The following is a 72089-nucleotide window of genomic DNA, read 5'->3' as shown; positions in this document are numbered from 1 at the left end:
AACTTTCAGGTTTGACTTAGCTAATTTGCGCAATAAATAGCTAACTAAAGTATTCAACCGGGAGATACTTACAGCGGGGTCTGGTCCTTCGGAAACGGATACGGATCCATGGCTTTGCTCGGACTCGGCCTCAGACTCGCTCTCGCATCCGTATTCGACGACTTGGTCCCGGGCCATTAATGCAAGTAGACTCGTTTGTTCGAGCTCGTCGTCGTCGTCCTCCGATGAAGATTCGTCCCATGTTGCCTTAAGGACCTTTTTCCTTCTTTGCTTTTTAACCTCCTTCAGGTTAGGGCAGTTGGATTTGATGTGCCCTTTTTGGTTACACCCGTAGCATGTAACTTCAAACTTCATCTTTGTATTTTGTGGGCCTTCCTTTGATTTTACTGCCTTCTTTAGATCTCTTTTGTCGAATCCTTTCGTCTTGTAGAGCTTCTTCACGAGGTTTACCAGCTCGGTTGTAATATCACCTTCTTCATCGTCAGAATCTGGTTCAACTTCTGATGCTGGTTCGGTTCTCCGTCGTGGTCTTGGTTCCCGGGTTCGGCTTGTACCTGCAACCAACGCAATACCTTTCTCGGTAGGCTGTGCATTAGTCTGCTCATGAAGTTCAAATTCACTAAAAAGTTCATCTAGTTTTAAAGAAGATAAATCCTTGGAAACTTTGTAGGCATCTACCATTGATGCCCACAATGTATTCCTTGGAAATGAGTTTAGGGCATACCTTATTATGTCCCGATTTTCTATCTTCTGGCCAATTCCGTGAAGAGAGTTAAGGATGTCTTGTATTCTCGCGTGAAGAGAACTCGCCGTTTTGCCTTCCTGCATTTTTAGATTATATAATTTATTAAGTAAAAGATCTCTTTTACTTACCTTGGTGTCGTCAGTGCCCTCGTGGAGTTCGATAAGCTTTTCCCAGAGCTCCTTTGCAGAGGAGAACGGGCCAACTCTGTTGAGTTCTTCCTTGGTAAGACCACACTGGAGGGTGCAGGTAGCTTTGGCGTCGGCTTCAACCTTTTTTATTAAAGAAGCGTCCCACTTCTCGCAGGGTGTAGTTTTGCTGTCGTCATCGATTGGCAGTTTCAGTCCCGTCTTTATGATCATCCACGTTTCGAATTGTATCTTTAGATACGTTTCCATTCTTCCCTTCCAGTAGCCAAAATCCTCTCCGGAGAATAGCGGGGACGATCTTGAAACCCTCTTGTTGGGCCATTTATAATATGTAACAAAAGAAAACAACAAAATATGTTCCAAGACTGAGTCTTGGATTGGTAGTGCTGGAATAAAGAATAATAAAGACGAACTCAAGTGGTGTTGCACCTACTTCGAGCAAAAGTCGATTCGAGGGAAACAAAAATTAGAATATAGCTATAAGGCTAAATTCTAATTCGACTCCGAAAATGAAAAAAAAACTGCGAAAAAAATTTGTTTTGAAAGGTGGTTGCACCAATTCAAAACGACCCCGCTCTGATACCAATTGTTGGATCGAGACGCGCTAGAGGGGGGGTGAATAGCGCTCGCGGCTATTTCGTTCGATTATCGGAATCGTAAAACGTTCGTAGAGTAATTAAAGCAGCGGAATAAAGGAAACAAACACAAGAACACAGTGGTTTACTTCGTTCGGAGCCTAGGTCGACTCCTACTCGAAGGCCCGCGATCCTTGATCGCTTTCCGTGGGCAACAACTATAATTTCGTATGAATATTACAGATTAATTACAAAAATGTAACTGCAATTAAAATTATACCGACAACAGTAGTAGAAAGGGAATCTGAGCTTCGGGTTGTCGGAATGTTGCAACAACACTTCGGAAGCAGCACTTGAGCAGAACACAGCAGAATGGAAGCTTGGAAGTTGTTGTTCTGGTGCTACTGCTCGAGACCCCTTATAAAGGGTGTTCAAGGCGCCTTAACTGTTCATCAAGGCGCCTTGAACGAGCCGAGTCACCCGCGTGGATAAGCACGGACCTGGTCGAACTCTATCTGGTTCAAGGCGCCTTCAGCCTATCCAAGGCGCCTTCAACCTCCGGTCCAAGGCACCTTGAACTCCTTTCAAGGCGCCTCCAGTTTGCTGCACTAGCCTTTTCCTGGCTCGCACCCGAGGCGCCTCCAAGCTCCATGGAGGCGCCTCGGACACTGTTCATCCGAGTTCTTCTTTGTGTTTTTGGTACCTGCAAGTATGTTAATCCAAAAATACCTGCAACACAAAGTTAACACACAATAATAGTATGAATATGAAATTATGACAGTCTCCGGACTGTCCGGGTCTGACTTCGGATTTCCTTCCGGAAACCCTAGGTCGACCCGACGCCTACTGTTCCCTCTACGGGGAACGCGTCCTCACCTACTCCACTCAGGAGATTTACCTGTTGCCAGTACGATCCTCCAGATCGACTGGACTTTTGCTCGGCACTCGATGCTCCCGGACTTTCTGCTGAACATCCGCTTCACCGGCCAGTTCAGACTTTCACCTGGTTCGCGACACCAGGACTTTCCACCTAGGGTTACCACCCCCTAGAACTTTTGCCTGAAGCCATCGACCTGCCAAGACTTTTCGCATAGGGTTACCACCCCCTATGACCTAGGGTTACCACCCCCTAGGGTTTTACCTTGCCTAACCGCAGTTAGGGCTTTCCTGAAACACTCAGCAAACGCTGTCAGAAAACAAAGCACCTTAACTTTGAATCCTTTGCCATTATCAAAACTTAGGTTCGATCGTCGGATGCTTCCCGCACCAACAATATCAAATTACACTACAACCACTCCAATGGTTTGTCCCATTCTATCTTGGTTGTGAGCTACTATTTATAATTTAAAAGGAACTGATAACATGATCTTCTGTGTGGCACCACACACCATGTTATCTACAATATAAATTAAATGGACAACTGCATTTAACATAAATGCAGACATTTGACCAATGTGATTCTTATGTTCATACAAAAAGCTAGGCTTTTAGTATACATCCCAACAATCTCCCACTTATACTAAAAGACTATACTGTCATATATCTGCCATACATCTGATTCTCATCCCCTCAACATGCCTATCAAAAGCTCTCGCTGGAAAGACCTTAGAGAAAGGATCTAACATGTTATCTACTGATGTAATCTTGGCGACAACAACCTCTCCTCGTATTAGGTGGTAATTGCGCTCTATGTGTTTACTTGCCTTATGGGCTCATGGTTCCTTCGAGTTTGCTACTGCACCACTATTATCACAATAAACTGTAATAATTTTGGGTAAACCAGGAATCACATCTAAGTCTATCATGAAGTTTCTGAGCCATACAGCTTCTATGGCTACATCAGAGGCTTCCACATACTCAGCTTCCATGGTGGAGTCTGAAACACATTTCTGCTTAACACTCCTCCATTGTTATGTCTCCACCTCCTAAAGTAAACACAAAACCCCGAGGTTGACTTACTATTGTCCCTATCTGATTGGAAGTCAGAATTTGTGTAACCCATAGAGAGCAAATCATCTGCCTAGTAAACCAGCATATAATCTTTAGTCCTTCTCAAGTACTTTAATATATGCTTTACGGCAGTCCAGTGTCCCGGTCCTGGGTGACTTTGATATCTGCTAACCATGCCCACAGTAAAACAGATATCCATTCTCGTACATAGCATTGCATACATTAGGCTTCCTACACCCGCAGCATAAGGACTGCCTTCATATCTTCTATCTCCTTTGATGTCTAAGGAGGCATCTCTTTAGATAAGGGTACTCCATGCCGAAAATGTAGAAAACTTTTCTTGGAGTTTTGCATGCTAAAACGTGCAAGGATAGTATTAATGTATGAAGCTTGGGATAAGGACAATATCATTTTCTTGCAATCCCTTATTACTTTGATCCCAAGAATATGTCCACATTCCCCCAAGTCCTTCATATCAAAACACTTGGACAACCATACCCTTACGTATGATAATCACTTTGACATTATTGCTAATGAGCAAAATGTCATCTACGTATAATACAAGAAATACCACCACGTTTCCGTCACTCCTCTTATAAACACAAGACCCATCCGGTCACTGAATAAATCCATAAGACTGGATCACTTTATTAAACCAGATGTTCCAAAATCTCTTGCTTCATCATATATCCAGGGATTAGGTTCATGTTCACCAGGGATAAAGTCCAAAGACTCTCCCAAAAACAACCCTCCCACTACGATGAGGCATTACTTGTAATTGTGCATCATTTGTGACACGTGTTGTAGTTTCTTGTGGTATCTCATCTTGTACCTTTGGTACTAAAGTAGACGTGTCTTCTCTAATTTTCTTAAGAACAATTTTACTCATGGGATTATGGTTTATTATATATAGTCCTCTTCTAAAAATCAGACATTGGTGCCAACAATGACCTTCTGATCTTTAGAACTATGAAATAAATCACTTTTCATTTTTTTTAGGATAATCCACAAACAAGCGAACTTCTGTACGTGATTCCAACTTATCAGTGTCTCCCTTTAGCACATGTGCTGGACTACCCTAAATCCGAATATGTTTCATACTAGGGTTACACCCATTCCACAATTCTATGGGAATAGAGGGTACTGACTTAGAAGGTACCATGTTCACTGTCGTTTCGAGAGAATATCCCCAAAACGAACTTGGTAATTCTGAATAACTCATCATTGATCTAACCATTTCCATAAGAGTCCTATTCCTTCGTTCTGCCACACCATTCTGTTGGGGTGTACCAGGTGCAGACAATTGGGTTTGAATCCCGGCCTCTGATAAGTAATTCCTAAACTCTCCCAAGAGGTACTCGCCACCACGATCAGACCGTAGTATCTTGATACTTTTACCATGACATTTCTCCACATCAGCCTTGTACTCTTTGAACTTATCAAAGCACTTAGACTTGCGGTGCATCAAGTAAATGTATCTATATCTCGAATAGTCATCTATAAAAGAGATAAAATATTCAAAACTACCTCTTGCCTGGATAGTCATAGGTCCACACAAATCAGAATGAACTAATTCCAACACATCTTTGGCTCTATACCCCTTGGCCTTAAAAGGTCTCTTGGTCATTTTTCCTTCCAAGCAAGACTCGCAGGTTGGAAAGTTTTCCACTACCAATGAACCCAAAAGTCCATCAGCTATTAACCTTTGAATCCTACTCAAGTTAATATGACCTAGCCTTAGATGCCAAAGATATGTTTGGTTCATTTCCGAAGGTTGCTTTCTCTTATTAGAATTAGAAGATGTGTTATTAATTTCCATTTGTTGCATCGTGGGAGTTATTGGATTTAGAGTATATAAATTGTCAACCAACGTACCAGAACAGATAACTTCCCTATTTTTCTTAATAACAACTTTATCATCAAAAAAGACAGAATATCCATCCTTAAATAGTTTAGAAACTGAAATCTAGTTCTTTCTAAAACTTGGTACGTAAAGATAATTTCTCAAAATCAATGTTTTATTCTTATCAAAAGATAAATAAACATCTCCCACTGCAACAACCACCACTTTCGTAGCATTGCCCATGTAGACGGTGATTTCTCCTTCATGTGGTCGTCGGGTTTCCTGAAACCCCTGCAATGAATTACAGATATGATCAGTGGCTCCCGTATCTACACACCAGGTACCGGTAGATAACACCACTAAACATGTTTCAACAACTAATGAATAGGATACACATTTGTTCTTAATTTTGTGAGGACAGTCCACATTTTGTTTCCAATCAATATAATTGTGACTTGTAAGTTTATTCTCTGATATAACAGCAAGGGGATTGAAGGTCATCCTAAGAATCACAAAACATTTGGTCAAGACTTTAAAATTTAAAATAATATTGATTCCTCAAATAATATCATTTAAATTCACCAATACATCAAACACCATGAATTTTGTATGCCACGTTAGTATGGACGTATACAAATTCAAACATTTGTAAGAGAGGGTTTTACCCATTAATGATCTTGTCAACCTAACTTTATGACAAATAAAATTACCTCAAACGCCATGAATTTTATATGCCACGTTAGTGTGGACGTATACAAATTCAAACATTTGTAAGAGGGGGTTTTACCCATTAATTTTATTATCTTGTCAACCTAATCTTTATGACAAATAAAATTACCTCAAACAGCGTGAATTTTGTATGTCACGTTAGTGTGGGCGTATACAAATTCAAACATTTGTAAGAGGGGGTTTTACCCATTAATTTTATTATCTTGTCAACCTAACTTTATGACAAATAAAATTACCTCAATCACCGTGAATTTTATATGCCACGTTAGTGTGGTAGTATACAAATTCAAACATTTGTAAGAGGGGGGGTTTACCCATTAATTTTATTATCTTGTCAACCTAACTTTATGAAAAGATAATAGTTGGGTTTTCTTCGGTCACACAAATAATAGCAGTGATTCCGATGGGGAGGGTACTATTAAATGTGCCTAAGTGTATACCATTACTTGATACTTAGTCCATTAAATAGGATTGTGCCCCTTCAGTTGGAGAAGGTCACACGCTCCTAAATAATTTCCTATAACTATCTAGTTAGGAAGTTTGATCTAGTGATCCGCAAACAAACTCATCCGATGTGGAGGAAGGCACTCAGAGGCAACGCGCAAGTTTGAATGCATCACTTACAAACCAATAATGGAGACCGTGGAATTTAAATAATTCCTCTCCCACTTAGTTATTTAGAAATGAGGAATTTTAACATGCACACAAGCACACAAACACAGCACACACATCATAGCATAAAAGGCAATAAATATGAAAATTAATTTTCCAACTATTATGGCCTCATCCATAGTTGTCCTCCGTGTGCCACCAACCCTAGCCATCGCCAACGGGTCATGTCGTCGCATCTATCTTGCTTCCTTTTTCATTGCGACTCTGGTCCTCAAATAGCACCACGTCTCACAAGGATACGATCCACGACAAAAATAAAATTTTACAGTTATCGATCCTATATTCTACGAAGGAATGTACATGTAATCTAGATCGAATAGAATGTAAAATCCTAAAACTAATACAGCTCTTGCTGTATTTGATAATTACAATCATGCATAAATATAAAATGCCCTCGACATATCCGAGAGTCCAATCACACACAATCACAATAGGTCATAATAGTTAGAGTCAACAACCACCGAGTTAATCTATTTGCACATCCTACTATTATCCTGCCTAAACTTATGTATGAAAAGTGCATAATTAATAGAAAACCAAACACACAGAGGCAAAAACCTAGCTCTGATACCAATTATTACTTACTACTCAGAACACCGTCCTGTTTCTCCTGTACAAAAATTTGTACAAGCACAGAACTTTACCTAGCTACCTATGTGCTCTACTGAAGTTAAACATGGATTACAAACGATGCTTAACATTATTAATCCAAGTTGGTGTTCAGAAGTTAAACTTGGATTGGAAACGATACTTAACATTTTTACTCCAAGTTTAACCGATGTGATCTTCCTAAGTTAAACCATATTACAGAAGTTGATTAAATATCTATTTCAAAGATTGGCTTCCAGGTTAAACATGATGAGGCACTAGGCCTTCTTGGTTATAGGATCATCCACCACTTCCTAGACAAAGTCTTTCAAAGAAATTGAATATTTAACTTCTTACAGTAACCCTAGGTTTAACTACAGAGACCACAATAAAAACATAAGATCGAAACGCAAAATCGGAATACAAAATCGATAGCACAAAATCGAAACATAAAATCGCAACTCTCTTGTGTTGGTGTTTCAGAATCCATGCAAAGAAAACTAACTAATTAATTCGAAGCAGAAACCATTAATTAGTTATACCTTTCTTTGTAGCTAAAGATCTCTTGATCTTCTGTTGTATTCCTCTCCTCCTCTTGGACATTGTGTGGGCAATGATCTACCAAGATGGAATCTACCCGAACCACTTCTTCTCCTCCAAGACTCTTGAGCCACCAAGGGATGCAAAAATAGGAAACTCCTTCTCTTCTTCTTCGCCTCCAAGCAACTGACCACCTAGGTACTTCTTGTCTTCTCCTTCTTCTCCTTCAAGCTCCGGCCTTAGAAGGAAGAAAGGAGGAAGAAGGGAATATAGATGCCGCCGGCCTTAAGGGAAGAGAGAAGGAGAGGGCCGGCCACAAGCAAGTAGAAGAGAAGAATAATAATATGTGTTACACCATAAGGCAGGACCTCCTCTTCTTTTATAATCCTTGCTCATGGCAAAAAAGGAAAGTTTTAAACATAATTAAAACTTCCTTATTTGTGATCTCCTTTTAAAAAAGGAAATTTTAACAACAATTAAAATATCTCTTTTCTAAATTTCCTATTGTACATGGCAACAAAGAAAAGTTTTAAAACTAATTTCTCTCTTTCAAAACATGTAGACAACTACAAAAAAGGAAAGATTAATTAAAACTTCTCCTTTTAAATCATGGTTACAAAAAGGGAAAGTTTTATCAAAAATTAAAATTTCTCTTTTAAACATTATAGATAACAACAAATAAGGAAAGATTTTAACATAATTAAAATCTCTCTTTAATACTTTGTAGATAGCTATAAAAGAAAAGATTTTAAAATTTTAAAGCTCTCTTTTTAAAACCATGAGGATAGCTATAAAAGGAAAGATTTTAACAAAAATAAAATTTTCCTTTTATTCCTTTAGTGGATGTTAAAAAGGAAAGTTTAAACAAAATTAAAATCTTTCTTTTAACCATTGTAGATAAGTACAAAAAAGGAAAAATTTTAATAAAATTTTGTTTTAAAACAAAACTTCCTTCTCTTCCACTAGTGGTCGGCCACATCTTGGACACCAAGATATGCTTGGGTCGGCCACCTCTTGGACTGCAAACAATGCTTGGCCGGCCCCCCTTGCTCCAAGCAACGATGTGTCCAGCCCATTACTTGGGTAAGAAGTGGACTTTTGGATACAAGGCTTTATAGAGGCTACAATAGAGACCAAGTGGAGAAATTAGTTTTGGTATCCAGATGAGCTTGAGCTTCTTGTGTTCGCCCTGAACACCCAACTCAAGTTCATCAATAATAACTCATACCACTAAAGAGTTATTATTGAACTACCACACTAATCCCAAATTACATTATGGGCTCCTTCTTATTATGAGTGCATTAATCTCCCTATGTTTAAGATATCGAATGTACATTAATTAAATGAGTTACTGACAACTCACTTAATTAATATCTAGCTCCAAGAGTAGTACCACTCAACTTTATTGTCATGCCGGACTAAGTCCACCTGCAGGGTTTACATGACAATCCTTATGAGCTCCTCAAGGGGACATCATCAACCTAAATTTACTAGGACACAGTTTTCTTTTATAATCAACAACACACCATATAAATAATATTATTTTCCAACTTATCGGTTCTCTTGATTTAACGAACTAAATTTCACCCATCGATAAATTAAAGAAATACATACTAAGTATATGTGCTTGTTATTATATCAGGATTAAGAGTACGCACATCCATAATAACAAAGATTTTGTTCTTTTATGTAGTCAGTATAAAGAGAAACTCCTCAAATGGTTCTGCTCAATACACACATAGTGTACTAGTGTAATTTTATAGTCAAGATAAACTAATACCAATTATACTACAACCACTCCAATGGTTTGTCCCATTCCATCTTGGTTGTGAGCTACTATTTATAATTTATAAGGAACTAATAACATGATCTTCTGTGTGGCACCACACACCATGTTATCTACAATATAAATTAAATGGGCAACTACATTTAACATAAATGCAGAGATTTGACTAATGTGATTCTTATGTTCATACAAAAAGCTAGGCTTTTAGTATACATTCCAACACCTCAATCATACAACACAGAAACACATCACCATTCAAACTACATAAAGGTGCAAGAACTAAGCGTATTCAACTATCCCACCTCCTTGTAGAGACTAGCTTCACCCCTCAAGGTAACGCCCTAGACGTCCGTTAGCGGGGCAGCATGTCACTGACGCCCCTCGGTTATACGATCTAGGGAATCCCTCTACAAGATCCACAAGCATCACAAACATCCAATCAAACATGGTAATTAGGTCCAACCACAAGAATCTATACAAGATCAAATATATATAAAACACACCAACATCATCTAGATAGGAAAATGGCATATCCATGAGATTCTTACATCAAATCACACCACAAATACTCCCTTAGTCCTAGAACAATGAATCTACTCCATAATATAAAGATAGAGATCTGAAGACAAAGAGATCACAAACATTTCAATCCCAATCAAGAGAAGAGAATAGAAATGCTTATCCAGCGATGATGAGTGATCTTCGGAACCAATCCTTAACTTTTGGAGTTGAATCAGAGATGGAAATGGTTTTGGAATGCTAGATCAAGGCTGGAGAAGGTGAAGATCAGCACCAAACTTGATCTCCCCAAAGGGAGAACCTTCCTCCCCTTTCAAAATAGGAAGAACCCTCTTCTATAGGACAGGGCACAAGTGTTGGTCCCTTTGGAGGCCGACAAGAGGGGAGGGGTGAATTATCCTACAAAAATTAAACACAAAACCTTTCTCGGATATTCAACTAATTAACAGACACTTGTAATAAAAAAGAAGAGACTAAATTAAAAGATCAGACACAAGAGGGTTTACTTGGTTCGCAATCAGAGGATTGTTAATCCAAGGCAAAGATGACGCACTATCTGATTCTCCTTTGGGCGGAGTAGCTTCTTACAGCGTTGACAGTACAAAAGAATAGAAAGCATAGAAAGAATTGAATTACAAGAGAGTTAAATGATCTGTGCAAACCAATTCTATATTTATAGCACTGGTCGGGGCGCCCTGGGGGGATAAAACTTTATCCCCCAACGTTCAGATCGAGTTTGACTCGATCTGGTCAACATCTTCGGTCCGGGCGCCCCGGACCCCAAAAGTCAACTCTGGTTGACTTTTTCCGTCCGGGCGCTCTGCTTCGGTTCAGCTCGTCTCAGTCCGGGTCTTCAACTCCGGCTCCACTAGCTTGGGTGATCTCGGCCATCCGGAATAGGGCTCACCCGAACCTAAGTTCCGGCCTTCTCCTCGAGTAGCCTTCCTTCCCTGTTTCTCGTCCCTCGAACACCGCGCACGTTCTTTTCGTCCACCGGTGTACTCTTCTGCGGTCACCTCATCCCTCGGACGCACCGAGCCCATCGGCTCTCTCCCCGTGTCATCCTTCTCGCTAGCCGCATCTTTCGCTCGACTTTCTGTGTTCATAACCTCCTGCACACTTAGACACAAGGGTTAAACAAACGCAGAACCTAACTTAGCTTGTTTAATCACATCAAAATACCTTGGGGTTCCAACAACAAGCACCACACGACCCATGCCATGGCTGTGTGGCACACACGGCCTCAAACATTTTGCTCTCGGCTAGGGTCACACGGTCGTTTGACCCTTACACGGCCGTGTACTGCTTTGTCTCTGGCTAGCTCACATGGTCGTGTGGCTCACACGGCCTAGCTATTCTTGGCCTTTGGAAATCTTGCACGGCCGTGTGGTACACACGGCCTCAGCTTGCCTCGTCTCTGGAAATGTTGCACAGCCAAGTGGAAGTGTTGCTTGGGTCGTGTAGATCTACACGGCCATATTCTGGTCGCGTTGTTGGGGTGACACGGTCGTATGGATCCGCACGGCTGTGTCATGCTCCTCCTCTGGTGAAGCTACACGGGTTGTCTGCACCACACGGCTAAAGTCATTTTCTCCCTTGCTTCTTTGGCATGTCTATGTGGCTTACATGGCCAGTGTTGTTTTCCTTCGCTTGTTGCCTAGATTGACCACGAATATTATTTCTTCTCCAAATTCGACTTCTGTAAACAGAAAATACACTAGAGTAGATCTCTGAACAAAGAAGAGTAATTATGCTGAAAGTATGACAAAAAGTATGAAAGTTCATAGACAAAGCATGCGTAAAATATGTGAATGTGCATCAAAACATGCTAAGTAAGTGTATATAATCTACGCACATCACTTCCATAGGATAAAATTTTGACATTGCAGCGGATAAGTGTCGGGCCGTTCGGGATTAAACTTGCCTCATTGGAGGCACCTTCCATGGCTATGGAAGGCGCCTTCCACGCTCTATTTAAGGCTGCTCGCCCAAAGCTTCTTCAACAACTCATATTCAAACTTCTGTGCATCTGATTGAGGTTCCGACTCCTTCGGCCTACTGTTGTGACCCTGCCGCGACACTGTTGTGCCCGACTACTACCGAGGAACTGATCGACACTGAGCCTAAGCTAACAATCTTCGAAGGTGTTGGGTAACAAACTATAATTTGCATACTTAATTATTTGCAATAGGATAAGTGCAGGGTGTTACACTTGTTCCTTCTTTCTCCGTACTCGATTCTCTCTTCCGAAGGTACCGGAAGAGGTTTATAGTGATTTACCCATTGATAGGTTCGTGGGACCTGGGTCTTGGAGTAGGAGTAGCCGAAGGCTCCGAATCAAGCAAAACTACCCATGTTTTTCTTGCGTTCTTTATTTTCATTTTCTTTTTCCGCTGCTCATACTTTGATTTCAAAACCAAAAAAATGAGTTTTTGCAAACCACGTGATTCACCCCCCTCTCTCATGTGCGTCTCAATCCAATAATTACAACTTAAATTAGAAAGACATACCATCAAATGATTTATTGGAAATGATGTTTGGCAAGTTTCCTGCAAATTAGATAATCAAAAAATGGTACGAATATGATTTTTAGACTATCCAAGTAGCTGTTATAATGTGTATCAGCTATTTAAGTCATTTCAATTTTCACAATTCATTCGATGGTAAGTCATTTCAATTTAAGTTATAATTCCCACTAATCCTAATATATTATTAGGATTTATGCTACAACATAAAATCCCTACACTAGTTGTTGCACGTTGTAGTAGCTACTTCCACTACAACAAAATTGTTAAAAGACAACACCATAAAGACAACGGTTTTAGAAGAAACTGTTGTTAATTTGGTAAAAGACAACGATTTTTAGCAAAACCGTTGTCTTTGAGCGCCTGAAAAAAATAAAAGACAACAATTTTATAAAAACCGTTGTTGTTGAGCGACTTTTTGTAAAATCAACAACACCTTTTACAACAGTTTTCTAAAACTGTTGTCTTTAAACATTTTTTTAGGGGTCAAAGACAATAGTTTTAATTTGTCTTTGACTTTATTCTTTCGCCGTTTTCCCCCTTCGTCGTTTTTGTTGTAGCAGTGGTCGAAAAATTTTTGGCGCACTATTTTCCCCCCTTAGCCTACCTGAACCCTAAACCTCTCTCCTCGTATGATCTTTCTCTCATATGGCTCTAGGCGTTGCCTCTGCCTCGGCCGCGTCCCGACCCTCGTCGTCTCCTCCCCCGATGCTGCCCGGGATGTCCTCCGCACCCACGATCACATCTGTGCCAGCCGCTCCTCCACCACCGTCACCTGCATCCTCCTCGATGGTTGCAGCGACATGGCCTTCGCCCCCTACGGCGATGAGTGGAGGCAACGCCGACAGATATGCACCCTCCACCTACTGAGCCCCAAGATGGTACAGTCCTACTCTCTGGTTCGCGAGCAGGAGGTGGCCACCATGGTTGCCGCCATCTACTCCCGTGGATCGACAGCGGAGATCGACATGTCCCCCGTCCTGTTTGCCTTCTCCAATGACATCCTGTGTCGGATAGTCACGAGGAAGAAGTTCGAAGGGAAGAAAGGGTTGTTCTCGAAGCTCATCTCAGAGAACTCGGTGCTGCTGGCCAAGATTTATCTCGGGGATTACCTCCCGTGGCTCGGTTGGGTGGATTGGTTGCTCGGCAAGGTGGCGCGAGTGAAGAAGAACCATAAGAGGTGGGACGATCTGCTGGATCAGGTTATCAAGGAACATGAAGAGCGAGTGTCGTCGCATGATGAGAAAGATTTCGTAGATGTTTTGATCTCCCTTCAGAAGGATCCCGTGTTGGAATCCATCCTCACTCCGGAAGTCATCAAGGCGCTTCTTCAGGTAGATTAATTCTTCCTCTGCTCAACTTCCACAGCAAATAGGTCGAATAGCCGAACCGTATAAGGGCATTCCCTAATACATTTTTAGGGAATTTCTTCTTGTGAGACAATTATTTTTTCAAAACAATCTTAAAAACTTTATTGACTTGGACTAGTGGTTTTAATGTTCAGAGGTTATATGTGGAAAATTGTTCAATAAAGTATAGAAACGCAGTGGTGTTATTTTGGTCTGTGGTAGATCAGCATCGACACTACATCTCCATATATAAATGTATTGTCTAAGTTCCAATATGAATGGTTATATCACACTTTATACGGTGCAAAAGTAATTTAGATTTACTCTTTATTTGTATTACATTTGCTGATTTCTTAAATTTACTTCACCAAAAGATTAGAGCTTGGAATTCCAGAATTCACAAGTGCAAGGACGGAAGTTGTTTATATATGGTTATCCTTTTAGAGTATCTAGTAAGTCATTTCCTTATCTGATCTCCGAGCAACCATTGAGAAGAGTACAATACTGTGGAACGCTTTAATCTTCTATGAGATGTTGTACTTGATTTGCACTAACCACTCAAATTCATTGAACCTAACTCTTTGAAGCAAAAAACCCTACAACTATGTAGGATTCTTAGCATATATGATCCTTGTGAGATAAATGAATTATCTTTCATACAGTTAATTATCATATATGTATGCTAGTTAACCACAATTTGGCTTGGAATACAGGTGGAAATTCCTGCCTCTGCATATTTCTTTTGTATTTCTTCTGTTGCAGCAACAGTCTTCTTTTGTATCGTGTATTCTAGTATATTTTCGGTCCTAAATTTTGCCCAGTAATTCCTGCCTCTGCGTTTCTATACTTTATTGAACAATTCCCATTCCAATAAGGAATTAACTAAAAGAACAATCCATTCCATTCAATTCCAAGTTCATCCCCCATTGGAATCTTTCACCATCCTTGGGATCGCAAAACCCCACATCCATGCCTTGTTAGTTTCCTCCCGTCTGAACTCCCTGCCTCTGACACCTTCCTTACACACATTGCTTCTGTAGTCGATAACAACAAAAGGAAATTGGAGCTACAGGAAGGCAACAAGTTTTGTTTTAATTTTTTTTATTTCTATTATTGTTTTTGTTTATGGTGGTGCACCTGTCACAGGGAGTGGCTAATGTGTTGAAGTTGCTTCCTTTTCTGTATTTTTTTTGTTTTTCTTCTCCTCATGTGCCTTTCTTATTGAAGGTGTACCTGCCCGTTTTCTTCGGTGTGGTTGGTAGTCCAGCCAGGGAGGGAAGTTTTGGAGAGAAGCTGAGTTCGGTTGGGGACTGGAAATTGGAAAAGGGATTTCTTTTAGCTAGGTGCATAATATCATTCTAATGCAGTGGGACTACTTTGGTAGAAGTAGCATCAGGGGCACTGATGGTGAAGGGTGAATGCTGGCGTGTTTGTCAGGAAATATTGTATAACAAATTAAAGGAGGTAAGTATTTTGCTAAACCCTAATCTAATTTCTGGCCTGAGTGTTCTGGTTCTATTTCGGATTTTGTAGTTGCAGGAAGAGAAATATGTCAGCAAAGTTTCTATAAGCATTTGCTGCTGATCATGACAATCCAGAGTTGCAGAGGCAAATAGGGTGCATGACTGGAATCTTCCAAATGTTCGACCGACAACAAATTCTCACTGGAAGGCGTTTGAATGTTAGTAGTGGCCACAACCACAAAACTCTCCCTTCCAGTAATTTTTTCCCTTCCCTTCCATTGTTTGATACAGTTTGTTTCAAAAACTGAGACTACTGTTACTTAGAATTCATAAGTCTTCCCATAAAGAAGACATTATAGATGTCTTCTTGTTTATACTACTGTTACTTAGTATTCATAAGTCTTCCTAAAAACTTTATTGTTTTAAAAATATTATTATCTTTCTTATTTATGGAATATAGATGTCTCTACTATTATGACTGTGTGTCCTGGACTAGTGGTTGGCTTTCTACTTGCAAATCAAAATGTCAAGGATGCATACCAACTGGACTGGAACAAGGTGATTAAGAATTTGTTATTTATTTTTATTTTCTAGGTTATTGAATGCCTATATATAATATACCTATTGAGGCAACTTGTTTTAGCTTGCTTGTTTCATTCTTCATATTATGTCTACTAAGATTATTTTTTTTACTGTTTGTTGTTGCTAGGCTAGAAGAGCTTTGAAAATTCGAGAGTGAAGACAACTCATACAAATCAAGAATTTAAAATCATTGGGATAAGTGGCAAGCCTTGCAAAGATGAAATGTGAGTTTTTCCGAGTTGTGTTGTTTCATTATTTGTCAGCATTTTGCAATCAATTGGCTTATAAGAATTTTTGAACCATATGCAATGAAGCATTATTTTAAAAACTAGGAGAAGCTGCTTTTATATACCAAATCGCTGTAATGAAGAATTTTTGAACCATATGTAATGAAGCATTTCACTACAAAGATATACCAAATCACTGTCAACATTTCAATGAGCTTCCTTGGTGGAAAAGTCAAGGTTGAAGCCTCAACAACGAATGAGTGTCCTCAGTGAGGTATGTGCCGATCTTTAAGATTGGTTTTGTTGGTATGACCTGTATGCTATTTTTTTCATGCTTATGCTTGGATGATAGGCTTTGAGGTTCAATAATTATGATCCTAACCCACTCCTACATGCATGTGGCGTTAGCATTGTCACTGCTTTTACTCAAATAGGAGGCATAGTATTACATCCTCCCCGGGTATGGTTTTATGTTTTGTATTTATACTTTTACGTATTATTTGAGGTTATTTATGACAACTAAAACAAATGTTGCAGCTCAGAGTTGGCAATGGAGAGGACTTTATTCCATCAAGGGAGAGATGGAATTTTAACCAAAAGGTGTGTTTTTTTTCTTTCAATGAGTTTATTCTTTAAATTGTTAGGACCCTTGTATTGAAAAATTTGGACTGTGATTTCACTTGGAGGTCTGACTATTCTTTTCAAGTTAAACTTTTGAAAATTCTCCCTTTTGGCTATATGAACCGGGATCATATAATATAAGTCTCCCTTTTGTCTTGTCTTTTGCTTTTAAGAAAACAAATGATTCATCCAAGGGACCTATCTTAAATGCTTTTGAGATATACAAGTATATGGAGATAAATTATGGATCCCTAGACGGTAAGTAAAGAAATATCTTGTTAATTTGGTAATCTAGAGCAACACTGTTTTCTTTTAGAGTGTATCCTTTATACCTCTTTTCTCTTCAGCACTGACCATGGAAAGCTTTGTATCACATTACCCAAAAGAAGTTTGGGCACAAGAAGGTGGAGATCCATGCTTACCAGCTCCATGGTCATGGGTTCAATGTAATTCAGATCCACAACCACAAATTGTTTCAATGTACTGAATGCTTCTCTAACTCTCATTGGTCTTTGTCATGTTTGCTTTGCTTTCCCATGCATGATTTCCAGTTTCTCTAGATGACCTATGAATTGTTGCTAATGTATAAATTTTAGCTATCTTCTCGCCGCGTGAACTAATGAATAGATTCGTATAATGAACAGTAGACTATCAGGGAGAAATTTGACGGGGAATATACCTGCAGAGCTTGCTAGTTTAACTGGCCTAGTCGAATTGTAAGTTAGAATCTACTTCTGTTCCAAGTCAATTTATTTCATTCGGCACAACTGTTGATGGATTTAATGATTCCTTGTCACTGTGTCAAATTCAAATATTTCAGATGGCTTGATGGAAACGTGCTTTGTGGCCATATACCTGCTCTCGGTGCATGCTTAAGTCTCAGAAACATGTAATATATAAATATTGCTGGTTTATATATCAAACACTTAATCATTCGCTAGACTTTTTGAATTGTTTTTTTGCAGTCACCTTGAGAACAATAAGTTAACTGGTGATCTATCATTTTTGGATGGCCTATCAAATTTACAAGAACTGTATGTCCTTTCTTGCCATTATATTGTCATTTAACGAACATCAATGTTTGCCCAAATTTGTTCTCTTTTAACGTTTGGCTTTGTCTAGCACCAACTCCAGCATGAAGTAACTATTGAGCTTGCAGGTACGTGCAGAACAATATGCAGTCCGGAACAGTACCTGGTCATCTTCTTGGCAAAAATATAGTTTTCACGTGGGTATTTCTTATTAGATTGTGTTGAATATCTCTTTAAGTCCTACTTTCCAATGAAATTACAATTATCAAACTTGGGTATGCTATTTTGAGGTGTATCCCCAAGAAACTTAGACTATTTTCAAGAGAAGGTAGGTACGACTCAATACAACTGACTAACTTTTGTCTGAAACATGTATATGAATTAAAGATATTATTTTTTCATTTGCAGATGATCTTCCACCTCCCCAACCATTCCAAGAGTTAAGTGCTTCTTTCGGAGGATTTGGCATTGAAACAGCACATAGATATTGGTTATCTGAAATCAACGATGCCACATAAAACTTTGCTAAAAAAGTTGGTTCTGGGGGCTATGGGACAATGTATTATGGAAAGTTGAAAAACGGAAAAGAAATTGCCGTCAAAGTTCAAACCAATGATTCTTGTCAGGGAAACAGACAGTTCTCAAGTGAGGTAGCCGTTTACATAGCTTTGGGTAAAAGGGTTACTCTTAATTGCTTAGCCAAACCAAAAAGATATGCTTAAGGTTCTTCATAAAGTGTGTTTATGGTAGCTTGCTGAAGGATTGCACTAAGTTATTATTGCACCAGTTTGACCAATAAAATTTGTTCCAGGTTTCTCTACTTTCAAGAATACATCACAGAAATCTGGTTGAATTTCTCGGTTACTGCCAGCAAGAAGGCAAAAGCATTCTTGTATATGAGTTTATGCATAATGGAGCACTGAAAGAGCATCTTCATGGTAAGCATCATTCTGTTATGTTTCATATTTATCTAAGTTAAGAGTAATTAGTTGGTTCTGGGTATTCGCAGGCTCCTTGTCTCAGGAAAGTCCCATCAGTTGGATAAACAAACTTAACTCTTTGTATAAATCCTTTCACACTTGATACGCATATTGGTGTAATAAGCAAACTTAACTCTTTAGTATAAACATGTCAAAGGTCCAGTAGCTCTTGACATATTACAACCTCTAATGTTGGTGATAAAAATATATACTGGAGACTAGCTAGACTTGTTGTTGAATTGGATTAAAATCATGTGATTTTTATTTTCACAGGAAGTAAAAGGGTGTTATATACTTAGCCAGTTTTGGTACTTTAATCACAGGAATTGCACAAGTAGAGAAGATTTGATCCAACAAAACAATATACTTTGGCATATATATGTGTGATATATTGTTATGGGTACTATTTAGTTTTGTAAAGTTTGGTGATGTTTGGATGTTGATGTTTGGTACTTTAATGATGTTTGGATTGTAGGTTCTTGATCAATGATATTTTGTAGATAACTTGAACTGAAAGTGAGTTATGCAGTAATTTTAATTTGTGCCTGGAAAGAAGTATTGTTATCATATTCAATTGTGTACAGCGCCTTTGTCATTATCATCTTTATGCCATTTACTCCTGGGAAATGACTTAACTTGCAATCATATGCTATTTACCTCAGGGAAAAGATAATGATCCCGTACCCAGAAAGGAGAAGAAAAGAGAAGCTAGGAGGGAGGAGAAACCAGAAAAGGCTGCAGTTATTGATATGGTGTTTAAAAGATGCACAGGCTGTTTAGAAGATGCACAGGTAGAGAAGACTTGATCCAACAAAATAAGATATTTTGGATTTTATATATATGTGTGATATATTGTTATGGGTACTATTTTGTTTTGTAAACTTTTGTGATGTTTGAATGTTGATATTTTGTACTTTAATGATGTTTGGATGATGATGTTTGGTACTTTAATGAAATTTGCATTGTAAATATTGATTATGTTTGGATTGTAGGTTTTTTATCAATGAAATTTGCACTAGATGATTTGCACTGGATGAAATTTGCACTGGATGATGATGTTTTTTATAAACTGTTGAGTAGGAAAAGATTAATAAATTTTTTATTTATTGTCAACATGTTGTATATTGTACCCAAAGACATCAGTTTAAATATGTCAAACTATTGTCAATGACGTTAAAAGACAACAGTGAAAAATCATTGTCAAACTGATGTTAATTAACATTGTTCGCTAAAAAGACAACGGTTTTTAACCGTTGTCAAACCGATGTCATTGGCAAAAAAGACAACGGTTTTTAGCCGTTGTCGTAGACAGTTCAAAACTGTTGTTGAAGAGCCTAGGCATACGCTCAAAGACAACGGTGAAAAACTGTTGTCTTTGAAGGAAAAGACAACAGTTTTTCACCGTTGTAAAAAATGTTGTCTTTGCCTTCAAAGACAACGGTTAAAAACTGTTGTCTTTTGCCACCCCTTTTAACAACACGGCCTTTAACAACAGTTCAAAATGGCCTACGACAACGGTGAAAAACCATTGTTGTTTGACTTTTTTCTTGTAGTGTTCGACAACTAGCTACTACAACGTGTAGCAGCTAACTGTCGAAGTAGCAGATACAACATGTAGCAGCTAATTTCCTGTAAATTATATAACCAAAAATGGTAAGAAAATATTATTTGAAGTGTTCAACTAGCTACTACAACATGTAGCAGCTAACTGTCGAAGTAGCTCTATAATGTGTAGCAGCTACTTTGACAGTATGTTGTAGTAGCTAACTGTCTCAGTAGCTGCTACAAGTTGTACCAGCCAGTGCAGGGATTTTATGTTGGAGCATAAATCCTAATAATATATTAGGATTAGAGAGAATTACAACTTAAATTGAAATGACTTACCATCGAATGAATTATGAAAGATTGAAACGAATTAAATTGGCAAGTTTGCTGCAAATTATATAACAAAAAAAAAATTATTAGCATGGTAAAATAGTACGTTGTAGGGTTTAAAAACTCTTATTGTATCCTATTTACCCTCGAAGGATTATGTATAGTGTCCTTAAAATGATTAATTTATGTAGATATTTCTATCTAGGTGTCATAAATATCCGTCTTACATCCAATAAAAACAACACATGTTTTTCCCTATATTAATTAAATAGATCATTTAGAATCATATATAAATAATATATTAGGATTAGAGGGAATTACAATTTAAAATGAAACGACTTATCAAGTAGCTGTTATACGTTGTAGCAGCTAACAACATGTAGCAGTAGCAGCTAACAATGTGTAGCAGTAGCAGCTAAATGTCCAAGTAGCTACTACACATTGTAATAGCTAAATGTCCAAGTGACTACTAGACGTTGTAGCAGCTAAATGTCCAAGTAACTAGTACACATTATAGCAGACGTCGGGCTTGTACGTTGTAGCATAAATCCTTCTAATACATATTAGAATTAGATAACATTACAATTTAAAATGAAATGACTTTCATTGGTTATGAAATATGGGAAATGATGTTTGGTAAGTTCCTTGCAAATAATATAAAAGCAAAAAATGTTAAGTAAAGCACCGTCGGCTATATTTTCGATGACAATTTGAGGAGCTTACAACCAACTCAAGAACAAACATATGACTATAAATTGTACTTAGCTTACAACGGCTATACTTTGCTTATTGATAGGAGCAAGCTATACTGAAAGACGATGATAAAAAAAAAATAATAATAATAAAATAAAATAAAAAAAAAGCCAAAGCGATAAAAAATAGCGACGGAAATTTTAATTTGGATAAAAGTCGAGCAAGTCCTGCGGATGGTGTCGCAGCTCGCCTACTCACCTACCCTTCCGATGGCCAGACGAACCTGCTACCTTCTTTCTCAATTTTCGTTTGACTTCGATTAAATCTAAATAATAGATCGAATTAAATTAATTCATTCCATTTATTTTGAAATCCATTGACGAACGCTCCGATCTGGTCAATGCACTGACTGCCATAGAAACACGTTTTCCTTACAACTCAATTAAAATAGTTAATTGCCATCGAACCAACTCTAATATATAATACCTCTAGAAGGCCAGCTTTGGAAATTCCTCGGCTTATCCATAATCCACTTGTATTTTTATATTTATCAAAATCCATTTCTCTATTAAAGAGGGCATTTCAATATGAACAATAAATTATATACGAGTCAAAAAAAAATCAAGCTAACGATATTTTTTTTACTTATAACTTAATTAAAAATACTTACATAAACATAGAAATATAAATAGCACTAAAAAACATAGGCACACAGATTTATTTGATTACAATCGAGAAGATTGTTAATCCTGTTAGAACGTATACTAAAACCCTAGTTTTTGTAAATATTTATTTTGTAATAAAGAATCATTTTTGGCTAAAAATATCTACATTTATTTGTTAAGTGTAGTTGTTCAATTATTTTATATTATAGATAACATGGTGTGTGGTGTTACACACAGAAGATCATGTTATCGGTTCTTTATAAATTATAAACAGTTGCTCGCGACTAAGATGGAAAGGAACAAACCGTTGGAATAGTCGTAGTGTAATTAAGTATTAGTTTATATTGACTAATAAATTACACTGATACACTTTAAGTGCATTGAGTAGAACCATTTTAGGTAAGTTCTTTTTATACTGACTTAATAAAATAACTAGACCTTAGTTATTATGGAAGTGTGTGCTCTTAATCCTAATATAATAACAAATACATATATTTAGTATTTATTTCTTTAACTTATCAAAGGGTGAGATTTAGATCGATAAATCAATAGGTCCGATAAATTGAGAAATGATATTACTTATAGTGTGTGTTGTTGATTATAGAAGAAATATGTGTCTTAGTTATTTAGGTTGAGAATGTCCCCAAGAGGAGCTCATAAAGATTGTCATGTTAAACCCTACAGGTGGACTTAGTCCGACATGATAATGAGGTTGAGTGGTACTACTCTTGGAGCTAGATATTAATTAAGTAAATTATCAGTAACTTACTTAATTAGTGGACATTCATTATTTTAAACACAGGGAGACTAACACACTCATGATAAGAAGGAGTCCATAATATAATTTGGGATTGGTGCGGTAGTGTAATAATAACTCTCTAGTGGAATGAGTTATTATTGATGAACTTGAGTTGTGTGTTTGGGGCGAACACGGGATACTCAAGCTCATCGGAAGGCCAAAACCAATTTCTCCTCTAGGTCTCTATCATAGCCTCATTAAAGTCTCAAGTCCATCCAATGAAAACCAATCTTGGTGTCCAAGAAGGGTCGACCCAAGGCTTGGTGACCAAGCCAAGGGTCGGCCATAAATTTCTTCAAGGTGGTCGGCCTTTGCTTTGTGCAAGGGGGTCGGCCACATAATTCAAAGTTAAGGGGTGTTTTTAAATTTTTAAAATCTTCTCTTTGTAGAAAACTACAAGTTTTAAAAGAGATATTTTAAAATATAAAACTTTCCTTATTTGAATTAGGCCACATGGTTTAAAAGAAAGTTTAAAAAGTTTTAAAACTTTCCTTTTTTAACCATCCTCATGGTTTTAATAAAAAATGAAGAAAAGTTTTAATTTGAATATTTTCTATTTTTGTAACCATATTAAAAAAAGGAAATTTTAGAAGAGAAGTTTTAAATTTTAAAACTTGGTTTTAATTTTTTAAAACTTTCCTTTTTTTAACATCCACTTTAGGAAATTAAAAGAGAGCTTGTAAAATTTTATAAGAGGTTATAAAAGAAGGGGAGGGGAGGCCTCATGAGATAACAATTCTTATTCTCTTGTTGGTGCTCCTCTTGTGGACGGCCCTCTCCCCTCTTCCTTTCCCCTTGCTCTCTTTTCCTTGGTGGTGGTGGTGGCCGGATTTTAGAGAAGAAAGAAGATGACTTTGGGTGGTATTCATCTTGGAGGATCATCGCCCACACGACGTCCAAGGCGAGGCGAGGAATACGGCAGAAGATCTCGAGATTATTAGCTTACAAAGAAGAGGTATAACTAGTAATTTTCTTCCGCATCATGCTAGTTATTTTTCTTTGTAAGAATTCCAAACACAAGAGGTATTAGATTCTAGTTTTTCAGATTTGTTTCGACGTCCATTTGGCACGGCCATGTGTTGCTTTTCCACGGGATGTTGGCACAACTGTGTGGCTCACATGGCCTAGACATGCACGGCCTCTAGATAGATGGCGCGGTCGTGCCATTTGGCACGGCCAAAGCATGATAATGGCCACACGACTGTGTGGCCTATGCGACCCAAGCTCCTGTGTGCGTTTTCGCTCCATTTTCGCTCCAATATCATCCTATCAATAAAAACAAGCAAAGAACATATCTCCAAACAAAATATAATGGAAGTATGACATTATAATGAAATAGGATACATTAAACATAGATTATGCTAATGAAATGCAAGTAGATGTGCATCAAAGCATGCATAAATGATCATAAGATCTACGCACATCACACCCCCAAACTTGAACCTTTGCTTATCCTCAAGCAAAACCTGCAATCTAGATTTATGTGCGTAGATGGCATTTAATAATCCCTAATGAATCAATATAAACTTATTATATAGTTCCATTGATGAGCATGATACAAAAATTATTTGAGTGTGACCTAAGTAGAAGTTCTCCATGCTCAGTGTAATAAGTGGCTTAACTTTTTCAAGTGTCAATCTCTAAGCCTAGTCAATTTTTCATTTAATGTTCCTCATACTTCCGGCGATAGGTACTTACCTGCCACACGCAAGGTTCGTTCCACTAAAAAATGCTATGCATCGTCTACACAAGGTCTAAAAGGAATACTCAATATCAAGAAAAATATAACATTCATTTTCCCAATAACCTAACTCGGTCTCAAAGGGGTGAATTGCTAGTTTTCACTCACGATAACTATTTTTTATCCCTTATTTTTTTCTTCTTTTTTTTATTGTTTGCAAAGTATCAAACTTGAGCAAACTTTCATCATTTTGTTTTTTTGAGATGCATATGTTGGAATTTAGATTTTTCCAAATGAGCTTCCATGATCTGAGTTTATCCAGTAACCAAAATGTAGTTGAGAAGTCACCATAGAAGCAAGAGTACTAGTCCAGTTCTATGAATCATGACTATTTTCAAAAATATCTACTATCAAAGTCAAGCATAATGTGAAGAGATCCTAAAACTAGGCCAACATTCAAATTCTTCTAGTAATTGCAATGCTCACTTCATGCTACTATGGATAGGAAAACATTGATCAATAGACATACTAGCATACCAAATCACACAACATAAATATCTAGATGAAACGTGCTAGTATTTTGCATTAAGGAACAAACAATCATGATGTGATGAATGATGCAACTAGCAAATTTTATTAGACAAAAAGAAGTATGCAAAAGCAAAAACTAAACTAAACCAAATGCATCTAATGCATCCCCCCAGACTTAAACATTTCATTGTCCCAATGAAAACTAAAAATAATGTGGAGGAGATTTAAAGTAGGAGAAGTTACCAAATGATGCGTGTCAAATGTCCATGTCATTAACTTCTCCACCATGTAGTTGCCCTCCTCCTAATCTTTAAGTCCTATAAAAGAAAGTAGACAACAAAAATTAAGTAGAGGATACATGTTTATTATGAAGAAAGAAATGAAACTAGAAAGAACTAAACCAATGAATGAAAACAAAGAAAATGAACTTGGGTTGCCTCCCAAGAAGCGCTTGTTTAAGGTCATTAGCTCGACCACCTCATTAAATTCATCGAAATCTCGCTCTTGGAGGGGTAAGATATTTCAACACCCTCCTACCAAGGGATCTTATTATGGAGAGAGCTTTCATCAAAGGAGCTACAGAGTAAAGTATAACTCTCTCTATCTTTGTCTTCTTTGAAGTTCTTTCAGGTGGTCGAAGACGGTTCAAATCGAGCTTCCAATTATAGGCCCCATGAAAATCTGCACACCCAAAAAAAAACATATCTCTCCCAAGCATGCTATATTAGATAGAACTAGAATCATATTAAGATGAACTGAGTATGTATCACAAATTGAATCACATCCAACAAAATCAATTATAGGTACCTTTATAAAATTTTCCAAAAGATTACTAGAAATACTAACCTTATATTGCTGAGAGATACATAAAAGTTCTAAACATGTGGATGTGACTTCTGAATCTTGTATTGGCTCTAGCTCTGGCTCAAGTGGTGGTGCCTCTAAAAGTGGTGATTCTTGGGGCTTTGCTTCTATTGCACAAATCCCTACACATTTATCATTAACCAATTCCATTCTTACAACTTCCATAGCATCAATTGGTTGTGTGATCAAAGGAGGTGATCCTTGGGACATTTCCTCCATAGTACATGTCCCTACACTTTTATCCACCACATCATCATCATAAGTAGTGAAGAGTCCACTAACATCAATAGCATCAATAAAGGAATCAACAGCTTTATTAGAAATTTGTAATAATAGTTGTAAAGCTAGGATCCCTCGTTGCACCATTAGTTCTTCAGAATCTTGTGTCATGGTCTTCATCTGATGAAGAGCAGGAGAATTTGGGTCTTGGAAGTCTTCCCAATCAGTCGGCTCATCTGGTTGTGAAAGATGTGGTCTGTCTAATGAAAAATCATCTTGAAACTCTAACAAACTTTGATTTACTTGGGAAATATGCTCAACATTTTGTATGCACTTGTAGTCCAAATTTTGATAGTCCATCCAAAATTGATTGTAATGTTGATGGTGTCAGGATTCTGCTGCTGGAATAGTGACTGCTCATGTTGCTCAAGAATTAGCTGGAGTTGAAGGTGTAGGACCGTTGCGGCCGGCTAGGAGGGGGTTGGATATCCTGCAAACACAAAAACACAAACCCTCCTCGAACTCTTTAAGCTAACACTTGCATAAATTAAATTAGCAGTAAATAAAAAGCATAAAGAAGAAGACGAGGCACAAAAGGTTTACTTGGTTACAACCGATGTGGTTGTTAATCCAAGGAAGATAAAGTCCACTATCAATCTCCTTCGGGCGGAGAAGCCTCGTACAGCAATGTAGCGCAGAAAACAGAAGCTAAACTAGAACAGAAGCATACAAGTGTTTGGAATTACAATTCAGAGTATATTTCAAAAGCTTCTGGACCAAGGCTATATTTATAGCCTTGGTCGGGGCACCTAGAAGGGTTCCGGGTGTCCTGGGGGGATAAAACTTATCCCCCAACGTTCAGATCGAGTCAAAACTCGATCTGGTCAATTTTACTGCTCAGGGCGCCCCGGAGGGTTTCGAGCGCCCTGGAGGGCTCCGGGCGCCCCGGACTGCTCCGGGCGCCCCAGAGCCCAAAGTCAACAGTTGTTGACTTTTTCGTCAGGGACTTCTTCTCTGGTTCAGTCCCGCCTCAGTCCGGTTCTTCTCCTCTAGATCCGCTCGCTTGGCTGATCTTTGCCATCCGGAAAAGGGATCACCCGAACCCAACTTCCGGTCTTCTCGAGCAGCCTTCCGCTCCGGCTTCTCGTCCCTCGGAATCGTTGCGTGTTTCCTTCTCGTCCACCAGCGTACTCATCCGCAGTCTTCATCCCTCGGTCGCACCGCGTGCTGACCTTCTCGCTAGCTGCGTCTCTTGCTCCTCGAGCAATCTTCCGCTCCGGCTTTCATCCCTCGGAACCACCGCACGCTTCCTTCTCGTCCACCGGGGTACTCTTCCGCAGCACCTCATCCCTCGAACTGCCATCCTTCTCGCTAGCTGCGTCTTCCGCTCGACTACCTGTGTTCCTAAGCTCCTGCACACTTAGACACAAGGTTAGAAACAACGCAGGACCTAACTTAACTTGTTGATCACACCAAAACAACCTTGGGGTTCCAACAATCTCCCCCTTTTTGGTGTGATCAACCCAAGTTAAGCTAGGGTCAAAAATAGATATGAAATTAAAAAATTTATTGCAATAACATGCAACATGATAGAAAAAATTAAATTTCAACCATTCAAAATTTTAATTTTCAATTTTCTACCTCCCCCTAGACTTATACTTCCCCTTCTCCCCCTTTGATCATAATAAAAATGGGGTACAAAAAGAATCTAAGGGTTAATATAATGAAAATATATATCAATGATTTTCAAGGAAAATATTTCCAAATCAAGGAAAAATTTCTAAGTCAAGAAATAACTTTTGAAAAAAAATTTCAAGTAATTGTCATCAAAAAACTTTCTAAGCTGAAAAGTTTATGCAAGAAGATTTAAGAGAATTGATAACATTAAAAGAAATTTTCTATGCATTTATTTATTTATATATTCTAATGCTTTTATCAAAAAAATTTAAATTTCCATTTTAATTTATCATAATTTATTAACTTTGAAGCAAGAAACTTTGAGCATGTAGAAATTTGTGCAAATTGTAACATGTCATTTTCTATTGTATTTTGAATTCCTAATTTGCAAAGATACTTTGATAATATAAACTTGATAAAGTTTTTCAACAATACTTCTGATTTGCAAACTTCGTTCGATAAAATTTTTTGTAATTTGCAAAAGTATTTTGACAACATAAATTTGCAACAATCTGTGGATAATAGATTTACTACTCCGAAAAACTCTTTCGATAATATCTCTAATTTGCAAACTTTGTTCGAAAAAATGTTTCGTAATTTGTAAGATTCTTTTGTCAAATCATTTTTCGATTCGAAAAACTCTTTCAACGAGATAATTTGTACTTTGAAAAAATTTTTAGATCCGGAAAAAGTTTTCAAAAAAATACTTTGTGATTCGCAAGAATCTTTTGTCAAAACATTTTGTAATTCGAAAAATTCTTTCGATGATTCAATTTTTTATTCGCAAAAATCTTCAGGTAATTTGATTAATTGAACCAATTGTTCAGAGGTTCGAGTCCATACCTTACTTACCTCGTCGGCCGTTAGTTCTCCCCCTGTTGAATTACTTTCTTCCGAAGATTCTCCCCCTTCATTGATCTCGGGATGTACTTCGGTTGTTGGGGCTGTCTCGGTAATTTCTTCCATCTCGGATTCTGATGAAGGCTCAATGTCTATTGAGGGGACGGCTTCAATCAGTTCTTCGTAGAGTTTTAAGAACTTTTCCCAAAGTTCTTTTGAGTTGTTGTATTCGTCGATTCTTTTGAGATCTTCATTTGGTATCACGGTTAGGAGATGAAATTCTGCCCGTCCGTTTGCCATCGATTCGTTACGTTGCTTTTTGTTCCAGCGACGTGGATCGAGTCTTTCTCCGTTCGTGTTCTTCGGTTCTTCATAACCAGATTTTAAAATTAAAGAAATACCAAGGTCTGAGTTAAGGTATACCTCCATTTGTTTCTTCCATGAAGAAAACTCCCCCTCGAATGCTGGTAGATATTCGCTAGCTCCGGCCATCGTTTTGTTGCTTCAGACGGCGGTTAGTCCTTCTGAGGTGTCTCGGCTCTGATACCACTTGTAGGACCGTTGCGGCCGGCTAGGAGGGGGTTGGATATCCTGCAAACACAAAAAGACAAACCCTCCTCGAACTCTTTAAGCTAACACTTGCATAAATTAAATTAGCAGTAAATAAAAAGCATAAAGAAGAAGACGAGGCACAAAAGGTTTACTTGGTTACAACCGATGTGGTTGTTAATCTAAGGAAGATAAAGTCCACTATCAATCTCCTTCGGGCGGAGAAGCCTCGTACAGCAATGTAGCGCAGAAAATAGAAGCTAAACTAGAACAGAAGCGCACAAGTGTTTGGAATTACAATTCAGAGTATATTCCAAAAGCTTCTGGACCAAGACCATATTTATAGCCTTGGTCGGGGAGCCTGGAAGGGTTCCGGGTGCCCAGTCCCACCTCGGTCCGGTTCTTCTCCACCGGATCCGCTCGCTTGGGTGATCTCTGCCATCCAGAAAAGGGCTCACCCGAACCCAACTTCCGGTCTTCTCGAGCAGCCTTCCGCTCCGGCTTCTCGTCCCTCGGAATCGTTGCGTGTTTCCTTCTCGTCCACCAGCGTACTCATCCGCAGTCTTCGTCCCTCGATCGCACCGCGTGCCGACCTTCTCGCTAGCTGCGTCTCTTACTCCTTGAGAAATCTTCCGCTTCGGCTTTCGTCCCTCGAAACCACCGCACGCTTCCTTCTCGTCCACCGGGGTACTCTTCCACAGCACCTCATCCCTCGGACTGCCGTCCTTCTCGCTAGCTGCGTCTTCCGCTCGACTACCTGTGTTCCTAAGCTCTTGCACACTTAGACACAAGGTTAGAAACAACGCAGAACCTAACTTAATTTGTTGATCACACCAAAACAACCTTGGGGTTCCAACAGAAGGTTCTAGATTTGATAATCTCCCCAGTCATAGTCATAAGTATCAGGAACTTGCTCAAATGTATCTTGATGTTGAGGTTGGAATAAGTGCTGAAGTTCCATGGAAGAGCTAGCAGCATTTTGGAAGAAGTGACATAAAACAGCTGGATGGGATGAACTGCCACAAGTCGTGCAGATATTATCAGTTGGTTCTGTGGGAGGGGCATCTTCCTTTTGAAAGAGGTGGCATATGGCAAACGGATGAGATGTGCTACCACATCCTCCACAAAGGAACTCAAGTTGCTCATCTAGATCATAGCCTTCATCAATGGGAGATATGGGTCTTACACTCATGGGTGTGAAAAATTCTCTGAAAGACCTACTTGACATGTTAGTGCTCAAGATATCTAAAAATATATATATGAGAAAAATTTAAAAAAAAAATTGAAAGACAAGAAATAAAATGCTATATGAAAAATAAATGCAGAATTTAAAAACAAGAACGAAAATGCAGATTTTTTTTTGGATTATGAAAATGGAAAAAACAAAAACTATTCACAAGTCTAGATTAACTAAATTGCTAATCTACTAATGTTAATGCGAACAATCCCCGGCAACGGCGCCAAAAACTTGTTATGATTTCGCAAGTATACGAATTCGTCAACAGTAATATATAAGATTGTTGAACCACATGGACTGTTGATTATGCACTAGAGATGTCACAAAGTAAGTTATCTAGACGGTCGAAAGTTGGCTTTGGAGCTTGCAAACTAACGAGAGTGATTGAAGAGAAAAAGAGGAGGAGAGAATCGATCTTGGAGGGAATTGAGCTTTGGGAAGTGGATTCTAGGATTTTGATTTCGTTGTAGTGGAACCTGATGCATCATGTTCTATCTTTTACTCATTGTCAATCAGCATACCTTTGCCGGAGGCTAAAGCTACTATCCTTAAGTACTAATCAGAGGAGATCCATGTAAAATCCTGTTACAGTTAATCCCTATCACTAGGGCACCTCGGTAGATCATAAGAATATAAATCTAATCGGTATCATTAAGGATAGAGATAGGGATTTGGTTTGGACTCTTCCTTGTGGAGAAGTTGCCTCTCCTTTTCAAGGGAATATCCTAGACATCCGTGAACGGGTTAGCCCTGTCACTAGGGCCTCTCGGGTATACGATCTAAGATCCTCTTTTTACAAAATTAGCAATTCCTACACAATCAATTAACATGACAAGGCAACAAGTCTCATGCATATCAAATAGAAACGAAGCAAGAGAAATCATCCAACGAGTAAAGGCACAAACATGAGTCTTACATCAAACCCTATCCAAAAATACTCCCTATATCCATAGAAAAGGAGATCTACTCTATTGTGAGGGAAGAACAATCCCAAAACATAAAGTAAAGCATACTTACAACCCTTGATGTGAGAAGAAGGGGAAGAAGATATGCTTGCCGAGGTTTCCGATGTCTTGGGGATGCCTCCTTGCTCTGGAGATGAATGGAACATCAAGGGATGATGGTGGATGAAGTTCTAGGGTTTCCCCCAAAGGGGAGAACCCTTTCCCAATGAGAGAGATGAAGTCCCTAACCAAAGATCTCCCCAAGAATAGGGTTCTTGACCCTTTTATACCTCCTCCAAGCTGCCCAGGAAAACCAGGATTACTGGGGTCCAATAAACCGAGTTTTTCACCCATTAAACCAGGTTTTCTCGTGATTCACCCTGAACAAAAGTTGTATCTCTTGAAATTATCTTCAATCTAATACTTGGATTGAGTCATGGCTCCAACCGAGCCCAATGTTATGGAGGTTCAAAGTTTGGTCTGCAATCTGGGCGGAGGTCCAGTTGAACCCACGGTTGGGAGGCACGGCCATGCCATTTAGCACAGGTAAACAATGCTCTCTCTCTGTTGGATCTGAAGAAAAGTTGTAGATCTTGAAGTCAGCTATGTTTTGGTATAAAGAACAGTCCAAAAATCCAACGGATCATAAAGTTATGGCCAAATCATGAACGGTCTGCAATCTGCCCAGAATTCAGCACAACCCTGTTTTGGCATGGCACGACCCGTGTTCTTCGTCACATGGCCGTGTGAAATCCACACGGCCTCACACGGCTTCTTCTCGGGTTGAGTCACACAGCCGTGTGGCTCACACGGCCGTGACCCTCTTCTTCTCTTCCGAGGTCACACGGTCGTGTGGATTCACACGGCCGTGACCTTCCTCCCCTCTGGGTTGTTGGCACGGTCGTGCCATTTGGCACGGCCGTGTGTTGCTTGGCCACGGGATGTTGGCACTGCCATGAGGCTCACACGTCCTAGACATGCATGACCTCTAGATAGATGGCACAGCCAAAGCATGATAATGGCCACACGGCCGTGTGGCCTATGCGGCCCAAGCTCCTGTGTGCGTTTTCGCTCCATTTTCACTCCAAATAGCGTCCTGTCAATAAAAACAAGCAAAGAGCATATCTCCAAACAAAATATAATGGAAGTATGCCATTATAATGAAATAGGGTACATTAAACATAGATTATGCTAATGAAATGCAAGTAGATGTCCGGCAAAGCATGCATAAATGATCATAAGATCAACGCACATCACCGACCATATTGATATGGTCAAGAAACCAAAGATTAAGACAAACTGCCCTATGGAATCTCAAATGGTTATGGTGTACACCAAAAATAAATTGTTGGATTTTCAAAATGCAATGAGTGTGAGTCATGGTTATTATGTGCAGCAATCATCTATAGTTGGTGATTTAGTGGGTTACCATGTCATGAATTTTCAAAGTGGTTCATCTGCAAAACCAAGGGTCCTCACGCACGACAAACATACAGACTACATATCGTGTAGTTGTAGTAAATTTGAGTTTGAGGGCATTCCATGTAGGCATATGTTAGCTTTTTTCATATCAATCAAGTGTTTCTACTGCCTGATATGTACATACTCAATAGATGGACAAGAAATGCCAAGGTTGGGGCAATCTATGATTTGGGTGAGCAAACTTCCCTCGGCAGTCCAGATGTGAAATTGATGGCAAGACACTTAAGGTTGTCCTGTAAAGCTTTGGTAGTGATCGATGATGCAGCTTTGACTGATGAGGGGATAAACTTTTTGGATGACCAATTTAATTGTATATATAGTAAAATTCAAGAGCTGAACATTAGCAGAAAATGTGACAACCAAAGTCAAAAAAGGAAATGCATTGATAGGGCCTTATTGATCCTTCTTTAGTAAGGGCAAAGGGTTATGGGAAAAGATTGAAATCTACAAAAGAGACGTCAATCTCAATGTCCAGGCTATGTCGTGGATGTTGTCATCGAGATGTCTCACACGACAAGCACAACTATCCATTATTGCAGCAAGGGTATGTGTCCATTAATATTGCATTTCTAGTACAAATTTAGCTGAGCATATCAATGTTTTGCATCCATTAATAGTAAAGTTAATGACGAGTTGATTGCCAGATCAACTGCTACAGAGAAAGACAATACCAACGATGATGAATCCTATGAAGAAGATTTGGCATCTATAGCTGGTACATTCTAGTTTTTATTTAACTATATTACTGAATCTGGATAAATTGTGGCTTATAATTATGGCACTATGGATGTACGTTTTAACACCTTGCTCATTGCGTTATGAGGCTAGGTTTACTAAACTCTTGATGAGCGGTTATTACTGATTACAGATGGTTTTCCTTCTAATCTGAATCTTACACTATTATTCCAATAAGAATATGAGATGTATCCCATAAACCTAAATTTTGGTTATAAGAAAATCATTTTTCCATAAAACTTCCTTTCATCACCATCCCTCTTTCTAACTGCTACAACGTGTAGCAGCTAATATACAGTCACTCAGATTTATAGCATGTAATTGCTACAATGTATAGCAGCTAATATACTTGACCCTACCTGCTACAATGTTATAGCAGCTAACCGTTGAGTTAGCTGCCACAGATTTGTAGCAGCTATCATTCCAAGTAGCTGCTACAGCGTTCTAGCAACTAACTATGGAATTAATTACATATGGAATCTAGTGAAAGCTATTGGTCCGCGTTGGCCGGCTAGAAGGGGGGTTGGATAGCCTTGTAAAAGTAAAAGAAAACTACGCTTCTCGAACTCTTAGAATAACACTTGCATAAAATAAAATAAACAGAAAATAACGAAAAGAAGAGGCAAAGAGATTTTTACTTGGTTACAACCGAGGAGATTGTTAATCCAAGGAATGTGTCACACTAGTATCTTCTTCAGGCGGAGAAGCCTCTTACAGTAATGACGCACAGAAAAATAGAAGTTAAACTCTAAAGAAAGCGTACAAATGTTGGAAATGTTAATTGCTTGAGTTGATTAAAGCTTCTGGACCAATGCTGATTTATAGTCTTGGTCGAGGCGACTGGAAGGGTTCCAAGAGCCTGGGAGGGGATAAAATTTTATCCCTTTCGCAATGGATCGCGTTTGACCACGATCCGGTCAAAACTCAACTCCGAGCGCCCGAAATGGCTCCGGGCGCCCGAGCTGGTCCGAGCGCTCGGAATGGTTCCAGGCGACCGGACCACTATAGTCAACAAAGTTAACCTTTGGTTCAGGTCCTCTACTCCGGTGTTGCTTGCCTCGGTCCGGGTCTTCCGCTCCAACTCCGCTTGCTTGGGTGATTTTAGCCAACCGAAATAAGGCTCACCCGAACCAATTTCGGCCTTCTCAAGCAACCTTCCGCTCCGGCTTCTCGTACCTTGGAAACGTCGCGCGCCTCTTTCTCGTCCACCCGCATACTCTTCCACAACACCTTGTCCCTCGGACGCACCGAGCCCGTCGCCTCTCTCCCATGCCGTCCTTCTTGCTAGCTGCGTCTTTTTCTCGACTCCCTATGCTCCTAAGCTCCTGCAAACTTAGACACAAGGTTAAAACACGATATGACCTAACTTAACTTATTGATCACATCAAAACAACCTTCGGGTTCCAACAATCTCCCCCTTTTTGATGTGAGCAACCCAAGTTAAGCTATGATAAATAGACATAAAAATGAAATAACTAATATTGCAATAAAGTGCAAAAAGATAGAAAAATTGTAGAAAAAATTGGTATACCTCCCCCTAGACTTATACTTTTCCTTCTCCCCCTTTGATCACATAAAAAAATGGGGTTCCAAGAAAAATCTAAGGGTTAAAACTTAAAAAATTTTGAAAATTATTTCAATAATTTTTAGAAAACATTTCTAAGTGAAAGAAGATCTCAAAGAAAATTTCTAAGTTAAAAAAAAATCTAAGTTAGGCAATTTTGCATGAAAAATTATTTTTGAGAATTTTTTAAGCAGAAAACTTAAGCAAGAAAATTTTTCAAAAAAAATATTTTTGAGAAATTTCTAAGTTTTTGCAAGCAAAATTATTTTTGAGAATTGTCTGAGCATAAAACTTAAGCAAGAAAAATTTTTCTAAGCAAAAAGAATATTTTAAAAAAATTCTAAGTTTTTGCAAGCAAAATTATTATTATTTTTTTAATTTCCAAAAATAATATTTAAAAGACTTTCTAAATCATTATTTAATTTTATCTTTAATGCTTTATCATAAAGTTAATTAAACATTTTATTTCAATATTTTGGCTTCCAGACAGTGGCGAGGCACTAGGACTTCTTGGTTATTGGAGCAACAACCACTTTCTTAGACAAAGCCTTATAAAGAAATTAGCTGTTTAATTTTCTCGCTGAAAGCGCTAAATCTAATTAAAAGTTCAAGTTAAATGAGACTTTGGAACCCAATATAGGTTCCACCCTACTGGATTAACTAAAAATTTCTTATGTGCATAACTTTTTGAAATATTTCTAATGTGCCCCTGGTGATTTTTAAAATACCAATTTAAATTGTTATATTTTCTAAAATTTGTATTATGGGAACATGTATATTTTTTAAAGAATCTATTTGTTTTTTCAAAATTTCATTTTCTAACTTTAATTTGTCTAACTCTTCTAATTGGCAAGACTTAGCTAGAATTACTTTTAAATTTTTAATTTCCTTTTCTAACTTGCAGCAGTCTTTAGTTAACAATTTAACAAACTTAAAGAATTTATTAGGGGGAAGAGATCGTACCTGACTTACCTTGTCAATCTCGTTATCCGTATCTCCCCCTGAACTGCTGCTTTCTTCCGAAGTAGCTCCCCCTTTATCGATGCTCTCGATGCTCATTTTGGACAAGCTTGAATTGCAGTCCTCGTCTTGATGACTTGCCATTAATGCAAGTCCGGAGAAGGCCTCGACTTCCGATTCAGACAACGTATCATCCCACGTCGCCTTTAATACCTTGCGCTTGTTTGTTTGGACAGACTTCTTTCCTTTGTCTTTGTCCTTGTTCTTTAGTTTAGGGCAGTTGTCCTTGACGTACTCTTCTTTGTTGCAGTGGTAGCAGCAGATCGTCCTTTTCTTTCTACCCCGTGGATTTTTAGTTTTTCTAGAATTACATAACTTCTTAAAGAATCTTACCATCATAACCATTTCCTCATCGTCGAGGGAAGACTCTAACTCAGGTTCGTCTCTCAACACTTTGAGGGCGATGTTTTGCATGGGCTCCTTCGTACCTACACATCTTGATTCATGCACTTCAAATGTGGAAAATAATTTTTCTAATGTAATTTTTTCTAAGTCTTACGAAATATAAAAGGCATCTACTGGTGATGCTCATTTTGAATTTCTAGGAAATGAATTGAGTGCGTACCTTAGCAAATCTTGGTTACTTACCTTTTCTCCGAGATTCGAAAGTGCGGTGATGATTTCCTTAATCTTCGAGTGCAGATGTGCGACTGTTTCATTTTCTTCAAGTCGCAGGTTGGTGAGTTGGTTGCGAAGTAAAACCCATCTTGCGAGCTTGGCTTCAGACGTTACTTTGTGCAGCTCAAGGAACTTTTTCCACAGTTCCTTTGCTGAGTCGTAGTTGTTGATTCGGTTGACTTCTTGTGGTGGAAGAACACTCAGCAGATGGAATTCAGCATTGTCGTTTGCCACGTAGTCGGCCTGCTCCTTTTTCATCCATTAGTATTTTTCTTTGCCTTCTGGTGCTGTAAAATCAAACTTCATTATGAATAATAAATCGAAATCGGTTTTAAAAAAATACCCGCATTCGCTTTTTCCAGCTAGCGAATTTCCCTTCGAATTTTGACGGGTAAATGCTAGGTCCGACCATTAGTTCAGTGCTTCGTTCGGTGGTTAGTCCTCCTGAAGCATCCTAAGTCTAATACCACTTGTTGGTCCATGTTGGTCAGCTAGAAGGGGGGTTGGATAGCCCTGCAAAATTAAAGTAAAAGAAAATTGCCCTTCTCAAACACTCAGAAAAACACTTGCATAAAATAAAATATACAGAAAAAGAACGAGAAGAAGAGGCAAAGAGATTTTTACTTAGTTACAACCGGGGAGGTTGTTAATCCAAGAAATGTGTCACACTAGTATCTTCTTCAGGCAGAGAAGCCTCTTACAGCAATGACGCACAGAAAAATAGAAGCTAAACTTTAAAGAAAATGTACAAGTGTTGGAAATGCTAATTGCTTGAGTTGATTAAAGCTTCTGGACCAATGCTGACTTGTAGCCTTGGTCGGGGCACCTAGAAGGGTTCCAGGCGCCTGGGAGGGGATAAAATTTTATCCCTTTTTCAACGGATCATGTTTGACTGCAATCCGATCAAAACTCACCGTACCTCCGGGCGCCCGGAATGGCTCCAAGCGCCCGGAATGGGTCCGGGTGCTCGGAATGGTTCCGCGCGCCCGGACCACTATAGTCAACAAAGTTGATATTTGGTTCGGGTCCTCTACTCTGGTGCTGCTCGCCTCGATCTGGGTCTTCCGCTCCAGCTCCGCTTGCTTGGGTAATTTCAGCCAACCGAAATAAGGCTCACCCGAACCCAATTTCGGCATTCTCGAGCAACCTTCCGCTCCGACTTCTCATACCTCGGAAACGCAGCGCGCCTCCTTCTCGTCCGCCCGCATACTCTTTCGCAGCACCTTGTCCCTCGAACGCACTGAGCCCGTCGGCTCTCTCCCATGTCGTCCTTCTCGCTAGTTGCGTCTTTTGCTCGACTCCCTGTGCTCCTAAGCTCCTGCACACTTAGACAGAAGGTTAAAACACGACAGTACCTAACTTAACTTGTTGATCATATCAAAATAACCTTGGGGTTCCAACAAGCTTCCATGTTCGTAAAGGAATTTCTTTAAAGCGACCAATAGCATCTAGCCCCGATGCGTGTATGTTGAAGAGGTTAGTTTGCTCATGGAGTGGATTAGGGAGGGGTTGATCGCCTCGAAGAACTTTTCCCAACCACGACCAAAGGATGCGAGGGAGGTGCAAAATAATATAAGTTGGTTGGTGTTCACACCACTCTGTACGTAAGTACATTGATGAAGGGTGTTCCCTCATGGAGAAGACTGTGGACGCACCACTATTCAATATTAAACTTACAATGCAATCGAAATGTAAATTTATTGACAATAATTTCTCATGTAATGGTATAAATGTATTTTATAGGTACCTTATTATCTTACTCCTAATTAGTTGCTACATGATGTAGCAGTTACTACCATTTATTTTAAATCATTCAATTAAATTATTTTTTATATATTATTCCTATTTTATTTCTTAAGTATGTTGTCATTTCATGAAGTAGTAAATTCAAGTGGACTCATGAATAATGATCAAGCTCGTGAACACAGAACATGATGTTCACGTAGTAGCAGCTAGTTTGTGGTAGACATAAACACCATTGTAGGAACTGAAAAATCATTTCCAGAACACACATTAAATGCAACGGGAGGAGTCGGTAAAATTTAATTTTATCTTGATCAAGTATAAAATTTAAATTAAACTTTGAAAGTAACAGCTATGCATGTCAAATCTTCTTCATATGTTGTAGCAGTTTCGTTATTTCAAGTTGGCTGCTACAAGGTGTAGCAATTATTTATTGAAGTAGCTGCTACAACGTGTAGCAGCAAAGTAAAGGCACTGCAACAGCATAAATAATTTTAAATAATATTTTAACAAGCATTTTTAGGGTTAATATCTGCTGCTAGAAAATATAGCTAGTAAAAAAATGACTTACCAAGCGGCTGCTACAAGTTGTAGCAGCTACATGGAGAGTTAGCTGCTACAAGGTGCAGCAGTTACCTGTCGAAGTAGCTGCTACACGTTGTTGCAGCTACATGAAGAGTTAGCTGCTACAAGGTGTAGCAGTTACCTGTCGAAATAGTTGCTACACATTGTAGCAGCTACATGGCCAGTTAGCTGCTACAAGGTGTAGCAGTTAACTATCGAAGTAGCTGCTATAACTTGTAGCAGCAAAGGAAAGTCCAAGTGGCTGCAAGCGTTTGTAGCAGGTGTCGGCCTTGCACATCGTAGCATAAATCCTTCCTTCCTTCCTTCCTTCTACGACCACCATTCCAAGTTAGCTGCTATAAGTTTTAGCAACTACAAGGACAGTTTGATGCGAAGTAGTTGCTGTAATGTTTAGAAGCGAAGCAAAGGCGCTGCATCAGTAAAAAATAATTTCATATAATTTTTTACCAAGTTGCTATACATGAACTTAAATATTTGTAAGGGTAGTATCTGCTAGAAAATTTATCTACCATAAAAATGATTTACCAAGTTAGCTGCTTGACGTTTGTAGCTGCTACAATGTGTAGCAACTAACGCGCAGACGTGGTTGTAGCCTGTAGACATTTGTAGACGTCGTGAGATTGAAGAGAGGTGGTAAGCTCTCCATAACAGTTGTGAGATTGAATGCAGGTGAAACTCGGCCGGCGGGAGGCGTCAGGTCCGATGGACGACAGAGACGGCGGGAGCGAGAGAGAGACGGCGGGAGCGAGAGAGAGACAGCGGTGAGGAAGATTTTAATTTGGGAAATTTTCCACGTAGATGTGTTTAAAAAAAGGTGGAATGAGAGAGAGAATAAATGACATATTTTTTGTAAAGAAATCGAGCTGGCAACACCACGTCTGCCCATCACTTACGGTCGCACGCTGCGCGTCGCTAATAGTCACGCACAAAGCGTCACTCAGCATATCAAATAGATATATATATATGATCCTGTCTGGAAGCTGAGAAAACGAACCTGTCGGTGTGACGTGTCTGGAAGGTTGACCTCATCCCCATGACCCGGTTGATGATCTGTCCGCTGTGTTGACCAAGTCGTCTGAAGTCCTCCTCCGGTCAACTGTACCTGTATCCGGCGACCGGGTTCCCCCGGCCTCCTGGCACCTCGGTGCTCGAGGCAAATCCCACAGATATATGAGCAACCGCATACTAATGACAGAATAATTAACTAAATGCAGAAAAGGTACGAGAACGTACCCTGGCCCAGGGGGGCGCCCTCGGATGGATGAGTGAGCTAGTCGTGGTGCCGATCAAGTCGTAGCGGTCCTGCCGGATGGATGGATATGAGTCAGCAACGGAGCCGGATCTAGGAGCAGCGACGCGGAATCCGGTATGCCTTGTATCCACACAAAGGCCATCATAGCAGCAATACAAATAGCAGAGCATCACGGCTCGATGGCCGGAAAACACGACGGAAACCCAAAGACACCGCGAAGGGCAGGATCCATGCCAAAAGCAGTGGAGACAACTACTATACAGCCAATAGAGTCCACTGTTGGAGGGCCGGAGTCTGCTGTAGGATCGCCGGAAATGGCAGTAACGACGGTGGCTATGGGAGGCTAAGGCAGCGGCCTGCAGATGGGCCGACCACTGGAGGGGACAGTGCTAGACCCCTTGAGACGCTGGATGCCGGAGATGCTGTAAGGGGCAGTGGCTGCCGCTATAGGCGGCGGTGATCGCTGGACTCAGCGCTAGAAAGGAGTCGCCGGCGCTGCGGAGTGCGGCAGAGAAGACGTCGGTGCTGTTTCGCGGCGGTCGCAGCACGAAGAACACCAAGTGCCTCCTGTGCTTGACGGCGATGCTCCACCAAAAACCACCCCTCTATGGAGGGGAGCAGAGACGGAGACCGGCGGTATGCGGCGGTCGATGACCAGCGTCGGAGCTGGCGCTGAAGGGAAGTAGGGGAGAGAAGAAAAGCAGCTCCGGTGGCTGCGTCAGGCGCCGGCGAAGTACGCAAGGAGCAGCTTCCTCCTTGGCTAGCGGCGGAAAAAACCTTTTTTTTTCCCTCTTTTTCTCCCACACGAGCCGCCGCCCCCCTTGTCTTTTTCTTTCTCGTGCTTGCCTTAATCACCCAAAAAAAACCTAAACCTCCAATTACAAAAAAGCCCTCCTCCTCCTTAATTACCCCATGTCATTCCCGGTATCCGGATCAATATATATATATATATATATATATATATATATATATATATATATATATATATATAGGTTTAATTAATTTATGTCATTTTAGAAATAAAATTAATTATTAATATATAGAGATAATTTTTAAAAATTTAATATAAAAATATATAGAATAGAAATTAATTAACTTATAAAATATGATATTAGCTGAATACCCTTAATAATCTAAATTAGAAAAAAAAATCTATTCTAACTGACAGATACAGATGGTAACCATGTAACTCTGTTTATAGATATGAAAATATTACCCTGCCCATCAATTTGGACGCAGTTCCTGTCCGCCCCGAGTGTTTCGGCAATGCGTCCATATCTGCACGCTATAAAGCTGTGAATTTTGATAATCCATTGACGAGTACGCTCCGATGCGGTCAATGCACTGACTGCCATAGAAACACGTTTTACTTACAACTCAATTAAAATAGTTAATTGCCATCCAACCAACTCTAATATATAGTACCTCTGGCCAGCCAGCCTTGGAAAGTCCTCGGCTTATACATAATCCACTTATATTTTTATCTTTATCAAAATCTATTTCTACACTATTAAAGAGGGCATTTCAATATGAACACTAAGGTATATTCGAGTCAAAAAAGTGAAACTTACATGTCCTTGCGGAAGACCACATAAAGACGTTCTAAGCGCACATCAATTAAATTATTGGTGGATTCTGATTTGCACGTTTTCTTTGTTTTTCAGCTCATTCAATGTACGTATTTCGATTTCATATATCGACTATAGTTAATTGCATGATTAAAACGTCAAGATTCCACTTAAATTATTGGGCTCTTGCTGCTTCTCGTTCTATATATTTAGCTCTCTTTCTCACCATCAATCAATGAATTACCGCAGCAGCTGATTTAATTAGCTCCTCAAATATATTCCATCTCTTTAATTCGCTCCTAGCTACAAGTACAAGAATAATCATATATACACCATGGCGAGCGATGGAACTGATCCGGCCACCTCCGGCTCAAACCCTCCGCCATCCCTCGGGAAGAGGATCACCGTCCTTTCCATCGACGGCGGCGGTGTTCGCGGGCTGATCCCCGCGACGATCATCGACTTCCTTGAATCAGAACTGCAGGTACGCATATATATATATATGCAGTCATAAATATCCGATCGACGTACCGAGAGATTCAAGTTAATTATATTAATTCTCGGTGTTGCAGAAACTCGACGGGCCTGATGCGAGAATAGCTGACTACTTCGACGTGATCTCCGGCACGAGCACCGGTGGCCTTGTCGCCACCATGCTCGCCGCTCCCGGAGAGAATAACAAACCACTGTTCGCCGCCAAGGACATTGTTCAGTTCTATTTGGATCATAGTCCCAAGATTTTTCCACAGCAAAGGTTAGAATTAATATAATATATCTTTTATATGTATATCTTTTTATATAGGACAAATTTTTGGATAATTAGGATGAAGGATCAAAATTAATTTATGAATTTTACTATTTATTTATTTCAGGTCTGGGTTCCTGAGTCCAGCACTCAACTTGGTTGATGCTCTCGCTGGACCAAAATACAATGGCAAGTATCTTCACACCAAGATTCAAGAACTCTTAGGCGACACAAAATTAAGTCAAACTTTGACCAACATCGTCATCCCTACTTTTGACATTAAAATTTCTCAACCCATCATATTCTCCACTTATGAGGTAATTAATTCATATTAATTCATATTTTTCTCCACTTATAAGGTGGTCCATATTAATTCATATTTTTCTCGCAGACGGAGAAGAATCCGTTGAAGAACGCTCTTCTGTCGGACATCTGCATCAGCACCTCCGCCGCCCCCACATACCTCCCGGGGCATTACTTTGAAACCCATGACGATCAAGGAACGACGAAGAGCTTCAACCTCATCGACGGCGGCGTGGCGGCAAATAACCCAGTAAATTCACACACCCGCGCACATCTAAATAGATATTCTCTGCTCGTAATTAATCTAGGAGCTACCTAGTTCTTATATGTGCTATACATTATTGATCATGAACAGACGATATCCGCCATAAGCGAAGTGACGAAGCAGATTCTGAAATCGAACACGGATTTCGACTCGTACCAACCGGTCGACTACAGTCGGTTTCTGGTGCTCTCGATCGGGACCGGAACACCTAAACAGGAGGAGAATTATAGCGCACAGACGAGCGCTCGATGGGGTTTGCTCGGGTGGTTGTACAACGGAGGAAATACTCCCATCATCGACATTTTCTCCCAGGCGAGCTCCGACATGGTGGATATCCATCTAGCACATGTTTTTCAGGCACAGGACAGTGAAGGCCGTTACTTTCGCATACAGGTACCTATTTAACAAAATTATAATTAATCATTCATTATAAAATCGCACCAAATTCATCGATTCTAGCTAATTGAATAAAACAAACAAATTAATAAACTAAATGATATATATATAGGACGATACTTTGACTGGTGATGCGACTTCGGTGGATAAGTCGACGGAGAAGAACTTACAGAATTTGGTGGAGATCGGGAAGAAACTGCTGGAGAAGCCGGTGTCGAGGGTGAACCTGGAGACAGGCCTGTCGGAGCCGGTGGTGGATGGGAAGGGAGGAACCACATCGAACGGAGATCGACTCGTCTACTTCGCCAAGAAGTTGTCGAATGAAAGGAAGCGTCGGCAGGAGAGTTTGGCTTCCAATGCGTGAGAGTTACGTTGTGGATCCTGTTGATTACTCAGCATCATCAATAATTAATGTTGTTCGTCTAAAAATATATAAATAACTAGTCACCAATAATTAATGTTGTTGGGATTGCACCAATTTGTCAAACTTGTAAGCATGATTAATTTGTTTAAGCTATTCAATGGAAGCACGTACGTGATTGTTCAGTAGGAAAACTCTGCAGTATATATAATGCCTGTTGTTGCAAGGCATAATGGAACAACATAGAAAAAGATACAAATACAAGAGGAATAATCAGATCCAAGCAACAACAACGAGCTTTCTACATGAATGAGTCAGCTTTTGTTGCTCATTAGTGCTCTTGAATAATAGATGTTTGAAGTAAAGAACAGTATAAAAATAGAGAAATTAAAATATGATGGATTATCTCGTATTGAGCATATTTGTGGCATAGCTATTACAATCTTATAAGGGAATACATCATAGGTTCTAGAATGACATTAGTTATTGCTTAATTAATTTGATCATCTACTTGCTACAATATAATGCATCCATTTTAATTTCAGCATGCATATGCATTAATTCTTAGCAAGCACAAACACTCCCTCTTTATTTTGAGAGATCTAATAGTCCAAGTTTATCACACAAGTAGTGAAACTATTTGATTGAAAGTGGCTTTGTGAAGATATTTGCTACTTGATCTCGATTCTTGCAGAAAGTTAATTCAATTTCTCCTTTGTTTACTAACTCTTTGATGAAGTGATGTTGTAACTTGATGTACTTTGTGCGACTATAAAAAATAGAATTTTTTGTCATTGCAATGACATATATATTGTCACACAAGAGTATGGTTGGTGTAGATTATTCCTGCTTCATATCCTTGAGAATTCTCCTCAGTCAAACAACTTCACATGTTGCTCCACATGCTGATATATATTCAGCCTTGGCAGAAGATTGTCACAGTATTTTGGAAATATGCTTTGTTCCTATGAAGAAAATATAGCCCGATGTATTCTTACGATCATCTATTGAACCTGCCAAATTGTTATCAGAAAAACTATACAATTTTTTATCTTTATCAGCTTCAAATATTATTCTATAATTCTTAGTTCCTTACACATATATAAAATTGTTATCAGAAAAACTATACAATTTTTTATCTTTATCAGCTTCAAATATTATTCTATAATTCTTAGTTCCTTACACATATATAAGAATACATTTAGCTGTAACAAGATGAAGTTTGCTAGGCTAGCTCATAAATATTAAGACAATTGTTGGTGCAATCGACTTCCAGAATTTTGAATACTTATTTGAATAATATAGGAAATTTGGTCAAGGGTAACCGAATAACTTGATCATGGTTGATCAAATTAAGTAAACAGAAGTCAAGGATGACTAGAACTTGGAAATGAGTGAGAAGTACAAGTAGGACCAAATACTTGACATATTGGTAAAAATATCTAGTGGGACTAGTCAAAGGGAAGTCCTAGCTAGTTGAGAATCAAGTAGTGAAAAGTCCTATTGGGACTAGATAGGGGAAGTCTTGGTTGAGAATCAAATAGTGAGAAGTCCTAATGACGTTAGATAGTGGAAGTCCTGGTTGGGAACTAAGTAGTGGTAGTCCTAGCGGTACTAGGCGGTGGAAGACCCAGTTGTAACTAGGCAAACCTAATTGAGAACTAGATTGAGTCCAAGGTAGGTCAGCTAGGAGCTGAATAGTTGGCAAAGAGAAAAGTCTATCATGAGTGAACTCTAAGCAAATGAACCTATAGTAGGTTAGGTAAACCAAGTACTAGGTTTTGCTTGTTATGTTTTTTGTTTGCTTGTTTATTTTGTATGAAATAGCAAAGAGAGAAGTCCGATGACGAAGGCTCGAGCAGGACTAGTTGGGAACTAGTCTAGGTAACCGGACTTAGGATCCGATCGACCTTAAGTGGTCCGGTCGGCCGAAAAGTCCGGTCGATCAAAAAGTCCAGTCAACTGAGTTTGATTGATCGGAAGTCAACATGATCAAGTCCGAACAAGTCAGGTCTCAGATATATTTTGGCTAAGCCCCAAGTGACAGGAGGGTGTCCAGTCGAGCGGGAGGTAAAAACTTATGGTGGAGATGATCGAGTTTGCAGCTAAGTCGGCAGAGATCTAGGAGACCGGAGGACCTCCAATTGATTGGAAGGTAATGATCAAGTTGTATAAAAGGGGAGTTGAGGTAGCATCTTCCATCGACTCTTGCAAACATCCATCTTCATGCTAGTGCTCAGAAAATGATCCAAACTCCACTCATGTCGTCCGAGAAGGGCTAGAAGAAGTGTCGCATTACAAATGAGTTCGTTTTATACTTACATGCTTACTTCTTATACTACTACTCATATTTTGTATCATGATTTCCTTACAACTTATAAGAGGTTTTTCCACCTCCGGAAGAGTTTGGAAAGGAGAAAGACATTAGTGGATGGTCGCTTTGTACCTAACCATTGATGTACTAACCTTTGTTTTGGGTGGGGGGGGGGGCTTGAGAACCGAATAAAAAAATTGGTGTTCTTTATGCTTCTTGTTACTATTTTTAGTTTGTGTTATTCTGTTGCACTACCAATGACTCTATTTTGAATGTTGATCGTTGACTGGCGTAGGAGGAGTATAAGAGTTTTGGCAGCAAGTCATGTTGAATTTTCTCATCAAATCAGCAACATATTTTTCTTAAGAAATAAAGATTCTCCCATTCTCTTACTTCACTTGCATACCAAGAAAATATCTCATTAGTGTTAGATCTGTCATCTCAAATTAGCTCATCATGGTTTTTTTTTAAATCTTCAATCATCATCCAATTATTGCCCATATATATTGATACGGTGCATGATTGTGGGGTCAGTAACATGATGTGGTCAGGAGTCCAGACCACAGGATAATCAGGAGTCAATCTTACGTGGAGGTCAGAAGTCCAGCCCCCGTGGAGGTCAGAAGTCAAGCTTATGTGGAGATCAGAAGTCCAGCCCCTGTGGAGGTCAGAAGTCTAGCCCCCATGGAAGTAAGAAGTCAAGCTTGCATGGCTGGGGTCAGAGTCTCAGTTGACGGACAGTCAAAGGATAGGATTACAAGTTGGACCAGATCCAGCCTCGATAACAATCAAGAACATAGCTTACAGGTCAGGTACAACTGAGAACTGGGCCTACAGGCCAGGTACAGCTAAGGAGTGGGCCCACAGGCTAGGTAAAGGTGCAGAAGTAAAGGCCTCGGGCACAACACAGACCTAGCGTATAAGTCGGAACGTACAAGTCATGGATAATGGTAGACAGAAGTAGGTCAAAATACAAACCTGATGTATAGGTCGGAACGTACAAGCCATGGATAATAGTAGACAGAAGCAGGCTGGAACACAGACCTGACGTACAGGTCGGAATGTACAAGCTATGGATAACAGTAGACAGAAGCAGGTCAGAATACAGACCTGATGTACAGGTCAGAACGTACAAGCCATGGATAACAGTAGACAGAAGCAGGCCGGAATACATACCTGGCTTACAGGTCGGGAAGTATAAATCAGGGATAACAACAGACAGAAGCGGGTCAGAATACAGACCTGGCTTACAGGTCGGGAAGTACAAATCAAGGATAACAACAGACAGAAGCGGGTCAGGATACAGACCTGGCGTACAGGTCGGGAAGTACAAGCCATGGATAACTGACGATAGAAGCAGGTAGAAATACAGACCTGGCGTACAGGTCAGGATGTGCAAATCATGGATAACTGACGACAGAAGCAGGTCGGAATACATACCTGGCGTACAGGTCGAGATATACAAACCAGGGATTATGAAGGGCAGAAGCGGGTCGGTTCACAAACCTGGCTTACAAGTTTAGACTTATATCCTCACGGCATGGGATAAAGGGATCGAAAAGCATAGGTCGAAATTCAAGATTAGTGGAAGCAGACCGATGCACACAGGTCAGGATTTATAGCCTTATGGCTCAGGATACGTAGATCGATAAAACGTACAGGTCGGGATGTGCTAGCCAAGGATACAGATCAAGATTTATATCCTCATGGTCCAAGATAATCAAAGTTGGAGGCAGGCATATAGGTCGGGACAAACAAAGTCAGACGTATAACCTGGAATTAGGGATAAATAGAACCAAACTAAGGTATACAGGGCGCGGCATGTAATGCCAATAAGAGACAAGACCGGTCAGGGTGGGCAATAGGAGATGCATAGGACAAGGTTCAAAGCACAGGTCTGGAGGCGATGTCAGATCGGGGTTATCAAGATATCAGAATGAGGTTAGCAAGTGTAAAGGTCCAGCGTAGCAATCACTAGCGGAGGATGCCAGGCACTACAGGACAAGCAAGCAAGGGAATCGTAACTGCCTGTCAGAGAATAATCAATGTGTCAGGGAATATGCTAACAGTCGGGGCTCATTACCCCTTTAGCTCTGTCGCCAGCCTATGAGGAGGTGTCGTGTGTCATTCACCGCCAGACAAAGCCTGACAGTCAACATTCTCTGACACCCGCCGGGCCCTAGAAACATCTGTTGCAGTATAAAAAGGGATGCTTTGTCCCTTATGCAGGTATGCTCACTCGTCATTTCTTACTCGTCTTTACTTTTAGTCCTTTCTCTGTGCTTCTGGGGAAAAAGTACCTAATTTGAGCGTCAGAGGGCCTGACCCGGGGACTTTTTTCCTAGTTTCTGGTCTCTAACGACTCATGGGCTCGTCTGAGTGTGCGCAGAGCCGTAGCATCATCATCCTTTGTCATCTGCCCGTGTGAACTCTTCCGGAGGGTGCCAGGTAGATCAGACGCCGCAACGACTTTCCATCAACCTCCAGTACATCAAGGCCCGCCTTCATCCGACTCAACTTCCGGACGGGATCAAATTTGGCGCCGTCTGTCCGAACACAACCACCTATTCCGAAACGTGAAGATGGAGTCTGGCCGCATCAACGTCACCATGACCACAAGAGAATACGAACTCTTCAAGGAGGCCAAGAGGCGAGCGGCCTCCGAGAAGCAAGCAATCATCTCGCGACCACGCCAAGTTCCTACTGAAGCTTCCAAGGAGCCCATCCTTGTTTCAGATCGGGGCTCTAAAAGAAAACAGCCCGAGGGGTTTCCTCTGGTTCCTTATCGCGAGCCTGACTTGGGGTATTATCAGCCAGGACCCCATGGCCCTAACCTTAAGAAAGAACAACCTCAAGCCTCTATGGCTGAGAGTTCCCTACCCAGAGACTCGAGGAAAGGGAAGGCTCTCATCATACCAGAAGTGTTCCCGGAAGATCCGGACGAGAGAGTACCTTTCTCGACCAGGATTTTGAATGAAAAATTACCTAAGGGCTACAGGGCCCCGTCGATCGAGGAATATGATGGGAGCAAAGACCTGGAGGATCATCTGCGTAGTTTAAAAATACAGCTATGTTGCATCAATATAGTGATGCTGTCAAGTGTCGAGTTTTCTTAAATACTCTATTTGGTTCGGCACTAAAGTGGTTTGATGGACTACCGCAAAGATCCATCACATGTTTCTTGGATTTCAAGATGGCCTTTCTTCGTCGTTTCGCTAGCAGTAAAAACTATCAGAAGACGGATCATTGCCTTTTCGCTCTTAAGCAAGGGCCGACCGAGCCTTTAAGAAGTTACATCAACCGCTTCAACCAAGTGGCACAGGACATCCCCACCGCCACTTCAGAGATCTGATGAGCGCTTTCTCCCACGGATTAGGAGAGGGAGAATTCTTTAGAGATCTCATCAAAAATCCTGCTCGGAACTTTGATGAGATGGTGGAAAAAGCTGCTTGCTATATCAAAGTAGAAGAAGCACAAGCGGCCCGGAGGAAAGCCGAGAGACCACCTCCATCTGCCAACAAGCCGGAAAGGAGGATACCTCAACCACCCCCTCAACCTCTTCCACGCGCTAGAGAAGCCAGGCCTACCTTCCAGCCCGGACCGGAGGTTAGACCGGCCCCCCGAGTTGTAGCTGTGCATGCCCCCCCCCCCCGATCTGGACAGTGGAACACTCGGTATTGCACCTATCATCGATCTCGTACTCATAACACTAATCATTGTTTTCAGTTCGCTCGGGATTCTAAGCGGGCTGCCGAGTTAGTCTTACCCCCGCCCAAGTTAGTGTTAGAGTGTACACTAAAAGCCTAGCTTTTGGTATAAACATTTATCTAGAAATAAGAATCACATTGGTCAAATGTCTACATTTGTGATAAATGTAGTTGTTCAATTAATTTATATTGTAGATAACATGGTGTGTGGTGTCACACACAGAAGATCATGTTATCAGTACCTTATAAATAATAAACAGTAGCTCACGATCATGATGGAAAGGAACAAACCATTGGAAGGTCGTAGTGTAATTAGGTGTTAGTTTATCTTAACTATATAATTACACTAGTACACTAAGAGTGTATTGAGTAGGACCATTAGAGGTCGTTTTCTTTTATACTGACTTTATAAAGGGACAAAGACCTTAGTTATTATGGAAGTGTGTGCTCTTAATCCTAATATAATAACAAGCACATATATTTGATATTTATTTCTTTAATTTATCAATGGGTGAGTTTTAGTTCGATGAATCAATAAGTCCGATAAGTTGGGAAATGATATCACTTATAGTGTGTGTTGTTGATTATAGAAGGAAACTGTGTCCTAGTAATCTAGGTTGAGAATGTCCCCAAGAGGAGCTCATAAGGATTGTCATGTTAAACCCTGCAGGTGGACTTAGTCCGACATGACGATGAAGTTGAGTGGTACTACTCTTGGAGCTAGATATTAATTAAGTGAGTTGTCAGTAACTTACTTAATTAGTGGACATTTGTTATCTTAAACACAGGGAGACTAACACACTCATAATAAGAAGGAGCCCAAAATGTAATTTGGGATTGGTGCGGTAGTTCAATAATAGTTCTTTAGTGGAATGAATTATTATTGATGAAATTGTGTGATCGGGGCGAACACGGGATGCTTAATTTCATCGGGAGACCAAAACCAATTCCTCCTCTCGTCCCTATCGTAGCCTCTAGTATATAGAGATTTATACCCACCGATACCCACCTTCTTATCCATCCAACAGGGGCCGACCAAGCTAGCTTGGAACCCAAGCTAGGGCCGGCCATAGGTATGTTCATGGGTGCCAATTCATGTGGCCGTCCCTACTAGAATAAAAAGGAATTTTAATTTTAAAATTTTTTCTTATGTGGATATCATAATTTTAAAAGAGAGTTTAAAAATTAAAAATTTCCTTTTATAGTTTTCTACAAAAGATTAAGAGAAGAGATTAATCTCTTTCCTTATTTGTAGTTTAAAAGGATGGTTTTAATTTTTGGTTAAAACTTTCCTTATTTGTAAATCATCTACATGTTTAAAAGAGAGTTTAAAATTTGAAATCTTTCCTTATTTGTTGATTAAAGGAGGATTTTAAATTTTAAGAAAACTTTTCTTTTTAACCATGTTCATGATTTAAAAGAAAGTTTAAAAATTAATAATTCTCTTTTATTAGTTTCTACAAAATATTGAGAAAAGATTTGATATCTTTCCTTATTTGTAGATTAAAAGAGATTTTAATTTTTAGAGATAACTTTCTTTTTATCCACATGTTTAAAAGAAAGATTTTAATTTATTAAATTTCCTTTTTATAAACCAATCATGAAGGGATAAAAATAATTGAGAAATTTTTATAAATTTCCGGAAGCAAATAAGGAAGTTTTAATTGTTGTTTAAAATTTTATTTGCTTGGAGTTTTCTTGGTGTGGCCGACCATTGCAAAATTGAAAAGAAAAATTGTTTTTTAATTAAATAAATTTTCCTTTTCAATGGAAAAAGAATTAAGGAAGTTTTTATTAAATTTTCCTTATTTGCCAAGACCAAGGATTATAAAAGAGGGGGTAGAGGAGACTTCAAGGTGAACAACTCTATTATTTTTCTCCCTCTTTTCTTCCTTGGGTGTGGCCGGCCCTTTCTTTCCTCTCCTCTCCTTTGTGTGGCCGAAATTTTCTCATGGTGGAGATAGCTTGGGTGGCCGGAACTAAGAAGGAGAAGAAGGAGAGAAAAGAAGCCTCTTTTCTAGCATCCCTTGGAGCATGGTGGTGGTGGCCGAACCTCTTCATCCTAGGAGAAGTTTTGATGGCCGAAACTTGTAAGGAAGAAGAAGGTGCTAGGTGGTTCTCATCTCGGAAGATCGTTGCCCACACAACGTTCGAGGTTAGAAGAGGAATACGGTAGAAGATCAAGAGGTCTTTCTAAAAGGTATAACTAGTAATTTTTCTTTCCGCATCATACTAGTTATTTTTGGAAATAATACTAAATACAAGAGGCATACGATTCTAGTGTTTCGAATTTGTTTTCGATATAGTGTTCTTTTGTTTTTCTTTTCCTTGTGATTTGATTGTTCTTTTTGGTTGACCTAAAGTTATTTTAGGAAATTAAATATTAGCTTTCCTTAAAAGGTTTTGTCTAGTCGGTGGTGGTTGCTCCCATATCCAAGAAGGCCATGTGCCTCGCCACGTCAGTACTGGGAACCAATTTTGGAAATTAATATTTAATGGAATTAATAACTTAGGTGATTTGGATCAAACGTGTTAAGTTCCGCAGGAGATCCAAGTCAAAACCTAAAAGAACAAATAGATTAAGTTTTGGATCAAACGTGTTAAGTTCCGCAGGCGATCCAAAATTTAATTTAAAAGAACACATGGTAGCTAGGAAAAGGTTCAGACCTTTGTATAAAATTTTTGTACAGTGGAACCTCTAGGTTTTCCGAATAGCAACCAACAGTTAGCCCCTCAAGTACTCAAGATGATAGAAGAGCAACGAGCCGCGGCTGGACAAGCCGGGCAACTCTGCCCCGATCTAGTTGGACCCAGTACTCATCAACCCGGTCGGGGGGAGCCAGAGGTAGTACGGGAGGTCGAGAATAGAGGCAACGTTGTCGTGCGAGAGATTGGCATGATCTCTGGAGGGCCCACCGATGGAGATTCGGGGAGAGCGCGCAAGTCCCATGTGCGTCGCTTGGAGGTCCACACTGTTGGATGCAGCCAGGAGCAGGCTTCTGGCCCTGTCATCAGCTTCGGGCTGGCAGACTTGGAAGGTCTGGAGCTGCCTCATGATGATGCCCTTATCATCAAGGCCATTATTGCCAACAGTCGAGTGGCTTGGGTTTTTGTTGACACCGGGAGCTCGGTTAATATCTATTCAGAACTACATTTGAGGAGATGCAGATCGATGCCACTAAACTCTAACCCATGGCAACCTCTCTATATGGATTTACAGGCAATGAAGTGAAGCCAATGGGTCAGATTAAGCTGGTCATATCTCTGGGCACTGAGTCATTGGTGCGCACTAGGAGGAGCACTTTTATAGTGGTTGATTCCCCCTCCTCTTATAATGTCATCCTGGGAAGGCCTGCCCTGCATGAATTTAGGGCTGTTGTTTCTACCTTCCATCAAAAAATCAAATTTCCTGTTGGCGAGCAGGTCGGGGAAGTTAAGGGAGAGCAGAAGGTCTCTCGTCGATGCTATATTAATATGGTCTAGGTGGAGGCTAGGAAGAATCAAAGGATGTAAGATGGTGGCGTCCATGCTGTCCAAGAAGAGCCTTTGCCTATAGCTGAAGAACCAATCCCCTGGGAGGAGGTGCAACTATACGCTGAACGCCCTGAAAGTCTAACTCGCATGGCAAGCGACTTTCCGTCTCCTCTCAGGGAAGAATTAGTCCAATGCTTGATCCGTAACCGGGATGTCTTCGCCTGGTCTATAGAGGAGTTACCTGGGGTCATGCCTGAAGTAGCAGAGCACAAGTTACATCTACTACCGGACTCCAGACTGGTCAAGCAAAAGAAAAAGAACTTCTCGGCTGATCAGAACAAAATAATTAGAGCCGAGGTGGATCAGCCCAGGAAGGCAGGCCACGTTCGAGAAGTGCAGTTCCCATCCTGGCTCTCTAACGTGGTCTTAGTAAAGAAGCCCAACAATAAGTGGAGAGTATGCATAGACTTCTGAGATCTCAATCGAGCTAGTCCCAAGGATTGCTATCCTCTGCCCCGGATCGATCAGATGGTAGATTCAACTACAAGTTGCGAGAGGATCTGCATGCTGGATGCCTACCAGGGGTATCATCAGATCCCCTTAGTGGTGGAGGACCAAGAAAAGGTTAGCTTCATTATGGTTAATGGTACCTTCTGTTATACTGGCATGCCCTTCGATCTCAGGAATGCAGGAGTGACTTACCAAAGGTTGATGGATAAGATCTTCCGGGAGCAGATCGGGCGCAACGTGGAGGTTTATGTGGATGATATACTCATTAAGTCCCCTTTAGCTGTGAATCTGATCAAGGATGTAGAAGAAACCTGCAAGACTCTCCGACAATATGGGTTGAAGTTGAACCCATTAAAATGCTTGTTTGGAGCTAAAGGAGGGAAGTTCTTAGGCTATCTAGTGACCGAGCGGGGAATAGAAGTTAATCCAGAAAAAGTTCGGGCACTACGCGATATGCAAGTTCCCCAGAATTTGAAGGAAACGCAGAAACTGATCGGCAGAATAACAGCCTTGTCCAGGTTTATTTCCAAATCCTCAGACCGAGTTGCTCCTTTCTTCAAAGTGCTCAGGAAGGCTTCCAAGTTCCAATGGGATGAAGAATGTACCCAATCTTTTGAGGAGCTGAAGAAGTATTTGGAGGCTCTACCATCTTTATTTAAGTCGGTTGTCGGAGAACCACTATGGGTCTACTTATCTGCCACCCCTGAGGCTGTAGGGGATGTGCTTTTTAAAGAACAGGATAATGTACAACGGTCAGTGTATTTCTTCATTCATCTATTAAAAGGGGTCGAGTCTCGATATACGGCCCTAGAGAAGTTGGTTTATGGATTGGTTCTTATGGCTCGGCGGTTAAGACCCTACTTCCTGGCACACCCTATCACAGTTCTAACCAATAGCACCATGGGAAGAGCACTGACTAATGTAGAAGTCGCAGGTCGGCTTATCAAATGGGCGACGGAGTTAGGAGAATATGACATATAGTACCAGCCACGCACAGCCATCAAGGCGCAAGCCTTGGCAGATTTTTTAACAGAAATTCATCATACCAATTCTGAAGAAACCTGGAAGGTCTATGTGGATGGGTTGGTAACTCACCAAGGAAGCGGGATCAGGGTCTTGTTGATATCTCCCCAAGGGATATACTTCAGTTGGTCGTCCGATTGAATTTCCGAGCCACTAACAATGAGGTAGAATACGAGGCTTTGTTGGTGGACTGCAGGCAGCCCGGCACGTAGGGGCAGCCCGGGTAATCATCTACTCAGATTCCCAGTTAGTAACTCAGCAAGTGACTGGCAACTTTATGGTAAATTGTGATAAGTTACAAGTATACCGGGAAGCATATGAGAAGATGAAGGAAGAATTTGCAGAAGTTACAGTAACTAAAATCCCCAGGGCAGAGAATAAAAAAGCGGATGAGCTAGCAAAGATGGCCAGTTCCTTGACTACTTGGGTGTTGGACCAGTCAACGACACAAACTTTTCTTATAGCTCAGATAGATTTGCAAAACAATAGGGAAGCAACTATTGATTGGCGGGCACCCACGATCAACTATCTTAGGTAGGATACCTTACCGGCTGACCCAAAGGAATCACGACTGGTCAGGAAACAAGCCCATGCCTATGTCATGATCGGGGATCAACTATACAAGAGGTCCTTCTCTAGGCCCTTACTCAAATGCCTGGGAATGGAGGAGGCGGACCAAGTCTTACGAGAAATACATCTAGGATGTTATGGCAGTCATGCAGGAGGTCGGACATTATCTCGAAAGGTACTCCTGGCTGGGTATTTTTGGCCTACTCTACAGAGGGACACTCAAAAACTGATAAATACTTGCTTGTCCTGCCAAAAACATCAGAATTTGACACACTGACCAACAGCTCTGCTAAGAACATCTATAGTCTCATGTCCCTTTGATCAATGGGGCATGGATATTGTGGGACCATTTCCAATGGCCCCAGGTCAGAAACGCTTCTTACTGGTAGCGGTGGACTATTTCTCTAAGTGGGTGGAAGCAGAGGCTCTGGCTAGGATCATAGAAGACGTTGTCATCCAGTTTCTATGGAAGAATATTCTATGCAGGTTTAGCATTCCACACAAATTGGTATCAGATAATGGGAGGCAATTTCAAGGGCAAAAAATCTAGGCCTGGTGTAAGGGGTTTGGCATAACGCAAGCCTTCACTTCAGTGGCATACCCACAAAGCAACGGCCAAACCGAGGTGGTCAATCAAGAAATAGTACGAGGTATGAAGGTTAAGCTGGATCATGTGGGAGGTAACTGGGTGGAAGAGCTATCGAGCATCTTATGGGTCTATCGTACAACACCCCGAGAAAGCACAAGGCTGACACCATTCCATCTCGTTTATGGAAACGAAGCGATAGTACCTATAGAGATTGGAGTGCCGTCAGTCAGGAGGACATTATACGATGAAGGAAATGCTGAGCGGTGACTGGTTGATCTGGATCTCATCAGTGAAATCCGAGAGAAGACAGCAGCCAGACTGGAGGCCTATAGACAAAGAATGAGGCAAAATTATAACAAAAGAGTAATTCCTCGATTCTTTGGGGAAGGAGATCTGGTCCGGAAGCAAGTTAAGCCTGTGGGAGACGTGGCCAAGTTAGCACCATAGTGGGATGGGCCTTACAAAGTCATCAAAAAATTATCATCCGAAGCTTATTATTTACAAGATAACCAGGGCAAGAAGTTAGATCGACCGTGGAGCGCTAACTACCTGCGACCTTATAGAGTTTAAAGAAGCGTATAAATAAGAATAGGTCGGGCTGTCACATGTTTGACAGACCGGGGTAACAGGCCAGGGCTAAAAGTAGACCAGATAGTGCAGTAAGAGGATATGTTATAGCCAAAATTGTATATCCCAATATTTCTTTCAACATACTAAGAAATTTTAGCAAAGTAAACCTCAAAGTGCAAGTGGATATGTAGGAAGAAAAGTAATAAAGTATTTCATAGGAAGTCATTAAGTCACATTATGTACAGGCAGTCAGTGATGATCATTTGAAAGGAGCAAAGATATCATCCGATCGAAATCTCTTTAAGAATCCGGTCATGATCTAAAAACTCAATAGGAGGAGCTGATTTTAAGTAGCCATGTTCATAGAGTTGTCGCAGAGCCCCAGCCGCACCATAAATAACAGTTGTGGAGAAACGTTGTTCTGCTTGTGTACAAAACTCTGGAGAACGCAGGTACATGTCGCGGCTATGTTTGTAGCGGTCATTCTCCCCTTCCTTATACACAGTCAGGGCTATAGATACTCCTTCTGCAGTAGCACGGGCCTGAGCCAGTTCAGTCCGGACGGCCAGAAGTTCTACCGCTTGAGACGCTAATTGGGCCACCTGGGATTTTAATCTCTTGTCCTGCTCTTGTGCAAGGGTTTCTGCGAAATGCAGTTTCTGGTTTAATTGGTCAATGGCTCGCTGATGTACCAAAGCTTGTTGCTCCGAGCGCTGCTGGTGTATAATGTCAATCTGGCTCTTTTCTTCTTGAATGTCTTTAAGCTTGTGGTTGGCCTGCGCCAAGGACACTTCCAGATGGGTATTCCTTCTGGTCAGGTCCTTTATTTCAGCTCTCAGGGCATAACTAACCTGCGTAGGGTCATTTAACTGCAGCTCCAATTCTGCTACCATGTCTCGCAGCACCTTGCTCTGGTAATGAGTGGCATAGAAGGATTGGTTTATTATCAGGGACTCTGCACAAGCCTGGGACATAAAGGAAATATATGATAAGAGCGGGGAGGATAATAGTTTCTAGGATCATCGAAGCTTACCTTGATATACAACTCTGAGAATCTATCCATTTGGGCAGGTGGCGGCAAGAGTTCCATCTGCTGTATACTTTCTTCCCATAAAGTGGTCAAACGACCTTTCATTGTGAGGAAGCTGATGGGAACATCTTGCTGTGACCTTAACCCAGCCTCAGAAGGGGCAATGGTACGGTAATGGTGATGAATAGGTGGTGGTGGCTGGGAAGGTCTAGCAGCTGAGCCAGAAGGAGCTGAAGGGGGCACATGAGCAGGTATTGGAGGTGAGGTAGTTGGTGAAGGGCGGTGTGAGGGGCTGACTTCAGTGCTCGGGTGCTGTTGCGAGGTTGAAGGTTGAGCTAGCGGAGGTTCGTCCGGAACCTCGGATGGAGCAGGAGGAGCATTTGTCTGGCTCAGGATAGGAGTAGCGGTTGCAGCAGGAGGTGAAGGATGAGGAACAGCGGAAGGGCCCGAGTCTTGGCTAGGATCGGGGGCTCTATGGCGAAGTCTGTGAGCCAAAGGCCGGTCATCCAAGTCAGAATCCTCAGAAGGCAATCGAACCCTGCGTCGAGAAGTAGAAGGGGCATCATGACTCAAGTGGTCATTTACAGAATGTGCCCGACGAGCCGCCTGAGAGGCTTCTCTGAAGGCAGGGTTGGCATAAGTTAAGTTGGCTGATCTTCGACCACGGCCACGACCAGGGCTAGAAGTCAATCGGGGAGGATTAGTTGATGGAAGAGGCGACGGGGCGGATGGTCGGGCCGTAGGCGAGGCCCGGGGACGAGCAGGGGCGGCAGGCCGGGATGTAGGTGAAGTCCTGGGATGAGAAGAGGAGGCAGATCGGACAGCAGACGAGGCTCTGCGAGGAAGACGGGGTCAAGGGTTGGCAGTGGTAGCCATACCGACATGGGTCGAAGTCGAGTAGGGGAGCGATCTCCTTTCTAAAATAACTCGACCTCACCGCATTATCTCCATATCACTTATAGGAAGAGGTTGGACATCTGAGGCATGGGTTAAAACATCAGCTGTACAAGATAGAGTAGGGGTGTACAGAGTAGGGGGTTAGCTACAGTAGGTAAAACAAAATGAATAAAGTCATAAAAGAACCAAAAGAGAAGCTTACCCAGGGAGTGAGGTGTTTCAGTAGTAAGGTAGCTCAGACGGAAATAGGACAACAATTCCTTAGATAATAAGTGCGTTAAGTTCAGCTGTCATCCTGCTAAGCGAGATGAAGCCTCTATATAGGAGGTGTCAAGATAAAACTCCCCTAGTGGCGGGGTTGGAGGAAGTAGAGGTTGCCATTGCAAGGACCATTCTACCTCATGGGGAAATCGAATGAAGAAGAACTTGCTCCTCCAATTCGTTCCAGAAGGCTATAGGGGTGAGAAAAAAGTAGTCCGAAGGCGCGGCTGGAAGCGGAAGGAGCCTTCTTCCTACTGTCAAAGGGTGAAGAAGCAGTGGAACAAAGGGGCAGACTAGGATAGCTCGCATACGTCACAGAGTACTACAAATCCACAAAGGAGCCTTATAGAATTTGGCGTCAGTTGGCCCAGGGGAATTTTGAAGTGGCGGCACACATCAGAAAAGAAGGGGTGAAGAGAAAGATGAAGGTCGGCCATAAACTATTCTTTAAAGAAGGTGCAATAGCCGTCGGGAGGAGCGAAAAATTGGTGCACTCCAGTGGAGATGATCATGTGTATGTTATCCACAACTCCGTAGGTATATCGCAGATCATCCAGGTCCAGTTCGTCGAAAGTGGATGAGCCAGGAAAATACATCGCCGCCAAAGAAGACAGGTGAGAGGAGGATGCCATGTGAAAAGAAACAGAAGGAGAAGAAATCAAGCAAGAAGCTACCGAACCAAAAATAGAGGTTTAAGCGTAGCAATGGATTCAGAAGGGAAGAAGAAGAGGGCGATGAAAAGGTGGCAGGACGAAATGAGGGGGGAAGTATTTATAGCCGCTGGGTAGAGGGGCAATTTAGTCAGTTATCATCCACGGTTCACAACAATTGGTGGGAGCAAAGAGGGCCAATGGATCATCTTTGAAAATAACGCCCAAGGGTATATCTGGAAAGGTGTTGGTGCGAAGTACGAGGAGATAGATTTCGAAAAAAGATACGATAGTTATAAGTATCCTATGAACTCTAAACCCTCACTTTCCCGCTCTGGTATTATCCTGTACTGGATTAAGTTGGAAAAAGCAGACCGGGGTGTTTGGCTGAGCCAGGGCAGTTAGCAAGGAAAGGAGAGTGAAACAGGTCGGGATAAGGAACTGAGTCCCGACCAGGGTCAGTTAAAACTTGAACCAGAAGGTCGAAGTACACCTCCATATCGCCATGGTCCATACCGGTCGGGAAACATACAAGGTAATAAGAAACTAACGAGCTAAGGGGAGATCAAAAACAAGTAGTTATATCATAACATATCATAAAAAAGGTTAAAGGGTCTTATATAAAATTGAGTTTGGAAATGCAAAATCGTCGACAATCTTTTAGCTACATTGCCATATCAAAGTTCAGCATACAGTGCCACATCAAAGTTCAACATCAGTAGGAGGCGCGGGGAGGAGAAAGAGGTCGTCGTCATCCTTGAAGGTAGGATATGACCCGACAGGAAGCTCGTTCATCAAGCGAGCAGTGTCCAGGAAGTTTTCCGAAGGGGCGGAGTGAAGCAGACCCTACTCGAACATTTGACGAGCCCCGCCGACCGCACCATAGCATAGCATAAGGTTCATCAAACCTCCTATCTTCCTCAAAAAGAAAGGAGATGTGACGTAGCATAGCCTGTATGCTCTCAGACGACCGGCTTCACCTGCTTGATAATCTGCCAGCTTTGCCCGAGCCTTCTCAGCATCGGCTTGGGCCAAAGACAAATCTTTTTGACTCTGGGAAGCATTCGCCTGAGCCTTCAAAAGATCGGTCTGCAGTGATTTGATTGTAGTTTGGTTGGCCTCCCAATGACTTTGGATGGCTTGTTCCCGGTCGGCGCTGGAGGCTAGTTGACCCTGAACATCTGTTAAGTTTTTCTGAAGAGTCTGTTGAGTTTCTTGTAGACTCTTCAGATCAAAGGATAGAGTGGTCAACCAAACGTCCTTCTCATCCAATTCAACCATGAGCGAGCGACGCCGCTCCTCCTTAGAGGCCAGTTTGGACTCGCTGGTCTTCAGAGCCGCCTCTAAGGTCTTTATTTTGTCAAAAGCAGCATGGGAGATGTTTCGGGCAGACTCGGCAGACTCCCCAATCAAGCGAAGATACCCCGCCAAGTCCCCAGGTGTAGGGTTGAGTGGGTCGCGGGGAGTCAGCGGTAGCTCCAATTCTTGAAGGCGAGCCTTCAGCACCTCATGTTCCCTCTGCAAATTGGCTGCGTATTGAATTGTACTCAGGCCGGCGGAGCAGGCCTACATAAGACGCAAAGGGAAGGATTATAAGGAATTCCAGAGGAAAAGCCCTGAGAAAAGAAAAACTCACAGAAATTATCTGGCGAGAGGCGTGATCCAGCCCCTCCATCAGTAGATTGTTCCAAAACCTTCGATTGCCCGACCGCTGGGATGCGGCTAACTCGCCCTGTAGCTGAACTAAGCCAACAACGGGAGGAGCCTCTTCCACAGCTTCTTCGGCAGCATCAGGCTCGGTGGAGGAGGGAAGGCGCCAAGAGGTGGTGAAGGCATACTTTTTGGGGGTTCTCCCTTGGGATCGAGAAGTGGAGGCCGGAGCGGAAACAGGAAGCGAGGTGGATAAAGTCACAAAGCTCCTAGGTTGGTTCATTACAGGAAAAGGGATCTGCCCGGGAGAGAAGGCCTGAGCAGGAAGAGAGGCCTGCTCGGGAGTCAGAGCCCGACCGGGTGTCTGGGCTGATATTTTGGGCGACAGAGTGGGAACCTCTGGTCCCAGAGCAATCTCCCGGTCGGGAGTAACAGCCCTGGCCTCAGAAGATTGAGAGGCTACCGATGAGCGCTGGCCAGAAGGAAGAGGAGGAGGAGACGCCTGAATCGTGGGAATAACCCTCTTCCTTATGCGCTGGAGGCGTAGTCGTTTAGCGGGAGGGGGAGAAGCGGCTCATTCTTCCTCGGCCTGTTCTAAGATGGCCAGGTCTTCCAGAGAGGCAGCATCCAAGGGAAGAGTTGTGGGACTTTCCGCCTGGGCTGGTGCAGGAGGGGCAGATTGTGAGGAAGCTGCCAAGCCCTGTTTAAGCTCCACGCTCATGGCTTTCAAAACGGCAAGAGATTGTTGTTTTATATTCGAAGAATAGGCCTGGAGCATAGCAGCCTCTGCAAAGTAAAAGAGAGATACCTCAGTTAGCGAAGAATAGCAAGAAGGAAAACAAGGTCTTACCTAATGGAGCCCCTATCTCTGCAGGAACCAGGCTGAGCCCGAAAGAATACAAAAAACCTTCCAATAGTATTATAGACAAGCGAACGCTCACGCCTTGTAGTTTTTCTGAAGCGGCGTCACAAGAAGACTGATGTTGGTGCACAGGGAGATTAGTAGGAATGTTAGAGCGCCATTGGGTTGGCTCGACCAAGGTCTCAGGTAGTCTAATAAAGAAAAAGCGAGATTTCCAACCTTTGCTGGAAGAAGGTATGCCAGAAAAGAACTTATAACCAGATCTAGCCTGCACCATGAATACCCCTGGTTCAGATCATTTGAAGGAGTAAAAATGATGAAATAACTAGGCAGTCAAGGGGATTTGATAGATGCAGCACAGAATGACGGTGCCACATACAGCTCTGAAGAAGTTGGGAGTAAATTGAGAATGGCAGATACCAAAGTATTGGCTTAGAGAGGAGATGAACGGATGTATGGGAAAACGAAGGCCTCCTAGAAGCTGGTCCTTGAAAACAGTCATGAAGCCTTCAGGAGGGGATTCAGGATGTTCGCTGGGTGTGGAAACTAGAAGTTCGTAATCCTCGTTAAGTCTCAGGTTAGATCGGATTATGGACAGGTCATGGTCGTCTATGTCAGAAATGTAATAAGAATACCATAAGGAGGCTTTATCGTCCGCCATTATCAAAGTAAGGAAGGTTGAAGAAGAAGTCAGTCGAAAGGGGATAGAGCACCAGGCGTGAGGAGTCGAGAAGGGGAAGGGCTAAGGCACCAGGGATAGCAAAACAACAAGGCAGCGAAGGTAGTTGAAACGCTCAAGAAGATGACGGCAGACTGCCTTTAGGGCTTATGAAGTGGGTTTTCCTGGGGAATATCGAAAGATGAGTCGAGTATATTTTTGGGTAAAGCGCCCAATGTCGTCCAATCATAGAACGACATACTCTTATGGGAAGTCGTGTACAAAATGGAGTGGAGTCAATGGCGTCATACTGTGTAAGCAATAATGGCGTGGGACAGGTGTCACCCCCCTAGGAAGCGTATTAATGATAGACGTGATAAGGAAATCATGAGATGAAGCGAGCGTACGGAAGCGTCTGTCATATGATCTTCTCGGGAAGCGATAAAGAAAATTGGTGGGAAATAAATTCGAATGTTGCAAGGCTACACGACGTCACTTTCCCGAAGGCTGAGTAAGATTTTAATATTTTTTATCTTCACAATACGTCTGATACTATATATCTCTTGACTGCAGACGAGGTCAAAGTGGCCCCTTCAAGTAATCTAAGTAATCCCTGGTCGGGAACTCACCCCCAGGTCGGCAACATCTGTTCCCGAACGGGCTTTCCTGAGAAGTCCCGGTCGGTTGTCTCAGACTCTCGCCTCAGGGCAAGTTATAAGTGAGCATGACTCTCACGCCCAACGACCTTCCCGGTCGGTTGTCGCAAACTCTAGCCTCAGGGCGAGTTATAAGTGAGCATGACTCTCACGCCCAACGACCTTCCCAGTCGGTTGGCCCAGACTCTCGCCCTAGTGCAAGTTATAAGTGAGTATGACTCTCACGCCCAACGACCTTTCCAGTCGATTGTCCCAGGTTCTCGCCCCAATGCGAGTTATAAGTGAGCTGAGCTCTCACACCCAACGACTTCTATTCTCGGTCAGCACTCCTTATATTCGCCGAAGCAAAATACAACAAGCCAAGTTCTCGTGCCTAACTAGTCAGTAAGCCATATTTCCAGGGTTTCTGCTAAATGTGAAATTTCGCGGCACATTCTCAGGTGTCTCAGTTGCTCTGGCCGGGGGATCATATGTTATGAGGTAAGAGGAAGGTGGGGTAAGCAGGTTATCCTTATTATTTCTGCTATTTTTGCTAGAAATATTAGAGAAACACAGGTGTTTTATAGAAACATAATGATACCCGAGCAAGAGGGTGTGGGGCTACACCATGAGTGGAGCTCAAGAAACAGGTTTTATTCTGTTAACAAGGTGTACATTTTTTAAGGGTTTATATTGCTACTAGATGCAGAGGCTTGATTCTTCCTAGCTAGATGAGCTTGAGCTCTAGTTAGATCTTTCTTAATAAGATCGATGGCGCGCTTCAGTTGCCCAATAGTCTCATCTTTGATCCATCCTTCCTCTTTCAGGAGAGTCACCTCATCCTCATGTTTCATCTTTAAATAGATAATATAGTGAACCTGGCTCTAGAAGTCCGATTGAGCTTTAAGCTTGAGAGCAATTTCGGCCCGGGTTTTGGATTTGGTGACCAGCCAGAGGTTTTCCATTTCATGAGTAAGGGACACTTGAAGATCTTTGCTCGCAGTCATCTCCAGCAAGGCTTCCTCTTTCTGAGCCAATAATTCCGTCAGATGGGCAATTTGCCGAAGAAAAGAAGCAAGTTCGTTGGATTTCAGTGTAGGTTCCATGGAGGCTGGATGCTCTATTGACAAGAGAGTAGCTTGAGGAAAAGATGAGGAAAATATACTCGGACCTTTAATAGGGAGGAAGAAGGTGAAGGGATTTACTCGAAACTTGAGTTGACGCTTGGAAAACAATGTAACATTTATAGGAGAAGGGTAGGCGCGGAAATAGAAAAATCAATATACACACAGAACAATCCCGTTTATCTCCTAGGACGGCGAGAAATTCTGAAGAAGATAGATGGAAAACAGGTCAGCAGAGGATGCGAGAGCCAGGTTAGGTAACAAAGGGACTTGGGTCTAGTCAGTCGGACTAGAGCCTCCTTCGACTAGACTTGAGGGGGAGGCTTGTGATACGGTGCATGATCATGGAGTCAGTAAGATGATGTGGTTAGGAGTCAAGACCACAGGATGGTCAGGAGTTAAGCTTATGTGGAGGTCAGAAGTCCAGCCCCCGTAGAGGTCAGAAGTCAAGCTTACGTGGATGTCAGAAGTCTAGCCCTCGTGGAGGTCAGAAGTCTAGCTCCCATGGAAGTCAGAAGTCAAGCTTGCGTGGCTGGGTTCAGAGTCTCAGCTGACGGGGCAGTCAAAGGATAGGATTACAAGTTGGACCAGATCCAGCCTCGATAACAATCAAGAACGTAGCCCACATGCCAGGTACAGCTGAGAACTGGGCCTACAGGCCAGGTACAGCTAAGGATTGGGCCCATAGGCCAGGTAAAGGTGCAGAAGGAAAGGCCTCGGGCGCAACACAGACCTGGCGTACAGGTCGGAACGTACAAGCCATGGATAACGGTAGACAGAAGCAGGTCAGAATACAGACCTGACATACAGGTCGGAACATACAAGCCATGGATAACAGTAGACAGAAGCAGGCCGGAACACAGACCTGGCGTATAGGTCGGAACGTACAAGCCATGGATAACAGTAGACAGAAGCAGGTCAGAATACAGACCTGGTGTACAGGTCGGAACGTATAAGCCATAGATAACAGTAGACAGAAGTAGGTCAAAATACAGACCAGGCTTACAAGTCGGGAAGTACAAATCAAGGATAACAACATACAGAAGCGGGTCAGAATACATACCTGACTTACAGGTCGGGAAGTACAAATCAGGGATAATAACAGACAGAAGCGAGTTAGGATACAGACCTGGCGTACAGGTCGGGAAGTACAAGACATGGATAACTAACGACAAAAGCAGGTCGGAATACAGACCTGGCGTACAGGTCGGGACGTACAAACCATGGATAACTGATGACAGAAGAAGGTCGGAATACAGACCTGGCATACAGGTCGGGATGTACAAACCAGGGATTATGAAGGGCAGAAGCGAGTTGGTTCACAGACCTGGCTTACAAGTTTGGACTTATATCCTCACGACATGGGATAAAGGGATCGAAGAGCACAAGTCGGAATTCAAGATTAGTGGAAGCAGACGGATGCACACAGGTCAGGATTTATAACCTTATGGCTCAGGATACGTAGATCGATAAAACGTACAGGTCGGGATGTGGTAGCCAAGGATACAGGTCAGGATTTATATCCTCATGGTCCGAGATAAGCAAATTTGGAGGCAGACATACAGGTCAGGACAAACAAAGTCAGACGTACAACCTGGAATTAGGGATAAACAGAACCGAACTAAGGTATACAGGGCGCGACATGTAATGCCAATAAGAGACAAGATCGGTCAAGGTGGGCAATAGGAGTTGCATAGGACAAGGTTCAAAGCACAGGTCTGGAGGCGACGTCAGATCGGGGTTATCAAGATATCAGAACGAGGTTAGCAAGTGTAAAGGTCCAGCGTAGCAATCACGAGCGGAGGATGTGAGGCACTACACGACAAGCAAGCAAGGGAATTGTAACTGCCTGTTAGAGAATAATCAGTGTGTCAGGGAATATGCTAACAGTCGGGGCTCATTACCCCTTTGGCTCTATCGCTAACCTATGAGGAGGTGCCGCGTGCCATTCACCGCCAGACAAAGCCTGACAACCGACATTCCCTGACACTTGTCGGGTCCCAGAAACATCCGTTGAAGTATAAAAAAGGATGTTTTGTCCCTTATGCAGGTACGCTCACTCGTTATTTTTTACTCATCTTTACTTTTAGTCCTTTCTCTGTGCTTCTGGGGAAAAAGTACCTGACTTGAGCGTCGGAGGGCCTGACCCGGGGACTTTTCCCCTAGTTTCTGGTCTCTAATGACTCGTGGGCTCGTCTGAGTGTGCGCAGAGCCGTAGCGTCATCATCCCGGTCATCATCCTTCGTCATCTGCCCATGTGAACCCTTCCGGAGGGTGCTAGGTAGATCGGACGTCACAGCGACTTTCCATCAACATCCAGTACATCGAGGCCCGCCTTCATCCGACTCAACTTTCGGACGGGATCATATATCAAATCATCAACATAAAGGCATGCTATAAAAAAAGTTATTGTATCTTTTGTCTTCACATACAAAGATGGCTCTCTTTGACTTCTTTGGAATCCATTTTTCGAAAAGTAATTATCAATTTTACTATTCCATGCTCATGGAGTTTGCTTTAACCCATAAAAAAACTTTTTGAAGCTGATAGACCATATTTTCTTGACTTGCAATTGCATATCCTTATGGCCGATGAACATCTACTTCTTCGATTTCTCCATTCAAAACATAGATTTAACATCTACTTGATATATCAATAACTTGAGTTAAGCAGTAAGAGTTATAAATGTATGAATAGTTTCTATGCGAACAATCGATGTAAATGTTTCACTAAAGTCAATTCCGAGCTGTTGACCATATCCCTTGGCAATAAGGCAAGTTTTATGCTTTTGAATAGAGCCGCCATCTTCATTATACTTAGTCTTGAAGACCCATTTTAAGCCAATAATATCTTTAAATGGTGGCTTTTCAATAAGCTGTCAAGTATAATTTTTTTTTCAATTGTCTTTATTTCTTCATTCATGGCTTGTACCCAAACTTCTCCAGCAATATTCTCAGAATTTTGGGGCTCACTAGCAGCAAAAGCAACATCACATGCTTCATATGCTTCTTGTAAATGAATGAGTTTTTCTTGGTGGTGAGTCAGCTGTATCCAAAACCAACTAACTTAATTATGAAGAGCTTAGAGTTTCTAGATTAGGAGAAAATAAATAAGTGATTTCATTGGACTAAGAGCATCTCCAATGCAAACTTTGTCAAGGTTTATAAAATTGAAAAACATTAACAAAAAAGTTTTTTTTATAATTATGTAAGAGAGGTTTGGGATGTTTAATTTAAGAGCATGTTTGAGTTTTCAAACTTTTTTTTTCCTTGAAGGTAGGGCTAGTAATTAATATGCATGATTGACTCTTTCCAAACAATTAAAAAAATAAATTATTTAATAAAATATTTAATTATAATTTTTTATTTCATAAATAGTTAGTAATAATTAAAATGATACTTTTTTCTTTTGAAAATAAATATATTTGAGATAAGTTAAAAAAATATATACAAATGACAATAATTAAACTAAATTTATAAGTAAATTAAATATTAAATAAAAAATATAAATTAAATTAAATTTAAAATCATAAATTTATTAATTATAAATTATAAATAAATTAAATTAAAGATCATAATTAATTAAAACATCGAATGAACATTATATAGAGATATTAAATGAAAAATAATAAATAAAGATATGTGATTTATAATGTAGGATACACAAAAAAATTATATGGAGGTTTTTAATTGTGGAGAGAATAGTAGGTTTTTATACTTGTGATGTGGTATTGATGTAACATATTAAAAATTATAAAAAAACTTATTGAGAGGTTTAATCATTCGAGATATCCTAAGAGGTTTTTTTTATCACGCCCCAGGTGAAGTCCCTGTTAGAAGAAATTTCGACAGCATCTCCCCTGTATGGGTGACAATCTGAAACTTTCTACAATGCCCTCAAGGTCACATATACATCGGCCAACACGGTCGAAATAATAACAATAAATAATAATGCAAACACCCACACAGTTTAATAGCAAGACTCAACTAATGTGACGATAAGGAAAACCAAGTCAAAAATCCTACTCAACTACACTCATAAAGCTCAAAACTTATATCCTACTCCACTACACCCATAAAACACAAATCACAACGATAAAATCAACTCACCTCTTCTGCCGTCTAGGCAGGCATGTAGTAGAACAAATCCAATAAAACCCATCGACAAATAAAACAATACCATACCATATCTATAGAAACAAAACTAGTACAAGTCCAAATAGTACAATAAAAATAAAACCAAACAAATATCCTTGCGAACTGTAGGGGGACTAGCGATTGGAACTCTCCGGACAGTCTTAACCTGAAATAGTAATAACCACGGGGTGAGTCAACTCCTCAGCGGGTAAATACTGACATGCATAGTAAGAAATATAACTAATAGCACTAATCATGCGTACAGTCTCCTGATATAAGAAGGATAAATGCAACTGAAATAAATAGGAGAACAACTGTACTAACCAGGACCTGGTGTATGGATAATAAACTGAGAGGTATAGGAATCCTGTATGCATGTCAAACAAATGCATCCATCCAATATGCATCATACAAGTGCAGCAAACACAAGCAATAAATGCATCAATGCGTATGATGTCAATTACATGTCCTGGTCACCCCTACTGCCAGTCAGCCATCTCACACACGATGGTGAGACCAAGTGGGTAGGGCTGTGACAACCGTGTGTTGGTGCGGGAAGCATCCGACGATAGAACCCAAGTTTTGATAATGGCAAAGGGATTTAAAATTAGGATTCCTTGTTATCTAATGTGCTTAAATGAGGTTTCAAGAAAGTCCTAACTACGGTTAGGTAGGTGAAAATCCTAAGGGGTGGTAACCTTAGATCCTAGGGGGTGGTAACCCTAGGTGAAGGAAAAACCCTAAGGGGCAGCAACCTTAGGTCCTAGGGGGCGGTAACCCTAGGTGGAGGAAAATCCTAAGGGGGGTAACCTTAGGTCCTAGGGGGTGGTAATCCTAGGTGGAGAAAAATCCTAGGGGATTGTAACCCTTGGTCCTAGGGGGTGGCAAACCTAGGCAAAAAGTACAGTCGGTCTGGAGGACCGGACTGGCATCAGGTAATCTCTCCTGAGGGGAGTAGGTGATGACGCATTCCCCGGAAGAGGGAACAGTAGGCGTCGGGTCAACCTAGGGTGTAAGATACAGCAAAAATTAAATAATAATTATTATTGGATGAAAAATCTTATTGGATTTTTCCATAATTTTTAGAAATTTTCTGGGAATTTTTCGGAGCTCGTACGGAGGGTTTTGAGGGGATCGATCGGTGAGCGCGGATAAAGCCTGTTTGGGATACATGTTTAAGTGAGAAAATGTTTTCAATTATAAATTTATTTTCTTTTATTTTTTCCCCAAATCACCGATTCCCGACCCTCTCTTCCCCGATCTCCTCCTTCTCCTCACATCGCGCCCGGAACCTCTCTCTCCCTCTCCGGCGATTTCTCGCCTCATACATCGAGCTCACGATCGCCGGCCATCTTCCTTCGGGTGAGGCTAGGGCAAAGACTCCATTGGCTCCTCTTGCAATCCTTTCTCCTCCTCTCTCACGCCGGGCGCCTGACATCGACGGAGAGCTCCCTCTGCCGTGGTTCCGTCCTCGCCGAGTCGCCTGAGGAAGAGTTGCCAGATCTTGACGGCTCCGACCATCTCCGACGATACGATCCTCTCTTAGGTTGTGTTTGAGCGTGTGCGGCAGTGACTCGGCGGAGCTAGGGCACGGCGAGGAGAAGTGATTTGCCTTGTTCCCCACTGATCGTGGCCCTTTTGGTTCTCCTCCTTGATCTGGTTACTGGTGGCCATTGCAGATCGTCGCCAGCTGAGGTGGATTGTGTGATACCAACTGTAGGTGACCGATTGAGGTAAGCTCTGTCGAAAAGTTTGGTGGATTCAAGAATCTTGTGTAATTTGTTTCCCCTTTGTGATGATCTCACTGATCCGAACTAGGAGGAGGAGTTGGATCAGAATTGTAGATCTTCCCCTATGACGATCACTGACCTTCTCCAATTCTTGCGGCTGGGGTCTTGGGTAGCTCTCGGGTGAAGAGGTAAGGGTTCAATTGAGGTACATGTTGTCTTATTTGTTAGAGTTCTAGCAAATTCATTGTTGTGCAATTGTTTCTGGGACTGATCTTGGAAAGAATTGGTGTAGGAGCTCTTGGTGGCAGTGGGCAGTGTTAGTAGAGGCTGTGAGATTTTGATTTGCTGATACCTTCCAAGGTAAGGGTTGTTCCAATGAAGTATTTCTGTTGATTTCATTAGTATGTAGCTAAATTGGGTTTCTAAAGGATGTAGGGTTTTGTGCTTGCTTAGATTTATGAGTGGTGTGATGTGGATTGGATGAATTATTGTGGTTGGATCGATCGAGGTCGATGAACTATGTGGATTTGATTCATTTATGTGTTTTGGAGATTAGTTTGCATTTCGATGATGAATTGGTTAATTAGTTGTTGATGGTGATTGGTTGATGTAGATTGTTATGTAATCATTCTTAGGATCATTGGATTGATTGTTTGTTGGATTATCAGATGTGGTGGTTTAGTTAGTTGTAGATGATGATGTTAGGTTGTTATGGATTTATGATGAGTTTAGATTAGTGAGTTTTGGATTGATTAATAGATTGTGGATTATGTTTGGGTCTAGAAGGAGTTGGATTAAGGAATTAGGTAAGTTATTTCGATTAGGGTTTTCCCTAATTAGATTGGAGAGTTTATTTAGCTATTTGCTACCTATGTAATTAGCTAAATATACATTATGTGATCGCAGGACTTAGATTCGGGACGAGTGTCTCGACGCGAGATCATTTGGCACGATCGACAGATAAAGGTGGGTATTTCTTCCTTGGCCTCTTTATAGTTTCTTTGAAACTTAGTGCATGGTTATTATTGGATGAATTAGGCTGCTTTATCTTATATCATGATCGGTTGTTGTTTTTCCTGCATGATACTTATGCTTGACCCTTGTGATGATCTATTTAATTCATATACAGTCTCCACTCTTGATATCTACTATGTTGTGATTACACGTGTAGAGTATGTCTTGTAGGGATTGTCGGGTTGTTGGTATTACCATGCTGATTGGGTATATGATGTGGACTGTACATAGGTGAGTATGTGTTATAGGAGTCATCTTGTTGACCGTGCATTTACATGTGGTGTGTACATACGTATTTGTCATGTACTTTTGGAGGAGTTGTGTTAATTGTATGTTTGGGATATATACATATGTCTGTTGTATTTTTACTGGAGGATACATGTTGATTGTACTTATATTTTTGTGTATATGTGTCTGATGGGATTATTGGAGATTTTTGGTTGATTATACATGTGTAGTGTGTACATATGTTTGGTTGGATACGTGGAGGTATCATGACGATTATACTCTTGTTGGAGGTATTTATGAGTTTTGGGGTTGTTGCATGGATGATAATTATATATATATATCATGTTCATCATTCATTGCATCTGATGACCATTG

At 41.0% G+C, this 72089-nt stretch overlaps 3 protein-coding genes and 1 long non-coding RNA gene across 4 annotated transcripts; all 4 read left to right on the top strand.

Annotated features, from left to right (window-relative positions):
* The first annotated feature begins 13250 nt into the window (after nucleotides 1-13250).
* On the top strand, nucleotides 13251-15385 carry LOC122011274 (cytochrome P450 71A1-like). Its single transcript, XM_042567664.1, has 3 exons — nucleotides 13251-13952; nucleotides 15195-15269; nucleotides 15335-15385. The coding sequence occupies exons 1-3, from the start codon at nucleotides 13251-13253 to the stop codon at nucleotides 15383-15385; spliced, it is 828 nt and encodes a 275-aa protein (XP_042423598.1).
* Nucleotides 15386-17481: 2096 nt separating this feature from the next.
* LOC122010294 (probable LRR receptor-like serine/threonine-protein kinase At1g67720) lies at nucleotides 17482-18023 on the top strand. The gene is made up of 3 exons (XM_042566774.1): nucleotides 17482-17576; nucleotides 17681-17749; nucleotides 17826-18023. Exons 1-3 carry the CDS (start codon nucleotides 17497-17499, stop codon nucleotides 17926-17928), a joined length of 252 nt encoding a protein of 83 aa, XP_042422708.1. The 5' UTR covers nucleotides 17482-17496; the 3' UTR covers nucleotides 17929-18023.
* A 449-nt stretch (nucleotides 18024-18472) lies between these two features.
* On the top strand, nucleotides 18473-19562 carry LOC122010295. The gene is made up of 3 exons (XR_006119836.1): nucleotides 18473-18541; nucleotides 18703-18829; nucleotides 19534-19562. It is a non-coding gene; the product is annotated as an uncharacterized LOC122010295 (long non-coding RNA).
* A 22680-nt stretch (nucleotides 19563-42242) lies between these two features.
* Nucleotides 42243-44276, top strand: LOC122010291 (patatin-like protein 2). The gene is made up of 6 exons (XM_042566771.1): nucleotides 42243-42496; nucleotides 42585-42766; nucleotides 42885-43074; nucleotides 43149-43310; nucleotides 43416-43718; nucleotides 43834-44276. The coding sequence occupies exons 1-6, from the start codon at nucleotides 42347-42349 to the stop codon at nucleotides 44083-44085; spliced, it is 1239 nt and encodes a 412-aa protein (XP_042422705.1). The 5' UTR covers nucleotides 42243-42346; the 3' UTR covers nucleotides 44086-44276.
* Nucleotides 44277-72089: the final 27813 nt, after the last annotated feature.

This window comes from Zingiber officinale, chromosome 8A, assembly GCF_018446385.1.
Source record: "Zingiber officinale cultivar Zhangliang chromosome 8A, Zo_v1.1, whole genome shotgun sequence".
In the NCBI taxonomy this organism is placed as follows: Eukaryota; Viridiplantae; Streptophyta; class Magnoliopsida; order Zingiberales; family Zingiberaceae; genus Zingiber; species Zingiber officinale.
Note: the sequence above shows the minus strand (reverse complement) of the source record. Positions and strands in the feature narration are given on the sequence as shown.

Bases quoted from the DNA above. Each gene is read 5' to 3' on its own strand.
- LOC122011274 (XM_042567664.1), top strand. From the start codon at position 13,251: ATGATCTTTCTCTCATATGGCTCTAGGCGTTGCCTCTGCCTCGGCCGC. The intron at 13,953-15,194 runs GTAGATTAATTC...TTCTTATTGAAG, and splicing joins TCATCAAGGCGCTTCTTCAG to GTGTACCTGCCCGTTTTCTT. The intron at 15,270-15,334 runs GTTGGGGACTGG...ATTCTAATGCAG, and splicing joins TTGGAGAGAAGCTGAGTTCG to TGGGACTACTTTGGTAGAAG.
- LOC122010294 (XM_042566774.1), top strand. From the start codon at position 17,497: ATGAACAGTAGACTATCAGGGAGAAATTTGACGGGGAATATACCTGCA. The intron at 17,577-17,680 runs GTAAGTTAGAAT...CAAATATTTCAG, and splicing joins TTAACTGGCCTAGTCGAATT to ATGGCTTGATGGAAACGTGC. The intron at 17,750-17,825 runs GTAATATATAAA...GTTTTTTTGCAG, and splicing joins TGCTTAAGTCTCAGAAACAT to TCACCTTGAGAACAATAAGT.
- LOC122010291 (XM_042566771.1), top strand. From the start codon at position 42,347: ATGGCGAGCGATGGAACTGATCCGGCCACCTCCGGCTCAAACCCTCCG. The intron at 42,767-42,884 runs GTTAGAATTAAT...TATTTATTTCAG, and splicing joins AAGATTTTTCCACAGCAAAG to GTCTGGGTTCCTGAGTCCAG. The intron at 43,311-43,415 runs GTAAATTCACAC...GATCATGAACAG, and splicing joins GCGTGGCGGCAAATAACCCA to ACGATATCCGCCATAAGCGA.